At 39.9% G+C, this 72089-nt stretch overlaps 4 protein-coding genes and 1 long non-coding RNA gene across 7 annotated transcripts; 3 read left to right on the plus strand and 2 right to left on the minus strand.

The window, feature by feature from the left end:
* Positions 1-1773: 1773 nt before the first annotated feature.
* On the plus strand, positions 1774-21050 carry LOC146559623 (HHIP-like protein 1). The gene is made up of 15 exons (XM_085245731.1): positions 1774-2038; positions 2171-3041; positions 10901-11165; positions 11672-11951; positions 12069-12194; positions 12273-12416; positions 13927-14039; positions 14290-14430; positions 14574-14648; positions 14965-15091; positions 15307-15452; positions 16525-16606; positions 17046-17128; positions 17491-17787; positions 19462-21050. Exons 2-15 carry the CDS (start codon positions 2736-2738, stop codon positions 20247-20249), a joined length of 2973 nt encoding a protein of 990 aa, XP_085101857.1. The 5' UTR covers positions 1774-2038; positions 2171-2735; the 3' UTR covers positions 20250-21050.
* A 10172-nt stretch (positions 21051-31222) lies between these two features.
* LOC146559624 (uncharacterized) lies at positions 31223-32920 on the plus strand. The gene is made up of 2 exons (XR_014888374.1): positions 31223-31565; positions 31941-32920. It is a non-coding gene; the product is annotated as an uncharacterized LOC146559624 (long non-coding RNA).
* A 240-nt stretch (positions 32921-33160) lies between these two features.
* LOC146559625 (uncharacterized) lies at positions 33161-49057 on the plus strand. The gene is made up of 3 exons (XM_085244340.1): positions 33161-33173; positions 33799-34063; positions 45676-49057. The coding sequence occupies exons 1-3, from the start codon at positions 33161-33163 to the stop codon at positions 45872-45874; spliced, it is 477 nt and encodes a 158-aa protein (XP_085100466.1). The 3' UTR covers positions 45875-49057.
* Positions 49058-50122: 1065 nt separating this feature from the next.
* LOC146559626 (uncharacterized) lies at positions 50123-56213 on the minus strand. Of its 3 annotated transcripts, none has more exons than XM_085245733.1 (7): positions 56116-56213; positions 55801-55906; positions 54040-54101; positions 51974-53939; positions 51517-51675; positions 51382-51438; positions 50123-50953 (listed from the first exon to the last, which is right to left on the minus strand). In XM_085245733.1, the coding sequence occupies exons 4-7, from the start codon at positions 53634-53636 to the stop codon at positions 50706-50708; spliced, it is 2127 nt and encodes a 708-aa protein (XP_085101859.1). In that variant the 5' UTR covers positions 53637-53939; positions 54040-54101; positions 55801-55906; positions 56116-56213; the 3' UTR covers positions 50123-50705. The 3 variants fall into 3 exon arrangements, with proteins under 3 accessions (XP_085101859.1, XP_085101860.1, XP_085101858.1); XM_085245734.1 differs by having other exon boundaries at positions 51382-51435; positions 54040-54110; XM_085245732.1 differs by having other exon boundaries at positions 54040-54110.
* Positions 56214-61825: 5612 nt separating this feature from the next.
* LOC146559627 (histone-lysine N-methyltransferase set-1-like) lies at positions 61826-64125 on the minus strand. The gene is made up of 5 exons (XM_085244787.1): positions 63755-64125; positions 62940-63060; positions 62694-62856; positions 62383-62575; positions 61826-62167 (listed from the first exon to the last, which is right to left on the minus strand). The coding sequence occupies exons 1-5, from the start codon at positions 63791-63793 to the stop codon at positions 62057-62059; spliced, it is 627 nt and encodes a 208-aa protein (XP_085100913.1). The 5' UTR covers positions 63794-64125; the 3' UTR covers positions 61826-62056.
* Positions 64126-72089: the final 7964 nt, after the last annotated feature.

The raw sequence follows: 72089 nt of genomic DNA on the forward strand, positions 1-72089 counted from the left end.
ACATCTAATATTCACCTTTTTTTCCCCTTTATGTTAGATTTGCATTGTTTATTGTCATTTATGCTTAGAAATATCTACTTATATATGCTTAGAGTTTTATAATTAGTTGTAGATTGATAGAGGTTTGATTCTTAGTCTGCAGAGACGTTGTGTGCATTCCAGAGTGCTCTGGCATTCACACCCACATTCTGGGAGCATGGGAGAGGTCGTACCTTGTCTTATTGTTTTATGGTAGGATAAACGTATCTATATCTGTTTTAGGCTAAGTGCCTTCTGTTTAGATGAACTGCTGGACTTCCAGACCAGCAGGTTTAGGGAAGTCGATTATGGGGTCACACTCTGACCACACACACACACACACACACACACACACACACACACACACACACACACTTACACAACGCACAGGCAAGGTACTCTGTGTGTATGTAGACGTCATATGTTAATGAACCTATGTATATTCATGTAACCTCAATAAAAGAGCAGTGTTACGGGGGAGCAGATGAGAGCAACTGGGGTCAAGCGAAGGAACGCCGTTTGTCCAGTTCTCTCCCGTGCACGAGAAACATAAAGAACTTTGCCTACTCGTGTCTTGCTTTGCTGTGTAATTTAAGCTACAAACCTATCACTTTATTTCAGGTCTAGAGACAAGTCATTAACCACCTGGACACGAAAAGTGGCAACCAAAAAGAGTGGTTGCTGTGGATTGCAGGCCGGCACTGTGAAATCAGTTGCTAAAATCATCGATGCCTGCAGACCTGTCAGTGACCCTCTGGCAGTGACCACTCACTAGGGAAAAATGTGTATTCCCTAACCAGATGGCTTATGGTAGCTCAGAGCTCCTGGATGAAACTGGCTGCAAAGAGGATATCAAATTTATATGGAAGACTTCACTTATCTGTAAACCAGCTACTCAAACACATTGGCTACCTACTTGCCAAGTTTTGCTACTACTTGGCAAGTAGTTAGCAAATGTCCACAGACAAACGGGCATCTTTAAAACTACCTTGGTGGGGCACCTTATACGTCTTTGCAACCAGTTTCACCTGGTGACTGCTAGCAACCACTCGCCAACCAGTAGGAGAATAACAATTTTTTCTTAGCAATCATGAGTTTGCCCGGGGGGGTCATTGAACAATCTGTAGCACTGTGTTGTTTGGATCCCGGTAAAGACGGTAAAGTGTTTGATCTCAAACTAAAAGAATGAGCTGCAAAAACCTGAAGAGTCATGTTCTCTGTGCTGATTATAATGCATTAAAATATAAATTATATAAATCTGAAGCAAGTCAAAGTAGAGAAACATTGTATATAAGAAGTTTAAAGGTCTCTTAACTGTCCCCCCCCCCCCCCCCTTTTTTTTTTTTTAAATTTTCTGACTTGGGAAGAAGCTATAATTCAACTAAAAGTATTCAAACAAATTAGTTGCAAATGTTTGCCAGTTGTGCTCTTAAACATAAGATTCAGGTTTGGAATAGTGCCTGGAGAATCCATTGGTCTCTGCTTCCAGCACACGTCTCAGTTCATCTGACCACACACACACACACACACACACACACACACACACACACACACACACACACACACACACACACACACACACTCGACCTCACCAGTGTGAGTAAGTCTGTCTGGAACTGTTAGACACAGAGAGGAGGTCTGGGAATGCTGAAGGTGGGGGAGTTCAGAGGAAGAAGAGGTAGAAAGTTGCAACTTCAGGGCAATATGGACCGCATGCTATGGGGAGGAATGCATGTGTCTTTGTAGGAGAGTGAAAAAGCAAATGAAAAGAAGAGGAGGGGGAGGAGGAAAGAAGCAATGAGGGAGGGATCTCAGCTAAAGCTGCAGCGTGGCTGTGTCTGAATGAAAGGACCTCTCACTCTCACTTTCTTCTGCTGTCTGTCTGTACCTATGGCTTCTGCAAACGAGCACGTCCAGACCAAACACAGAGCAGAGACTCTCCGAGTGACTTCAAGCTAGAAGTAAATATTTTTCAGAAACTGTGGCTGAGGGTGCAGCATTTTCGATTGCTTTTCGTAAGGTTAGTCCCTCTTTCTAAGAAGATTAGTACTTTTGTTTATTTGCTTTTAGTGCACCAACAAACTTATTTTTGAGAATAAGTTGCAATGTGATTGATGGTCAGTTTCAGTGACGGGAACCTTATCTCTTTCAGGAGCTTCTGCTGTGACGTGCAGGTGTTTATGCAGATATGACTGAGTAAACTCTTCTCATCACAGAAATTTGGGACATTGCTTGGACAGACCTTCAGGACTGCTCTGCAGTTCTCCTGAATAAAATAATTCACTGGATCTTGGATCAGATTTACTATATTTTACCTCATTTTTGTCTCACACATCTTGAGGTTAGCCTACCATGTGAGTGTGTTGTGTGAGTTAGATTTAACTGGAGTTATCCTGAGTATTTTGTAGGTTTCTGGCCAGCTGGCAGGCAGCTGTGATGGAGGGTCACTTCATACACACATTCACACCTCTAGACATAAGCTCACTGATGGCTGCCTGAATCTGCAGAGACAAGCACACCAAATGAAAACATCAAACATTCCACTTTAACTTTCAGTTTCATATTTGCGCTTTATAGACGTGATGTAACCTGTACACTCATTTCCTTTTCTTACCTTTTCTAAACTCAAATACCACATTCACACTGACTTCATTTACTACAATATTGGGTCAAGAGACAAACTATCCAGAACTGAGAGAGCGTATACTTACAGCACGATGATACAGACCTGCAATTTGGTCCCCAGATGCATCTTGCAGCACACATCCCCTCACCACCTTCTCCCCATCCTGCTGTTGCTCCTCCGTACCTGGTGGGGGAGCTGTCACCCTCAGTGTTTGGATTACAAGCCTCCATTTGAGCCCAGGCAGCCATTGGCCTTCTGCAAGGAGTATTCCAAGTTTGGGTGCTGTGATGTGGAAAAAGATGAGGAGATATCGGGCAGGTTTTACAACATTATGGAAAACTTTGACCATTCAGGTTATGCAGCCTGTGGCAAATACGTACGCAGCATCCTCTGCCAGGTAAGAGAAACATTTATTCTAATTTGATTTGATCTCTTTGATTTGATGAGTATAGGTACAAATATTCAAATCAGACTGTGTTACACATGTTCAGTTTAGAATTCAAACTCATGTTTTCCACTGTGTGTATAATAACTAGATTTTATTATGCTATTTTATTTTATTTATTATTTTATTTTAATATGCTGTCCTCTAATCTAGCATCACAATTGTGACTTTTTACATTTAAATTAAAGCAGATTCCCCTCTGGTTTGTTTTAGCAGGTAATAAATTCTACTACATATTTCCAACAGGAAGATATAAGTGTGTTTAGTCATGTGTAAGAAGCTCATCATAAAGGAGAACCAACAAAATATTTTAACAGTTTAATGAATACATGATGCTTTTAGACAGCAGTTACTCATACCAAAAGCCAAACCGATGTGTAAATTGAACATGGTGAATATAAAGCCCAAAGGATCATCCAGTGGAAATAAGCCCTCCAAAATCAAGAACAGGCTGCCTTTTGCTAAGAGAGTTGAAGATGAATGATTGCGATGGGTTTTCTTTCCCTCTGTCACCAGAGCACCTGCTCATGGGGGTCATAAGATTGGTGAGGTTTTCTCTGTTTAATTTGTATTATTGTAGGGTCTGATGCAACCCATGGAGTGGTGTGTATCAGACATCTGGCCTGATTTAAATGTTCATATAACACTACGGTGGATTTTTCAAAAAATATGTTAGTAATTCCTTTACTGTACCGCATAACCGTTCAGTTTATTGTTGCTAACTTTTCTTCTTGATGAAATGACAGTACACATGGGTGTTGAATGAAAACATAGATATCCAAAAATTTCTGCCACAACTTCACCAACTAAGGTGCATGGAGTGGGACACCTGTTGAATAAAAACAAAAAACGCGCCATTGGTTGGACTTCTTACCTGATACATGATGTTCAGGCTTGTAAAAATTGTGGATTCTTCCAGTGAATCCTGCTATTTGATGTAGACACAAAATGTCTGGGTCCATGGAGGTGATGTTGCATGGTCATCTGTTCACAAACATGTACTAAACAAATCACAGATTAGTTGTCATCATTTTTTTTTAAAGCCAAGAAAGTTGAAATGGACTGATTGACTGGAAATCTGATAATTTGCAGTCTTCTTGGTCCTGACTGGTGACCTGTTGGCTAGCCTCACGTGCATTCAAATGTGAGCTGGTCCTTTTCATGCAGCCACCTGCTAGCATTTGGCTGTGGCCATTTGCGAGTTCTACTGTGAGTAGGGAAAACACAAAACTGGCAAAGTAAATTGGGACAGAATCGGCAAATGTTCTTAGCAAGAGACCTAATCAGACACTTAAATCACCCTCACCAGCTGAACATGAACATTTTAAAGAAGCCAATAAAGGTGACGGCGCTATGGCTAAAGTTAACGTGTTTAGATCCAGCCAGGTAGCAGCCTTGGTATGAAAAAGAGGTCAAAGAAAAACAGTCTGTGTCATCTTATCTGGTAAAGTTACAAGTAAGCGTGAACTATGTGCCAGAAAACATTAGTTTCTCAGATGAGGCACAGACATAAGCATAAGACAGCCAGTCTCCAGAGTTTGAACCAGAACAACTGTATGAAATTGCAGAACAATTTAACAGCACATTCACTTTTCCAGTAATCTCACAAAAATATGCATTAAGGTTTTAACTACGCCATCAGAAGACTTGGCAATATTTGAATGAAGTGCCTGTGCCAACATTAGGTGTAGAGGGGAACAACTGAATTTCACTTAATGACAGCAGAGAGACCATAAGGCAGAGGTAGAAAAATGAACCAGCAATCCCTAGGTGAACATAATATTTTTTTTTCTTTAACTTATATTGTTTTAAAAAGCATTGACTCATACAATTTTGGCATGAAAAAAAAAACTTTCCAAATGCATTATTGTGTTATTCTTGCAATGCAGTTTAATAAAAAATAAGATAAAAATAAGATATGAAATACTTTCCTTATCCCATATTTAGGAAATTCATTTTTTAAATAATAGTTAATGATGATGATGATACTACTAATAATAAATTGAACATGGCAAAACAGAACATAAAATAAAATAAATACTCAACTTTTAGTCTCTGTTAATAGTTTTGGATATTTTTTATTCTAACGAGTTTTTCTATTTTAGTGTGAATGTGTTTTAGTTTCCTTTTTCAGCTCTTTAATCTTAAACAGATCCCAGTGCTGAAATCCAGCCCCTCCCTTCCTGGAATAACCCTTGAAGCCACTCCCACTCACTGATGACATAATTAGGCCCTGACTTTGCAGCTCAGACGCTTACTACGTGCAGATCCAGAGCACAAATTAAATGATAGGTGCAGCACAAATTTGGTCATGGCCGTATAACTGAGATAAAAGCTTCACTATGCAGAAGCCAAAATAATCGGGTGGGTAGCTTTACCATAAATAACACTTTAATTTTTGATGTCAACAAGGAAACAATGAAAACTAACAAACCTGGCGGCTTCCCGGCAGTTTCATACATCATACGTTATGTAAAGATGGTGACGAATCGTCCAAAAATATAGACTTATGTTATTGTGGTAATTATAGCCTGATGTGGTTCTTACCAAGCAGTGCAGGCTGGATCTCAAGTAAAATTGCAGAGCTGCGACTCACGCACCATTTACAACTGCTGGATATAGGTGGAGCTCAGACGAAATATACATTCAAAAAGTTTAGCATGATACACATGTGCTGTGTAGACTGCAACAAAAAGCCTTTAAAGAAACTCTCATTTACATGAGCGCTTTATATGAAAAGTTATGTTAAAAATAAAGAATGCATTTTTGGTTCCATTTGAGGTATGTTGATGCTTTTGTGTACTTTTTAAACCTTTTTCAATGATGATGGTCCGCTCTGTGGTTTTTCGGCTCCCAAGTTCATAATTTGAGGTGAAAGAGGCCCGGGAGGCGGTCAGGTTACCCCGCTGCCAGGGTACTTAACCAGGGCAAAAGCCATACACTGAAGCCGTCTGTTCCAGCTGCAGAACGGAAGCTTCCTAGCACTGATATCAATCACAGCGTGAAGAGAGGGACAGGCAGACACATATTAAAGAGAGAGACAGAGTGGGAAATGAGTGTGTGTGTGTGAGTCAGGGAGACGGGAGGAAGACTGTCATTGTTCTTTGCTTACTTGACCAAACAAACAACCATTTCCTCCTCAGGCCAGGGGTCCAGGATATATCAGGTTGCTGCAAAAGAGGAGCAGAGAGAAAAAGGATGAAGAAAAGCACAGGAATAAGAAGAGATGAATAAAATCAGTGAAGATAATGTCAGGCATAAAGAAAAGAGAAAAACAAATGAATTAACGATAATAAAAACAGACATAGAGATAATTTCAAGGGCATTCTGTTGCCCTTGAAAAGAGTGTGCATTTGTGTGTTATAGTTGTGCTCTGCTTTCACGTGGCTTTCTCGATGGGTTTTCATTTATTTTGTCATCAAATAAACCATTAGCAGCACCCTCAGTTCAACAAGACCCATAAAGGGGCTGTTTGAGGATAAAAAACATTTAGTGAGCACTGCACCAAGCAGCAGAAGTCCAGATTAGTTGTTTCCCTCTTGCATTTTTAATAAGCAAGCTTTTAGTACGGTAGCAATGTGTCTGGTTGTGTACAACGTCTCTTTATGTCTGTCTCCACATTGGTTGAGTGTGGAGTAAGTGCATATGAGAGCATGAGGGTGGGAATGGATGTTTGTATCTGTGTGTGCCTGTATGTCTGTGTCTATATGTCAGGTTGGGTGTCAGGCGCCACCTCTCTGGGGACATCTCAGGCCCTCCAAGGTTTGGAGGCCTATCTCCCCCCACCACCACTTCCCCTGCCAGTGGCGGACCCCCTCAGACATCGGTGCGTTGGTGGTTCTTTGTGTCCGGGGATGGGCGTCCAGGTACACACCGGCTCACTCCTTGGCGGCCGCTTATCGGGGCCTGGAGCCTGGGGCTCGCTCGGGCCACTTCGGAGGTGGGGTGCCCCCGGCCTCTCGGCCTGGGGCTCGGTCACTCAGGCGCAGCTGGCTGCCGGCGGAGCTCACGGGCGCGTCACTGCAACTCCCCCTGGCTTCTGCTCCGCGGCTGCTGAGTGAGCCCTCATCTGGGACTCCCCTCAGCTCTTTCCGGGACAGTGGCGCAGCTGCCCCTCTGTTGGTCTTCCTTGGTCTCTTGTGTTCTGGGGGCCTCTGGATGTCTGGAGTTTTGATCTCCTCCACACCTGCTTCACGCCCTGGAGGACGGGGCTGTGGCCCCCCCACACCCTCTAGCAGATTATTACATGAAGGAACCTTTTAAAAAAACAAAAAACAAGCGCGTCCATGCTCACAGGTGTACACACGGGTGATCACACCCACAAACTACACCCTTTTTGGCTCCTACCTCAAAGCACACTGTGTTCTGTTGATCTTATGTGCTGCACAATAATGTTTAACATTTAGTATTTACTGTCATATTCCCATATATCATTGTGATGTTGTTTATTCTATTACTCTTGTTCTCTTCTGCTTGCTTTCTTTTTTCTTTCTCAGCAGGTGATCCAGGTGATTGATATATGCATTTTTTTTCTCTGCCCGTTCTGTTGGTTTTTGTCTTTTGCCCTTCTCCCCCGTCCCTCTTCTCAGCTGTTTCTCTTTCCCTCTTTCTTTCTCCCTTTCTTTCCCCCAGTCAAGTCTGTCCCGTATTCAGTAAGTGAAAATAAAAGAAACAGTAAAAGGTGAATCAAATGGACCATTACGGCAAGGCTGGGATGGTCAGTTTGGTAAAGTAAATCCGTTGGGCATCTTTCTTTGCCTTTAGACAACAATTCTGATGGCAAAAGAGCCAAACGGGACAGGCCAAAAAAAAAAAAAAAAAAAAAAGCAATGTGTCTGGCTGTTTCACACTGCTCTCTCAGTTTAAAAACTCAGCCTGTGTCATTTCCTCAGACAGGGTCACACATTTACCTCTCATCTGTTTACCATGACTCTTTTTTGTCTCTCAGCTACAATAAAACACCAGCGTGTGGAGCAGTCAGTGGAGAATCTGGAGCATGTGAGATGACAGGAATAAAATCTGAGTCTATTCTGAATTTGACGGCGTAAACACCAAATTATAGCAGCTTGAAGTGGTCGGGTTGTTAGAAACAGCTGCTTGTAGCTGCATGCCTTATTTCTACCCTATCATAGTGGAACCAAAATAGGACAATGGCTGGGATTTCAGCATGACTTGGTCAAACAAAAGATCATGTGCAGTATTTGCAGTTTGCTCTGCCTTTTTGCCAACACATGTCTCTCATTTTCAAGCAAAGAAAACGTCTTCATAACCTTATACCTTCATAACCTTATTGAACTTATACATTTTTCCTTGAACGTAGCATCTGCCCCACATGCCTGTTTACTGCTTTCATCAGCAGTTCCAGCATCTCAGACTGAACACAGCTTTTGTTTGGCCCAGTAGAGAGAAATCTCTTTCAGAGAACACTCTGATCTTTTCCACAGTAGTACTATCAAGATGTTCAACAAGAGTCTGCGTTGACTGTTTTTGCCAAACTCCCCACCTCCCCGTTCTCTGTGATTTATAAAAGTCAGTGTTTCAGTTAACACTTGGATGGAACAGCAGTTTAAGCCATCTGTGCCCTAAAAGACAAAGACAGACACAGAAATGTAAAGTTTGATGGACTACTGTATGATCAGCAACTGTGATGAAACATTTTATGTGATACAGTAAAAAAACAGACAAAACAGTGTCCAAAAAGTATTGATAGTAATCGATTTGTCACACCTTTATATTTAAACATATCCATTTTAGTGTGGGCTACAGCTTGAGTCATGTTACCTACTGACACTGTGAGTTTGTCCATATGTGTGTAATTGTGGTCTAAATACTTAAAAAAAATCTGCTCACAGGAATATACACCAAACACAAAAGACGGCCTTGTAGTCTTACAGGTGGTAATTAGGATAAAAATCAAGGTCAAGTTTTAAGTTCTGGTCACAGCTGGTCAAGGTCTGGCTGACTATACTTGTAATAAAGCAGTAATAAATATCTACATATCCAAATGCTTATATTTGCCCGATTGCCAAATTGTAAATATGACGAAACAGTTATTACCCACAATACACTGTTCAAACTCTGGCGTCATCTTCCTGGTCAAAACTGTTTTTTGTACCACTGGAAAAATTGAACTAGAGACAGTTGGTTGTTGGTACTGTTTCTACATAGAACAGAGATTAGATAGAGGTTTGCATATAGAAACAAAAATCAAACAATTATATTAAAATAAATAAATTTAAAATCTTTACATTTTGCCCCAGACTGCACTGAGTTACAGGATCTTTTCTTTCTTTTAACAACTCTGGAGTAAAGTGCTCTGCTGGTACAAATAATTAAATACGTTACTGCTCATCCATTTCTACCTGATGTACTTTGTCTTACCAAATAAAGGCAAGCGCAACAGATTTATATAACAAAAAAACAAAAAAACAAATGGCAGGTGTTTATATTATTTTCCAGTATGTAGATTCACTAGTTAACAGGACATCACCCATTTATTTCCTTTGTTACTGCTTTGATCTTTTTCTCATAATGAGGCTTTTCCTACATGTACCCAGACTGTTAAAAAAAAAATCTGAATGCTGAAGGTAAGAGTTTTACAGCTGTTGTACTTGGTGTACTTGGCGAACAGCTGTTGCATCACTGCATTCAGTGTCAGCATCAAATGCAATTGTTTGAGTGCAAAGTTAAAGAAAGGAGCCAGAAAGCCTGTGATTGTGAGGTCAAGAAACCACTGAAGGTTTTTTTTTTGTGAATATCTGCTTTTGCTTCATTCTAATCAAGGAAGAGATTGCAAAAAGAAATCCTTCAACACAAACGTTCCTCTCACTAGAAAGTCAAGCAAAGACGTCCAGGCAACTTCTGTGACATTGGTCCATCGTTTGGGGACTATTTTTCAACCAGGGCTCAATGAAGACAACAAAAACTTAAAAAATCTTTTAGATAAAAACACATAAGTACATGTTTTCATTTACCAATGTCCTTACAAAAATGTTACAGCAAATAATTACCAGAAGAGGCATTGTGATGACAGGATTAAAAACAACACGTTTTGTCCACGTTGACGTTATTCAGTGACATAATTTTTAAAGTGCTTTTGAAACTAAATCCACCACTTACATAATCACTGTAATAATCTCCATATATAAAAACAGCTGAGATTAAGCGTCAGACTGTGAAACAACACAAAAATATCCCATATCTGCTGTTCTGATCTGTGCTAAATGAGCGAAATCTTTTGCAACGTTATTTATGTTTATTTATTTAAATATTTACTTTTGTTTAAATACCAAAACAGTTATTTGGAAAACTTTACTGATGTCAGAAATAATTCACTGCAAAGTGAAAATAGGTTTATGAGCCCTTACAAGAAACAACACCAAATTTAATCTAAACACTCTTGATCTACCAAACCAATCTTATGCTGGTTTGTTGTTTGGGATTTGTTTACTGGATCAGTTTGGTTTTTCTGGCAAATGAAAGCGCACCAGTTTGCATGATGATGGTTTGGGTGCCATGGCTCTTTGTGCCTAAGGCACACCATTCTGGGTGTGGACAGTGTGGTTGTGACTTAATAACTGAGTGGACCTTCCTGGGATCCATTTATACCAGGCCGCACTCAGACAGGCTGCATATATCTCAGGCTTGCCCAGTCAAAATGAGGCCCAGAGGCTGTGGAAGAACAAATACACAAATCCATTTAAGTGATTCATTACTGAATCTCATACATTTCTGTACCTTTGATATTAGCTCAAAAAAGTTTTACATTTTTAAATCATATGTAATGAAACGGTATCTGTTGTCCTTTGAAGGAGTGTTCTCCATATGCTGCCCACCTGTATGATGCCGAGGACGCTGACACACCCATGAGGGCGCTACCTGGACTCTGTGGGGATTACTGCTCTGACTACTGGCGGCAGTGCCGGTACACGCTCAGCCTCCTGCTTGAGGACGTAGGGAACTCACAGCAGTTTGCAAACCTGACTGCCACAATTGAAGAAGATCACAGAAGGTTTTGTGAATTTCTGGTGTTGAAGGACAAAGAGTATTGCTATCCTAGTGTCTTGACAAATGCAGGTATGAGTTACATGTTGTATGAAGAGGTTAAAAAAATGCATCTCGGTGTAACTAGCCCAGAAAAAGGTCTAGAGTATACAGCCTTGATAGCTCTGAAGCTGTTATTAAACACATCAATCTGTGAGCTAAATGTCAGCGTCAGTATCAAAATGATGCTCCACATCAGCAAACCAGCTAGCATGCTTAAAGTGAAATGTTTAAAATCATTAGTACGAATGTTAATGATGGATGCAAACAGTCTGAACTGCATGCATGAATTTGAAAATATCCGTGTCTGCACTGTCTCACCAAGAAAATCCCTGCAATGAAAGAAAGTGTGGGTGGAAGAGCTCTTCATATTGATTTGTAACTGCCTGAACAGAAGCTGAAAGTACAGTGCATTGCTGTAAAATAATTACAGTTTTAATTTGGTGCAAACCTCTGCAAGTTTGATTGCAACTCAGTTTGCACATGTGATTAGACACATGCCAATCTACTCTCCCGTGTCTTTTCCCCCCCACCCTAAGAGTTAAATGCTAACCTGGGATTGCTAAATGAAGATCCCGAAGGATGTTTGGAGCTGTGCTTACAGGAAGTTGCCAATGGACTCCGTAACCCTGTGGCCATGATCCATGCAGATGATGGAACTCATCGCTTTTTTGTTGCGGAGCAGCTGGGTTATGTGTGGGTGTACTTGGCGAACGGCTCTAGGATCGATCGACCTTTCCTCAACCTGACTAAAGCCGTCCTCACATCCCCGTGGGCTGGAGACGAGAGGGGATTCCTCTGCATAGCCTTACACCCTAGGTCTTTTTTCCAATCAAAATACACATTTAAATAGCAACATTTCGTTTTCAAAGGAAAAATTCATTGTGCCAAAATGTGAAATGCAGCATTTCCATTGAGCTTCTGTTTCGTTCACAGGTTCACCACTGTCAGAAAAGCCTACGTGTACTACTCTGTGTCTGTTAAGAAGGAGGAACGAATACGAATCAGCGAGTTCACAGTATCAGCACATGATGATAATCAACTAGACCATTCTTCTGAGAGGTGCTGTATTTAGTAGGTCCTTGCATGGTCTTAAATGACACAAATACATTCATCATCTTCTCATCTCTCCTGCTGTAGAACCATCCTGGAGGTGGTGGAGCCAGCATCCAATCATAATGGAGGACAGCTTCTTTTCGGTCACGATGGGTATCTGTACATCTTCATAGGTGACGGTGGCCGTGCTGGAGATCCCTTTGGAAAGTTTGGCAATTCACAAAACAAGTCAGTACTGTTTAACTAATGTGTTTGCATGTTTGGATGCATGCATAGACCCACAATGTTGATTTCACATTTTGTGTTAAAGAAGATGTGAAATCTCAAATAACACGCAAATATAATAGACATAGTTGTGATTGTGAAGAATGCTCATCTTTATAATCTTCACGAGGCCTCATGACGTTGTCAAGATGTTGACTTGATAAACAAAATACCAAAGTCGAGTCGGAGCAGGTAAAGCGTCAGAGAGTCCTGCCAAAAATGGGTTCCAGATAGTTAAATTCCTCTCAAATCAAATCTAATTAAAAGGATCAAATTTATGAGGAACGTTTCTGCATTGAACAGAGGGCATTATAAATGATAGTTTTGCAAAGACTATAATTCAAAACAATTTCTTCAAAGTGACGAGTGAAAACTTTGTTTGCACGTGTCATAAACAATCATTCATGATAACTGCCAGGTTCTGTGCTGTGCCAGTTTATGGAGATTTCAGTCTTTAATTTACAAAACACTTCAAATAGGCATTCCTCCTCTATGGTTTATCATTATACCGAGAGCTGCATTGATTGAAGTTTATTATTTTTGAATTTTTAGCACAGAAAATTAAAGATAAAGCCAAAAAACCTTTGGTTGCAAGTCACAAAGTTCAGCCAATAGAAAAGAGCATCAGGGAGTTCAAATATTGCTCCTCATGTTTTGTAAATCAATACTTCATCCTGTGAAATGCACCAATAATGTCACATTTAATAGGTAGGTTTGCATTTTAGGGCTGACAAAAATAGCGATCTATCTTTAATGTTTGTATCAAGAAAGCAAGTAAACTTCCTCCAAAACTGGGACTTCATTTAGAGCTGTTAGCACCTTTTCTCCAGAGATGGACAATTTAGCCGTTTGTCTCCTCCTGAGGCTGTTTTTGACAAGCCGTAGTAGCTCTTCTGGGAATGCAGCCTGCCAAGTCTAATATTGACATGACACACTACACACATCATGGACCACCACACACTGGAATGTGGAGGGGAGAGAGAAAGTGAGCGAGAGTGAGTGCAGGGTGGTAAACACTGGAAAAAGTGGACACTGGAAAAAGGCCATAAAGGCCATTAATAATATTTGTTTTAAATTATTCTTTATACAGAAATTACACCCATTTGTGAAGGTAGTTCCTCTTTTCCTTACATTTCTAAGCAGATGAAACAACAAGGGAGAGAAAGGTAGGGAGAAGGAAAGAAACAGCTCATGCTAAACTATCCCACATTGATGGTCAGTGTTATGACAGCCAGTGGATTCAGATCACTACTGTCCATTGTTCATGTGACTGCTGATAGACGTAGCAGGATGGATTTTGAAGTGTCCAGAGCTATACTCTCTACTCAGATTCATTCAAACAGAACTGCAAAACAGATCTGACCGTGCTTTTCTGGCGTTAAATAAACACTTACGGTTGAACCATTCAGTCACCACAGTCTTTATGATACTCTGAGTCATTCTTCCTTTTTTGTCTGGTCGTTACGTTTAATAGGTCAACACTTCTCGGAAAGGTGCTGCGTGTTGACGTTGACTTCAACGATAACAGTGCCCCGTACAGCATTCCCTCAGACAACCCATTTCTGGGCGAGAAGGAGGCACGGCCGGGTAAATGAATTTCCTGTTTGTGTGGAAGACTGTGATCATGTCTGGTGACTTTGAAGATGCTGAATGGCACACTTATTAATGCTAATCTAGCTTAGCTTTTCTCTCATAATATTGGACTGCGGTGGGACTGTGTTTTTCTTTCTGTGCAAAGCTGGAAAATGACTGTTCGTGTCAGAAGTGCGTCCTCACAGAGGATGTCATTTTTGTTTGTGTTTTCCATCCACGTATTTCTTTCTTTGTTTCCCTGCAGAGGTTTATGCCTATGGAGTTCGCAACATGTGGCGTTGCTCCATTGACCGTGGTGACCCCGTTACCACTGAAGGCAGAGGCAGGATGCTTTGTGGTGACGTGGGCCAGAACAAATACGAAGAGGTAGACCTCATTGTTAAAGGTATGATAATTGTAGTTTGAAGGATGATTTTCTTTTTCTAATATGTTGATTTCCAATTTTTCCAGCATCAAACCGTTTGAATACATATAAATTGTAGAACTTTTTTGCTGAGTAATTTTACTGTGTCAACTCTTATTTTTAAGGAGGAAATTACGGCTGGAGAGCCAAAGAAGGATTCAGCTGCTACGATCGTAAACTCTGTCAAAACTCATCCCTCGGTGAGTCTACAGTCTGGGTTACTGAAAGTCCATAAATACAAGTATATTTTAACCAAATTATTTAATATTTATACAGATATTTAATTTGTAAATTAAATTGTTACAGCACACTCTTTGTTCTCTGTAAAAGCCTCCTTAGAATAGAATAAAAAAACTTGTCAACTCAAAAGAGATTTTAAATAACGGAACTTCATTGTCCTTTAATTTCACGAGCTCAGGTTTCTTACAGGGTACAGTATATTTCCTGTTTGTTACAATGATGTAGCAGTGACACTGAATAATAAACGAGGTCTGATCTTTGTTTATGTGTTTGCAGACGATGTCTTGCCAATCTTTGCCTATCCACACAAGCTGGGCAAGTCTGTGACAGGAGGATACATCTACAGAGGCTGTCAGATGCCCAACCTTAACGGACTCTACATCTTTGGGGATTTCATGAGCGGGTGTGTGTTTGTAAAATTAAAATTTCAAATGAAAACACTCGTAGCCTTTTTTGTTTTTGTGGATTTCTACCTAATCAGTGTCCAGTCAGTGTGCTGTTGAACTGCTCTGCACAGGGTTGATTTAATAATTTACAGTAAAAATGCATTGATGTGAAGCTTTTGGACTACAGCTCTTGCTATGCGTAAACATTATATGTATCTCTGTTTGTGTTTAGGCGTCTGATGTCTCTTAGGGAGAACGTTACCACAGGTGAATGGCAGTACAATGAAATCTGCATGGGAAGAGACCAGACCTGCAGATTCCCCAAACTTATCAACAGTTACTATAAATACATCATCTCTTTTGCTGAAGATGAAGCAGGTAATAACTGTGTGGGTCGGTGTGTTGATGTATTGCTACCAGACACTGCATCACTTATTTAATTAGGTACATTTATAATGGAACGATAAACTTGAGCCCCAATCACACACACCTAGAAACAGTCCATGAATCCCCTGGCAGCTGCCAGTTGCTTGTGGAAAATGTGTATTCTCAGACTGGTTGGGGTTGCTAGAGGTTGCTGACAGCTGGTGAAATAGGTTGCAAAGAGATGTAGGGTACTGCACTGAAACCCTCCTTGTGACACCTGCAGCCAACACTATTAAAAAGGTGTAACTTTTTTTCTGTTTCCAGTTTGTGTTGCACATTTCACAGTTTTACTACTGCTCAGTGAGTAATTGACGAATGTTTGCAGACAAGTACGTTTCTTGCATGAGAACTACAGGCAGTTTTGTCTCTTAGTAACCAAAACAATCAAAGATGTTTTTGGTGTAGCGCCCTCTTTAGGACTGATTTCACATAGCAAGAGCAAACACTCAACATCTAGTCCGGAAATACAATTTATTTTTCTACATGTCTTTGGTTTCCAGAGGATTTCCTACTGGTTTCCTGGTCTGTGTGGCTTAATGTGAAAAGAAATAATTATTTCTAACTAGTACACATGTAGTGTGAAGTACCAAAGTGGATATTTTTACTGGTGTTATTGTTAATGAAATTAGATTACTACTAAACTGCATGATTTCTAAGTTAGGAAATGTTTAGGTTTGTGTTGGTCTTAAAAAATTGTATTTCTCTTCTTTCCTGATAATTTCAGGAAGCAAATTGGAGACGAATGATTAAAGCAAAGTTTAAAATATTTTTCCCTAGAGTAGTGTTTTGGTCTCTCTCTTTCTCCCCCATTTTGCTATTTTTGTACCTCTTTTATTTCTGTCTCCCATCTGTTGTCATCATAAATATTTCCCTCTGTTCCTGTTGTTTAAATTTTTTTCTTTTTTTATCTCCTTCTTTTCTTGCTCACTGCTTCCTATTTTTTTAATCTCCCCGTTTGTCTTTTTATGTTCTGCCGTCTCTGCCTGCTGCTCTCTTTCTCCATTTCGTCTGTGAATTTTTCCAGGTGAGCTGTATTTCTTAGCCACAGGAGTCCCGAGTGCGACAGCAAGAGGTGGCGTTATCTACAAGATAGTGGACCCTTCCAGGTAACTTGCCAATGCATCACTTTACTTCATCAGCAGTTAAGTGCTCATTAAACTACATGGATGTGTGATGTTAAGGTGTGAGAGTGTGAACCCAATAATTATATATGATGGAGGTTTTAAGAGTTGGAATGCTGCTAATAAAATACAGTGCAGCAACATGTTAAAATGTTAAAAGAAGTGCTCAGAGCACAATCATCTTCCATCCCTCTCTAGCCAATCCAGGCAAAAAGAAAGAAATAAGAAAAACAGATTTTTTTAAATCTTATTTATTTAATCTATCTTCATTGACTGTATCTCTGCACTAATACACACTACAATTAAAGTGGAAGCTGCTAAACACCATTAAAAACAAAACATAAAAAAAATAAATGAAAAGATACATATGTGCTTATAGTACCCAATATTGCATGTGTACTAATCTTTTCTGTCTTGGAAACAGGAGAGCACCACCAGGAAAGTGTAGCATCAAGCCTTCACCTGTTAAGATAAAAGGAAAACTAATTCATTTCCACCCAAAAGAAGGTAAAAGAAAGTCTTAAAGTGGTGTTTTTTTCTCGAATTTCCTTGCCCTGCTTCAACCTTTAATAATAATAATAATAATAATGGATTGGATTTATATAGCGCTTTTCAAGGCACTTTACAAGTGATTCTTTCTAGAAATTGGTGAGTTACATTTCCAGCAGTAAATAAATGGTTAAAACATGCTATTTAATATGCATGTGGTTTCTTTTGGCTTCTCTTGATGTCTCTTGATTGTTCACTTTAATGGGAGCGTTTAAATTTGATAAATCTACCAAATCAAAGCAGTTTCTTGCATCAGGTATCCAACGGATGGTTTTTAGCACTGCATAATTCTTTTTATTTTATTTTTCTCTTTTTTGCAGAGTATGTAATCAACAAGAAACCAACCACCACAGCTGTTCCTACTACAACGACCACTACAAAACCTACAACAACTAAAAAGAAGACAAGAATAGTAATAAAAAAACCTCCAATGCCAACAAGAAAAAAACCAAAGCCACCGCCAACAACAGCAGCAACAAGAAAAACAACAAGAAAGACAACATTACCAACAACAACACTGGCTCTCAAAACCACAACAAAATCTGCGTCGACCACAACAGTAAAGCCAAGAACTGTCCAGATGGCAGCAACAACTCCTGCCACAACCTCGTCCACTGGTAGGCCTGCTGGTGTACCCGTTTATCAGGCTAGCTCCACTGATTACCCAGTTTCTAGCCAAACCGCTAACCCAACCACTAATTTGACTATTAAGACTAAAAATAAGTCCACGAGACTTGTTCACACCGTGGCACGAGGAGAAGCCAGCAACGCCAAAACTGGTGGTTTCTTCGCCTACATTCTGATTTTGTTTCACATTTTTACATCTTAATTACTAAATTTATGTTTGCTTCTAAGTAAAATCCTTTGCAAATTAGGCTTAAGTGCTAATAATTTAGCTTAGCTTTCTTTTTTTGGGGGGGGGGGGGAATCACACCTTCTTGGAATAAGGTAATTATAAAATCTATGCAGGCTTTCTCATGATCAAAAAGTATCAGCAGTATCTCCTAAAGGTCATGTTAAAATGTTATGATTTAATCATATTTAAATTGATTTTAAGGGTTATTTATGTTTTTCTTCAACTAAATAATTTGCTATATAGTTTTTGGCCTTTTAACTGGTTTTACACACCGTTTTGAACTGATTAAGAATATTGTGAATATTTATATAGAAATAAATAACACATAAAATGATTTAAAAAGTTTGATAAATATGCCCCTTGGACATTTTCTCTACTTTGTTGAGGCAGATAAGCCATACTGTAACCTAAATGGCAAAAAAAAAAAAAAAAAACCAGAGTAAAAAAACAAAAGGTGACTTTTCTTAAATCAATATGCATTCAAAAAATAAGTAGCTTTTTAAGAATTCATTTTTGCATCTCACCTGTCTATACAGTTTAGCAAGTCTGTGCACTGGAACATAAACATGGGGAATGGAAAATAATTTGCATAATTTGCAGAGAAAATGCTGTAAAATTATTGTTTATCTTAATTATAACTGAGTTTACTGCCTCACCCTCTTGGCTTAGTTTTAATCACAAGTTTAATTATTCAGACTAAGCCATTTGCATTTGCACAAGCTTTTGCCCGACTCAGGTATCGTGGAATTGACTAAATTGGCTTTGAATCCCAACTTCAGACCTGCTAACATGCTATTCTTTGGCTGGTTCAAGAAGCTAAAGCAGGATAAATGGTGCTTATTTATGCATTAGGTTTTTGCACTGCTTTAATTTAAATCAGGTGTTTTGGCATAATTTATTATGAATAAATTGTTCTGCATCAGCCTCAGTTTGGACATTCATCCTTTTGTGTCTGTGTCTACGTCCTTCCTTTGTGGTTGATACTATTTTTCCTTTGTCAAATAGTACAATGAAAAATATATATTACAATATAGCCACCTGCACAGCTAAAGCTAGCATTTTAACAACATGATATCTTATTTAAATACCTACATATATAAAATACCAAAAAATGGTGGTTTTACATTTTTTGTCTGAATACAGAAATTTTCTAGATGTATTTACACTTTATTTAAATGATAATAGAAAAAATAGTAGTATAGTAATGAGTAGTAATGAGTAGTATAGCTAGCTAACTTGCTAACTTTGCACATAACCCATTTCCTAGCAGGCTAATTAGTCGCTAAAATATCCTCTTATTTATATGATTTTTCTGCATCTGATTCTTAACAACAAAACAACCTCTGTTTCCCAAAATGTCAAACTTGTTTTATATTAACATTAGTTTCAGCACCTCATAAAACAAATAAAAAGGGTGATTCTGTCTCTTCATCAGGTTATCGCGCAACCTCCACGACTGCAGACTCATCTAGGATTGCAAAAACCCCAACCATCACCACACCTTCATCAGGGAGACATGGGAGACCCCTTCAGTACCCCCCTAGCACCACCTCACAATATTTCAAACCACAACTCCTTACCACTCCATCCACAAAATTGCTGAAGCAGCCCCACATGACTTTAATCTCCACACCCTATCCAAAAGCTCCTGACCATAGGATGACCACAGCATGGCCACCGTACTTCAACCAGACGCCCCTTGTACCATCCTACAGGCCCCAGAGACCACTAATCAACACTACGCTGCTTAAAACACAGGAGGAAAAGCTGTGGCTTGGTGAGAAGCTGGAAAGTGCAGGAGAGGGCAACCAAGTGTTTAAGAGGTCGAGAGGACGGGGTAGAGGTCAAGGTTACAAGAAAGCAAGAGGAGGGTGGAGGCTGCGGGTTGGCTCAGTGCGACTTGTAAGCGCCGAAGGTTTGCCAGATCGAGGCAGAGTGGAAATTTTCATCCGTGGCCAGTGGGGTACAGTGTGCGATGACCTTTTCACCATCAAGTCAGGTAGTGTCGTGTGTCGTCAGCTTGGATTCTCGACTGCCCTGGCAGTGATGAAGAGGGCTGTCCTGGGGGAGGCGGACGACAGTGTTAGGATATTCTTGGATGATGTGGAGTGTGAAGGTGGGGAGAGATCACTGCTCGAGTGCAAGAGGTCCAGGGTTGGGAAACATAACTGCTCACATGCGGAAGATGTAGGGGTGATCTGTGGTTACCAAGGAGTTGGTTAAAAGAAAGGGAAAAGCATTGGGAGAACTGGAAAAACTGGAAAAAATATATGGGACTATCACATACAGACAGTGATTGTATAAATGATTATTAGATCCCACACATTTTTTTAAGGATGACTTTTAATTAATTGCAATTTTCAGAATTTGTATTATCCTGCTTTTGCATTTCTGCACGTTACCTTAAAACTGCTCTATTTGCGTCTTGGAGAGAAGTGGAAAAGAAGAGCATGCATCCAACTTTTCACTGGCTTTGTGTGATCTATATGCAAGTAGCTCCTTCTAAACTCACTGAATCCACAGTTGTAAAGATAATAATCAGTTACAAGTTGAAACAATGATGATTATAGTAAACAGCAACATAGTATCTAAACCATAATTACATAAACACGGTGTTACCGCTCACAAAAGGGACTCTTTCTTAACCCCTTGTGAGTATTGTACTTAAATTAATTTTGGTACTCAGCAGTTAATGGTTTCATAATGTTCATGATGCAAATCAAGCTAAAAACTGGTGGATTGAGTGAGTTTTGGAGGTGCCTTGACATTTAAAGAAAAAAAAAATCCTGCTAGAACACACAAACATTTTTTAAATGCATAATTTTACTAGATTTATTTTCTGAGGCAGATTTTAAATAAATTGCACATGGAAACATGTTGAATGTAGTTTTAAGATGAAAAAATTATCTTTAACCAGGAAATGCTGGACATTCTGCGGATTGAATGTAATGTTTCCAGGTTTACATAAAGAGATGTTAAAGGCACAGGGGGCCTGTGATGTAAATAAAGTTTACTGCAAAGTGATTTTCTTCTAAGTCTCTTATTTGCTGTCAGTGAATTTTATTGAACAGTATCTGATTCTGCTTCAGCAACACTTCTAAGCACTTTGTTGTGTAAAACAATGAGGATTTGTAATATATTAATCTGAAATTTCTGAGACAGTTTACAGAGCATTTGACCCATTTGTCACTGACTTTTCTTGACTTACACGTAGACCTTAAACAGGAAGTAAAAATGTTTGTGATGAAACTGTGGAAACAGTCCTTACTGACCGTAAAGATATTTTCTGTGGCCCCAAATAAACATCCACACATTTTATGGTCAGACGAATAAACATTGAAGATCTTTTTGTTTCCTGATAGGCCATAATTATCTGTTGTTGCATAAATAATAAGTAATTCCACTTAAACAGAATTTAGCTTTGGGGATGAGGAGGTCCAGCTGTCCAGCCTTCTTATGTGCACGCACATCAACATTTTGACAGAAGGAAAAACTGATGAGTTGATGAGTTACACTCAGTGGGCTGGAATGCACCACATGTCAACATTTTCTTTACATTTCAATTTTATAATTAAATATCACGAAATCTAAGGCTTGGTCTTATTTCCTTCGTCTGACTTCCTTCATTCTCACTCCATATATTTGTGTAATCATTAAAACATGAAAGTCAGCAGAGTGTAAAAGAGGCGTTATTACAAACAGTCCCATATTAACAAACAAACAGATGGCTGAATGAACAGAGAGAAGCAGCATTTGGGCAAATTAAGGAGTGAAGTGACGAAGAAGAAAACAGAAGCAGTACACCATCTTGTGTTGCCTCTATGGATGTGGTTTAAACTGAAGGTGACAGAATTCTTCACTATGTAAAACAAAATGTTTTGAGAGTAAAAACCATGATTCCAAACAATATTTTTGAAATCCGGTTAGCCTCACTGTACATTAACCAAATTCATTTGTTTTTCTTGATCTGGATTAAAATGATTTCTACGGTTCCTAGTTGCAGTGTAACACTGTTTTCCTCAGATCTGGAAACAAACATCGACTTTAAATATGAACCCGACATGTTTGTCTTTTGTACTGTTGATACAAGTACATCCATGCTTACATTTTGTTTACATCAAATTCTGAGTTTTCTAGTCTTGTTCCAGAAGTCAAGTCTCTTCAGCCCTCTGTGGTTCAGTTTTGGTGAGTCCATGACAATTGTAACTGACCGGTGTGGCATCGGGTGTGGTGCCGTGCCTGTGGGCTGCTGCATTTCTAGATGTTGTTGGTTATTTGAGTTTCTGTAGCCTTCTTATTACCTCGATGCAGAGTGGGCATTCTCCTATGTTCTCTCACTGGGAAAAGGCATTTTCAACCAGAGACCTGCTGCTCACTGGATATTTTCTGTTTTTCGTACCATTCTCTGTGAACATTAGAGATGGTCATGTAGTAAAATCTCCGTACATCAGCAGTTTCTGAAATAGACCAGCCCCTCTGGCACCCACGACCACAGCCACTTAAATCACCGTTCTTCCCCATGCTGTTGCTCGGTGTGAGCTTCAGCAGATCATCTTTACCACGTCCACATACCTAAATGCAATGAGTTTCTCCCATGTGATTGGCTGATTTGAGATTTGCGTTAATCAGCAGTTCAGCAGGTGTACCTAATAAAGTGGTCAGTGGGTGAAATCACTTGTAGATTTAAGGTGTTACCATTAAAAATAATACAAAAATAGCAAACAAGAAATAATAATAAACTAATCATTTATTAATAATAATAAACTAAATATGAATTACTTTTGAATATTTATAGATTTTTTTTTTTACCAGAGTTGTGTAATGTTTACCTGAGAACAATACAACGGATGATTTTTATTATAAAAATGGAATTAGCTCCCTTTTGTTAATAAGTATTTATAAACAGAACACCAGGAAAAAAAGATCATATTTAAATAAAGCTTGCTTTTGCTTCCAGACCACAGGGAGGCAGTCATGTATAATTTTATACGGAGCTGTGAATAATACAGTCCATGTTCCCTTGTTATCTATTTCATTAGCTTGCACTATCACACAACTGTTAAAATTTGTTTTTACTTTCATTTTTTTTCTCAGTAGAGCACTTTTCAATCTATTTCAATCCATCGCCTAATAAACTCACCCAGTCATGCATGGCAGAGGCAAACTCGAGCCATGAATTCCAAGAAACCATCAGAGGCCCTCGGAGCAGAGCGATGACACATTAATTAATTTATCCATATAGCTACTTCACCTTGTCTTCAGTCTGTGCTAGTTTCTCACATCATCACTCACATCTGTCCTCCAAAGACTGTGTGCATCCTGTCCTCTGGACCGTGACAGTGGCACTTTCCGAAAATAAAGGTCCGTCTCTGTAAAGCAAGGCAGAGGTGCCCCTGTTGTGAGAGATTATCTTATGTATCTTTTACAGTGAAGCTACTAGAAGTGGCTATATGGTGATGTTAATGGGAGTGACATTGTACTGTATGCAGGTCTTAAGGTCTAAATTCCAAAGCAGAAGATGAAAGTGGTTGTACCATTAGCAGGCTTACAATTAAAATCCTTATAAGTCTCTCTCTCTTTCTATCCCTCTGCCTTTAGGCTAGCTGGCCCCATCTGCTTGCAATGTCCTATAATGTGTTGACTGAAGTCTCAGGGGAGACATTGTTTCAGACACAGGATTTTTGTCTTATTTACCCAAGCAAGGTGACAGAACACACTTTAGGCAATGGCCTCAGGAAGGAGTCTCTTAGATGTAGGAGAGTCGTAACTATTCACACCAGAGTAGCTCAGCAACCAAGAGACAACCAAGTCATGCTCAATACCCCCTTTTCATACTTCCAAGCATAAAAGCATAGACCAGAGTGTCCCCATGATCTCAGAGGTAATACCCAGAGGCCAAAATGAGCTGGTAATGCACTGAGTTTTGCATTTATTATTATATTACATAACATAAATCATCCACTAATTACAAGCAGAGCTGTGGCTCAGACTTCAGCACAAGATATGTTTTGTTACAGAGCACCATGTAGTCTGAAATATCAACACGAGGGAGAGCTGCAGCTCTTGTGCAGTTCATCATCGCTTGTCTGCTGCTGACCCAGATTAACAGGAGAGGGGAACCACATGTGCACCTGTGTAAAAATAATGAATAAATAAAAAAAATGCACACAGTGGTCAGATGGACACATGCGTATAACATTTTCAAGCATGCATTTGCACAACGTGCTTTTCAGAGTTAAGATGACAGCAACGCCTCTGCTGTCTTGAAATTAGCTCTATGTTGCGTCAGTGTGCTCAGTCAAGCCGTGTGCTCATGACTTTAGCTCATGAGTTCATGAGACGGAAAAGCTAAAGTCTAAAGAAGATAATTAAGAAGGACACTGGATTAAAAAGCTCAGAGATAGGAAAAGCAATAAATGATACAGAGTGACGATAATCTTTGCCAGCAGCCGATTTAACTGTGACATTAATTATCTCTAATGGATCTATGTTTTATTAAGACGATAGATATTCTTCAACAGGATTAGACCGAAAAGGAACGGATAGAGCATCCTATCGATCTACAGTAAATCACTCCAGCAGGAATAAAGCTCGTGGTGTAAATATCACTGCAGAGAAAACCCTCCCAGACAACAAAAGCAACAAAATATGGTTGTTTTCTCCGTTTAATGTGATTACCTACGCTTTTCTTAGCAATAATATATGTTTTTATACACTTTTAAGTTCCATTACATTAAAAAAGATATTAAAATAACTGAGAGAATAGGAAGGCAAAGCAGGAAAGGACTGAACTGGAAACACTGAATTAAGTTGCCTGAGGTTTCACAAGGGGGCTGTAAAGATACACTGCATAGAAACACGCAAGCGTGCACATAATGCCCACATCAGCGCAGACACACACACACACACACACACACACACACACACACACACACACACATCCTCCGGTGTCTTTTGTTCCTAATTTAGATCTCTTGCTCCCTCCGACTGTCTCTTTATTACTGTTTTACAGTTTTTGCCCGTTGCTTGAACACATTTGGCAAAACGTCGCTCATTGTGCCAAAACTCTAAACACAAGTAAACACGACACAACACTGGGAAATATACCATACACATCTGTGCCAAAATGAAACTCCACTCCCAAAACCTAAACTCTGCTGTCAAAACCTAACATTCCTCTGTCAAAATGTAACTCTGTTGACAAAATGACACATACTTGCATCATATGCAAACACTTACAGATCAGGGGGAACACACTAGTCTTCTTTACATAAAACACTGCAGTCCTTGATTTCCATTGTGTATTCAGAAGGCACATTTACAGGAGACACATTTCCAAACAACCAAAAATGCAAATAGACCTACTCAATAGTGTACATCGCAGTACCATGAATTCAGATAAAGCAAAAAAAAAACAAACCACAACACAATACAGTTTTTTACAGTCGCTAACAAGCGTTTGTCCAAACAGTTGTCACATTTGCAAAACTCTAAACACAATTAGCACAGCATCGGTCTGTTGTGGCCATACCATTCACACATTTCATGTCGTGTTCACCCAATATGCAGTCAGTGAACACATTTCCACAATGCTTACATTTTCTTAACAGACAAGTTATACCTCCCAACAAAACTATGGACTGTTCTTGTAGTATCTACGAATGTTAACACACAACATCCCACAATAGCAAAAACAATATTCCAAACCTTAGATACAGTATAAAAACCTCTGCTTCTGCAATGATATGTCGGTGGATCCGACATACCAGGCGGTTTTATCCCAGGTGCATCGACTTGGATAACATCAGATGTGATGTTGATGAAAACATGTGGCCTAACCCTGAAGATCGCAGAGATTAGATGCAAATCTTTTGCCTTTTTTTAGCCCCCCTCCCCCTCCCCCCCTTTTTATCTTGGCTTTTTGCTGTTGTTTTTTTGTTCAGAATGCTCTTGTGTGTTTCATGGATATTTTGTTCACTGTAAGCAATACTGTAAAACTTTCTCTGTCCTATCATACCGTGTTTCTACTGTACCTCCTGTGGTAAACAGTAAAGAAACAAAAACTTGTTTGCTTTTTACTGGAATGCTTTTGAATGTGAACATTACTGTACATGTGGACATACAGTTACCAACCAAGACATTTCTGGTGTCAATATGGTGGATTGCATGTTTCGCATGCAAATACCTGTGAAACTGAAACATAAAAGTCTATGCAGTTTTTGTAATGTCAATAATAGCCAGTATTTTGAAACCTGGTGTACTTTGATTGACTGCATGTACCTTGTGAAGTGAAAACAAGTGTTATTCTTTGACAGACTAATTTCATTCTGAGTCAGATTTATAGTGTTTTTGTACAGTTAGTGTGTGCAGAGAACGATGTGTTCTAATTTTGAAATGAGGAGTTAGTATATATTTAACAAAGTGTATTTTTGGGAAGGATATTATCCATTTGGCCAATTGTGTTTTGTAGGTGTGGGTCTGTGTTAAGAGTTTAGAAAAAGTATCTGAAGTATGGGTAGGCGCTTGTTAGCGACTGTAAAAAACTGTAATACTGCAATAGAAAAAACACTATACTGTAAACACAAAAAACCATGACAATTGTGCATAAGTGGGCTCATGGATCCCGCCGTCTGTTGGGGTCTGGCCACAGGACCTCATCAACATCGCAAGCAGTGTCCTCTCCCGCTGGGCACCGGGGAAAATATCCTCTTGCATGTCGAAACCCTGTCACTGTTCCTCTCGAATGGGACTCTGTAGAGCTGCTTCATGGTGATGCTGAGTTTACCCAAGATGCGTCTGATGGTGGTGATGCTCACATGGTTTATGTTGCTGAACACTCGCCTGTCTGCAAGTATTTTCCATCGTAGCTGGTGGAGACGGATGGCATTGTCTGCCCTCACTAGGTCCACAACGGCAAGTTCCTGCTGTTGTGTGAACAGGCGTTGCCGTCCTCCCCCAGAAGGTCTTCGGGTCATTCTGGAGGAATACAACCACATATTGTCATCGGTTTGCTTATTTTTCTTACAGTACTTTACTGTATGTACTGTGTCATCCACTGTACAACACTGTACTTCAATATAAGGAATCAGCCACTTTGGCTGCAAAAGGAGCATTAGCACCCCGTACACTTGATATGGTAATGTGATATACTGTAGAACAGTGCTATGAAACCATCTGAGTAGAGCAGAAGGTATGGAGGTGAAGACATACCTGTTTTCTAGTCGGAATGTTCGTATTACAGATGCCACTGTGAAGCGGCTTAGATGTGGGTGGACTCTCTGCCCAGCTTCCCTCATAGTCAGGCCATGGTTGATGACATGGTCCACCAAAGTTGCTCTTATTTCATCAGAAATATGGGTCCGTTCATGGCCTCTTCGGCCTTCTCCTCCTCTTCCTCCTCCTCCTCTACCTCTTCCTCTTCCTCTTGCTCTCCCTCCATCCATGCTTGCAAAGTTCTTGAAATGGCTACGCTGAGGGCTTTTTGTAGTTGGCTAATTGGTGTTCGGTTTTGCAAGTACGTGCCTTCAGGTGTGTATTTGAGTGGTTGCAATTATCCGATGTGTTTTGTATTTTGGATACATGTGTTTTCCGAATGGCACCCTGAGATTTCATTTTGTGAGCGAAGTGTCTTATGTATGAAATAGAGTGTAGCATGCAGGACCATGTGTGTTGCATAAAGGGGTAGGTGTGTTGCATAAAGGAGTAGGAGTGTTGCATAATTGGTACTGGGGTGCAAAGCAGCGCTTTTGTTTAAGGTAGGGGTACATGTGTTTGAGGTATGGTAACAAAAGCTTCAACTTGTGTTACTTTAGTCTAGGCATGGGTTCATGGTGTTCAAGCAACGGGCAAAAACTGTAATCACTCATTGCCTGTCTCTTCTCCTCTTGCACTTCCTTTGAGTTCTACTTTTCTAAAGGCAAGTTTGGCTTTTTTTTTTTTTTGGACAGAGCTGGAAAATCAAACTCAAATGAAAAAAAGTGAGGATCAGGATAACGATGGCTTTTACCTGGGAATGAGCTAAGAGATTCAGATATCTGTGTGTGTGTCTGACGGTTGCTTGATGTCAACTTAGGAGCATTTTTCTCTCATTATGTTTTTCTTGCCTCTGTCTGTTTGGTTTGGTGTTTGATTTGAGTTACCACATCTCTTCAAGTATTTAGTGGGATTAACCACCCTGTTAGCTCTGCTCCTTAATGCATATATTTTTTTACGCGGGGCAAATAGGAACCGGTGAACAGGGCCTACTTTAAATAATCTTGGTGTCAACTGCAGCATTGTTGACACCACTCTGTCACATTGTGTGCAATAGGATATTTATACCTACTTCTTGAGTTTGAACAGCATAGCTTACAAAAAATCCTACAAGTGTGTTGCTTCCTTTATCTTTTGCTTTTTAATCATTACATTTAATCTGATCACAGTCAAAGTCAAACTCAGCCCCATATTGTAATCCAACTCTCAGACATAAGCATCTAAACTACTCATCTGTGGTTTGATGCTCATCTGTATCCTGCTCATTTCTACCCTTAGACATCCAAATAGTATGTATGTTTGTATGTATGTTTAATGCATTATTCTCCACACATATCTCCATTTAAATGTGCCGAATTTGCGAGAATGGGACCAGATGTTTCGCTCTGTTGATCAACCACATTTAAGGTGTGGTTAAACAGTCCATTAAAGAGGGATTGCAGTAATTTGGAACAATCAATCATCTATGACTTTTTAATTTTTACACACCTGCAGTTATGGACAAGACTAAGCGATGGAACAAGAAATGTGATACGAGAAATATCTTACATGACAAGCGATACAGAAACTGGTTTAAGATTTACTTGGTAAGACAGGGGGTAAATTGTGGACTTCTGTTGAGCAAAACTTTGTACAGGTGGTACAGCAGGTGACATTGTTGCCTCACAGCAAGACTTTCCATTTAAAGTTGAAGTTTTTTTTGTGTTTAGGGTCTTACTCCTTATCCTATTTCCCAACTTCAATTTGTCCTTTCTGTGTAAATATTTTCATGTCCTTCTCTTTGTCTTTGTTTGTTATGCTTCCTGTCCGCTCCAGTGATTTTTCTAGCTAACCTTAAGCTCTTTGTGTCAGTTTAGGTTTTGGTTTTGAGTTTCCTTTTTAAACCTTTGCCTTTCATTTGGAACTAAAATGTGACATTTTGATTCAACACTCTTTGAGACCTGTTGCCACAGATTTTCAGTCCTAAATTTCAAGGACCTGACTATCAGATACTGTTCATTGGCTGTTCATTTTTTTTGTCCTCCAATCATCCAGTTCCCTCAGATTTTTTAGGAAACACCTCACACCCTACCGAGATACACCAATGTTTTGGCTAACAGCTCTTTTAGAATTACTATTTTGCCTGTCAAAATGGGCTTTCTCACTCTTTTTGTCTAGATTCAACTAAAGGAACAGTCTAAAGGAACAAAAAATAAAGAAATGATGGGTGCTTTCAGACGTTTTGCACAGTCCCATAGAGTACTTGTGCCAGGATTATCCATCCATCTTCTTCTTATTATAATCAATATGTGAATTCAGCTCGTGGGGGCAGCAGTCTGACCAGAGAAGCCCAGACTTCCTCACTTCCATCCACCTCTTCCAGGGGGGACTCCATTCCCAAGCCAGCTGAGAAATATAATCTCTCAGCTGATTATATTTCTGAGCTGGGTCTACCCTGGGGCTTGCTGAAACAAGTCCCTGTTTTAGCATGGACGCTACAACAGTATAAATATCTCACAATGCAGTGCAGTTGTGATGCACATAACATCCGTTGCTGGAAGATGACCAAGGCAGATAAGATCTGCTGTAAGAGCAATGACTCTTCAGTTAAAGCGGTTTAATCTTGTAGTTTCGTTTTGGCAGTTGTTCCATTGCTCATCTCAAATAAGTTTGTGTAATCACTACATCTCCACCTTCCATCATGTCTATGAAATGACACAAAAAACACAGTTGTACTTTGAATATTTCAAGTGATACAGTGAGTTGTACATAGTGTGAGATATCTGGTTATTTTGTCATAGACTGCATGGCTTTGTAGTAACCTCTCCTGACTCCTTTCTTTGCTTTATAGCTGCATGATTTGCTTTAGTCACTTAGTACATAGAGGACTCAGGTCACTTGAAAACAACAGGCATAGTGTCACTTAACAATGAAATGTTACTATGGGGTGGAGGGTGGCGGCGTTGCATCAGATTTATAGTCAACAAATCGTAAGAACTGCTAGTTTGCTCTGTGGATTGACACAAAAAAAAATTTCTAGATAAGAAAACAGCGCATCCAGTGATCATGTAAATGGTTGCTTAGACACACTCACTCATGTACACACATTTGTGCAGACACACACCCTTCCCATCTGGCTGGCAGCACAGATGGTGGCACTGGGTGATGCTAGGGGCCAAAAGGACAGTTCTAACCAGCTACACACAACCACCCACGCACCCAACCTCAGCCACACACACATATACATATATGCAAGAGGACGATGTGATGCACATCTCATAGTTTACACATATATGCACAAATGTTCAGCACAACGCAACATGTACATGCAAGCAAACCCACTCAAACGCTTTCCCTTTCTGATCTTCTGTCTCTTTTCCACTGGTTACGCAAACCTAAATGTACTAATGTTTCATTTAGAAGCTCAATGAGTCGATCACTGCTTGTCAAAGCTGAATTTTCATTTTAAATGACATATTTTTTGCAAAAACAGTATGTGGCTGCAGTCGTATGAGAAATTTACTAATTACATTTTGCTCAATCTTTCTTCGATTTGCAGCTGTGGTCTTGCGCTGCTGAAGACCTGCTTTCATTCTCAGCGCGTTCAGTGAGCTGCGTTTTAGCCCGTGTGGCTGGCACAGGTAGCGCATATCAAAATCCTCATTGTTTGTTGAGCAGGATCTACTTTTGTTTTTTCTCAGTCAGATAGAGTGAAAGAGAGAGAGAGCGAGAGAACATCTTTGGAGCAGGTTTTTGATGTGTGCATGCATTTGAAAAAGTATGAACGTACTATGGATGTATTATTCATGCGGCGTGATTGTGAATGGTGTTCACATGTCCCCCCAGTCCAGTGTGTTCTCGAAGCTTCTCTGTGAGGAAAGGCTGAAAAAAGCAGGCGACGAGAGTGAAAGAAAGGGAGGAGGAGAGGTGGTGATGGAATACATGTGAGGAAAGTGGAGACAGGGGGTAGAGTGGCGGAAGGGGCGGGGATGGAGGAAGTGAACGTGTAAACCAAGTGAGGAGATAGAGGGAGAGACTGAAAAATAGAGGCACAGACGGACAGAGAAGGACAAATATAGAGAGAATGGGAGCATGGTGGGGGTAAAGGAGGGAGAGAAATTGAGGGAAACAGAGTGGGAGAGACAGAGGGAGTAGGCAGAGGAGAGGAGGCGGGAGGGAAGGGATACTGCATTTTAGTGATGGCACAGACTGAGGCTGCAGCAGCAGACAGAGAACGATGAGAGAGGTAGAAATTAAAAAAGAGCAGCAGTGCATTGTCAGGGAGAGTACGGCAGGATTCCAACGCAGGTAAAATATCAAACTATAAATGAATGAAATATTGACAAAGCTAATTTAAATACTACTATACTGATAGTTTTGACTAACAGAGACTTGGAGAGGCCTTTTCCTCTGTGACAGCAGTTAACCTGCCGAACCATTCATCCTTTAAATCCATGCATGTACCCATCTTCATCTTCCTCTGTTCACCGTCTTACCCTTCATCCATCCTTGTGCCTCTGTCTTCACACCTTTTCTTGCTAACCATCTTTCCATTCCACCCACTCACCCACCCATAAGCTTTTCTGCCCCCTTTTCTGAGAACATCTCAGTGTGTTCTTAGAGTGTAAAAGACAGTGGTATTTACAGTAAACGTGCTTCTGTCCTTTCTTCTCCTCTTTTCAGACTGTCACAAAAACATATTTGGAGAGCCAGCTGTGAGGGTTAAAGAGAGGAAAAATGGACCAAACTTGCTACAGGGACTGCGGCGAGTGAAAAAGGCATTTCACCAGTGGGAAGAGGAGAAACTAAGCCTTCTGTAATCAAATGAGTAAGACTACTAGCAACAGCAAAAACACAGACAGGATCAAGCATTTAAAAGCAGACTCCTGCCTCTGTTGGGAAAAAGTATGACTGGCTCCTTTTTGTCTTTCTGTTTGACTGTCTATCCACAGTCTGTCCTTCTGTCTGTGTCAGCAGGATGAAAAGGCATCATTTCAGCGCCTAGGACCTAAAAAAATGCTGAACAAATCCTGATGGTTGTTAGAGAAGCGAGGCACTAAAAAAAAAAGAACATTTGCAAGCTTCTGGAAGGAAAAGGGAGGAGAGAGCGGTATGACTCAGAGCACAGCAGCTCAAATGCCGCGTTTTCTGCATGCAAGAGGAGAGGTGGAGGGAGATAGAGGAACAATGAGGAAGATATAAAGCGGGGGGGAAAAAAATCAGAGAGGACTTGACCAGAATTGAGCTGTCATTAGACAGAAGAAGGACAGGATGAGGACAGAAGTAACCACGCAGGCAGGCAGGCAGTGAATGATATATAGGCCACGTGAATCAGGTTGCAAGAGGGAGAGGAAGGCAAGAAGAGGGTGAATATAGAAAGTGGAAGGTTTAATTTGACTGAAGCCAGTTGAGTGAAGGTTTGCTGCAGGGTTAGTGGATGGAGAACTGCAAAAAAGGACAGTAGGAGGGGATTAATGAAAGATTGTTTGAGCTCCTTGCGGGCAAGAAAGTCCTGCGTGGCTGTGTTTTACCTCCAGGAGAGAACCTGGCAGAGGTTTGGATATGGAGCAAGTTTCATGAGGGTTAAATAGAAGAAGGCAATGATGGAGGGTAGAAAGGTTAGAGCAATATTGGAAATACAATAAAGCACAGAAGGACAGAAAGACGGAGCTGAAGAGAAAACACTGCAGACCAGAGAACATGAGATCCAGCGCACAGTGATGGGGACATGGAAACTTTAACTGTGACAGCAGCACAGCAAGAGATTGCTGTTAAATATTGATGCCGACAGGCCACTCTGGCAAGAACATGCTACTTGCTCCACAGAGGGGAAAACAGAAGAGATGCAACTGATTTCTTTCTCTCTGAGGAGTTTTTACACCAGAATAGTCAAGCTGAGCGATATGAAGCAGAGATGTTGGCACAAAATAACATAAGACATGCAAAATAGCCAGGAGTTGGCTTCCTGGAGGTTTTTTGGGCAGCTGTCCAACTTCTTTGGATTGACTGCAATGACTTTCTAGAGAAAGGAGGACCTTTAGGAAGAGGACCGATATTTGAGCGATCTCATGAGGACCACAACATTTTCTTCTTTTCTACAAGAAGAACACTGATTTACATTTTGGATTGAAATGCTTCACCTGCTTCTACAGCGCCAGTCCTGCCAGATGAGTTAAGCCAACACTGCTGAAGCATAAATGATTTTCTTGTGTGTTTCCTGCAAGGATTAGATTTGAGTATTTGACCAATAGAAGACTGCTTGAGGAAATATGCGAGGAAATTCTTGGACTGAATAAAGTCCCACTGCCTCTTGATCTCTAAACATTCAGTAACTGCCATTTCTCCAACCTGAATTTCTGATTCCTCAAAACATCAAAAAACAGCAACACAATGCCACAATCTCCATCCAGCTGCAAATAGTCCAGCTGTGTGTTTATGTGAGGCTGCGCAGGGGGTGTGTAAGGACTGTGGATGTGCTCAGCTGTGTTTGTGGATATGCTTGTGTGTGTGTAGTGGTGTGTGTGTGTGTGTTTGCGCTGAGCTTCGAACCCAGCTGTGTCGAAGTGTATTCTCAAAGAGTTACCCAGAACTGCTTGTGTGTGTGTGTCGCCTGGATTCTTGGCACCAGCGACAGCGCTGGACCTGAACAGCAGTGGAAAGAGGGGGGACAGGGAGGGGAGGGAGGAGGAGAAGAAGAAGGAGGCGAGAGAAACCAGCAGGACGGTGGAGAAGAAAAAACTGACAGCATGCTCGGATAAAGAGAAGAAAGAAAGGAGTCTTCGACTGCCCCCCTGGTGCAATGTATGGTGAGTACAAATATCTGCAAAAGCATGTAATGGTACACAAAAATCACTGCTTGGCATGAACGGTGGAGCCATCGTTTTGGTATATGTTCAGTACGTGAGAAAAAACAAAAGATGGCATCACATTTTTTTCCAATAACTTAAAAAAGGGGCATTTTTAGAATTGTCTAATAGGCTGCAATTCTTTGCTGGCATGCTGCATGTTGTCAGCTGTATGCTACCATGAAAAAATTAAACTGGAAAAAAGTCCATTAAGAAATGGTGAAAAAAAGTAGTGGTCCCCTACTTTCTTTTGTGCACCTGACACTGACGACGCAGCTTTCTTCTTTGGAAAAACTGTGGATAAGCATGTCCAAGGGGACTTGTGTTTACAAGTGTCATGTGCACATGGTGGCAGTTTGTTTGGCACGTAGAAAGTGAGCAGAAAAGTCATCTGAAAAGCATGTGGCATATATGTTGAAGTAAATTGGTACATTGTATCTCTAAGTGCTTACACTGCTAGACCACTGCCATGCCAAAAGCATTTCAGATTACGCTTATTGCTAAAAATTCTCACAGTAATTAATAAGATTCACAGAAAATGCCAAGTTTCATGCTTGACCAGAGTTTGGGAACCCCAAATTTCTACTTATATGATATGCTTTCACAGCATCTTTGGACATGTGTGGCTGTGTGTCTCTGTGTATCACCTTTTTAAAGATCATATTCCCCACAGGAGCTTGGTCAAGGTGAAAGGTGAAAGGTCAGAGATCAGGGTTATTAAATTAAATTCATTTAATTTAATGCAGGTCATGTGATCTGACACAGTCCATATGATATGCAAGCCGAGGGGGTGACATTATGCATCCATCCACTGATTCACACAGTTTAATGTAGGTCACATGATAGCAGTGCCCAGAGGGTCACATGACATCCAGCCTGGGATTTGAATAAAAAGTGACTCATCATCATTTTTAACCACACAATATTATTTTGTATTAATGGAGAATTAAAGACTTTCAGTCTAGGAAATATCTTCTAGCTCTCCCAACAATTAACAACAATTCAGGCAAAACATAGAAACAATTCCCCTGAGCACAGTACAAAAATGTTAACGTGCCTAACATAAAGTGAGAAAGCACTTTCTATATAGGTACATGCCAAAAGAAGAAAAAAAAATCAATAAACATCAGAGCAAGTTTGGACCTGAGGACTAACCTGCACTGAGTAAAATAAGTTGTATGTATGGTGTGATTTGCTTGGGACCAACTAAATGTTCCATGTTGGTATTAGAGATGATATTAAAATGTCCACTAATATTTGACATGCTGCAAAGATCACTTTGTTGTTTCTGAGAAGAAGCTAAATATTTATAGCATTAGCATTATGCTTTGATTATTTTACATTTTATTAAAAATTTTTTTAAATCAAGTATAAAATGCAATGTTGTTCGACCAGAACCAACAAGCTGAGTTGAGTTGTTGAGCAGTTAACTCAGCGAGTTCTTGTTATCCCCGTGTTTCTCCGACACTTTCTCACTCACACAGATGCACTCCATCTCTTCCCTTTCTGTCACAAACACATATACACAGTCACTCTGTCGTGAAGTAGGCACCCTCTTTGCTTCTTCTTTCCACACAAGCACACATACACACATCATTAACAACACACATGCACCAGCGTGGAGAAGGAAGGACTGTTGCTGAGGAGAAGTGACAGTTGCTTGATGGCCGCTGGCCTTATATTCCAGCAGTGCTGGCCAGCCAAGCCCATAATGAGGCTGTGTCATAAAGATCTGGCTCCCACACCATCACCATGATGTAATGCAAATTAGCTCTGTGTGTGTGTGTGTGTGTGTGTGTGTGTGTGTGTGTGTGAAAGAGAGAGAGAGAGAGAGAGAGAGAGGACAATGGTAAAATTACTCTATTTGACTACATTACTATATATGCTACATTCTCCACAGCACACGGTGCCCATACATGTTTCCTTTGTGCATGTGCGTGACAGTGATCTAAGACTAAACAGAGTCTCTGTTCAGTGTGGCAAGTACAAAAACTGTAAGATTAATGACTGAGACTTTCTGTGAAGTCAATAATTCTACCAGTCAATGACACCAATCAATACTTGCAATTCCTTCCTTCCTGTGACCACTACTGGCTATACAGCCAATACATACAGCACAGTTCACCACAGGATAACTTAAATCTGCTATTGTAGTTGACATTATTATTATTTTATTTGCTTAACAGTGACCTCACTGTGTACAAATAGCTAGATTAGGAATCAAGAGGTCAGATTTTCTGTTAATGAGAAGTCAGCGTTGATGAGTTACACACAGAGAGACTAGGTTTTAGTTACCATAGTTTCTGTTGGCATAAATAAGCTTTATTTATTCATATATATCCATCCAGTTTTTATTTATCCAATGTTATTTATACAGCACCAAATCACAACAACAGTCACCTCACGGCGCTTTATATTGCAGGGCTCTACAATAATACATACAGAGAAAAACCCAACAATCATATGAACCCATATGAGCAAGCTCTTTGGTGACAGTGGGAAGGAAAAACTCCCTTTTAACAGGAAGAAACCTCCGGCCGGCAGAACCAGGGTCAGGGAGGGGCAGCCAGCCGCCTGCTGCTGAGGTGAGAGAAGGAAGATAGGATAAAAGACATGCTGTGGAAGAGAGACAGAGATTAATATATACATATATATATATATATATACATATATATATATATGTATATATATATACATATATATATATGTATATATATATACATATATATTTACATTTTTGATTGTATTATTATGAGACAATTATTTTTATTATCATCAGTATGAGATGTGTAATAAATCACATTTATTTGGAAGTATAAAAGACAAGGGGAAGAAGATAAAAAAAAGTTGTACTGCTGGTTTTAGCCTTCCAGTACCTCCGAGTGAATAACTAGTAATAAATGGAAGCCGACTACAGGAGTATTGTGGCTCAGCAGGAAGCACGCAGATATTTTTTTATGCCTGAGTCTTCATTTTGAGGTCATCTGGATTAAAAAAAAGTTAATATTATTGTTTCCTATTTTCCTATTTTCAAATTATTAGTCACATAATAAGTCACTGAAGGGTCTTTGTTCAATGTTAAACAATACCACCATGATCCAGATCATCCATGGATAGTACTATCTTGTGACATACTGCTGAACAGTGTCAGTATGCAGACTACTAACTAATGCCAAACTAACAATCAATTATTTTTATTTATAAAATTCCAAAACAATCCTATCACATACATTTATCTCCATTTCCTTTAGCTCTTCTTTTGTACCCCTACAATCCTTTTTAGTATCAGGTCCTCTAATCGCTTACTTACTGGTTTCAATTGTGACATATTTATTTGTAATGCTGTTGCTCTTATTAGAACGTTAGGATTACCTGACTGGTATTGATGGTTTGGATGCTAACAGATGAAGCACAGAGGTGGAGCCTTCTGGCAGGACTGTCTCTAATTATGTCTGCATCTCTACAATGTGTCTGTCATTTTAAACATTCAAGAAATATTTCCAAGGTAGAGTTTTACCAATATTGCTTAGTTCATTAGTACTGATGCATAGCAGGCTATTTGGAGCACACACTATTCAAAAATATAGAGAACCACTGCCAGCAGAAGCAGCATTTTTTTGTATATGACTAGAGGCAATAGATACTTTTATCAGTGCCTCCACAAATCTGTTATCTATTATGCATTACTACAGCAATAAGTGTATGGCTACATGGACATAACTCTGCAGCAGCGAGTCTTGTTTACTGTTCTCAGGCTGATCTTCAATCAATAATTCTACTGGCATAAATATTTAATGTATATTGTATATTGATAATAATACAAAACCTACTTGAGTTATTTTTTAGCTTGTTGAGATCATTACACAGCTTCAAAGGAAGCGCACCATACAAGAAAATAAAACCTGCTGCTGATATTGATGCAAAATGAAATTAGTTACTTCTACTGATACGATATCATTCTAATGTAAAGCATTCATCCCACAAGCCTCAGTTTCATCTCAGGATGTTTCCATGAGATTGCTTTGGTAGCAAATTGCTATGTGACCTCAGATTCCGACTCCCATATGCACACTGCGCTGTAGATGGACCATCTGTAGGGAATTTATATAACTTCCTATATAAATTAATCTGACAGCGATATAAGCAGAGGAGCTATCTGCACCAATTATGATGAATTTTATGCATGAGTTTTACGGGGCAGACTGCTTTGCATTGCTCAGTCAGCGGGGGAGCCGATGGTGAATTCCCCAGTGTTACTGCACTTTACACTGCCCTGATTGTTAGGTTCAAAACAAGTTCGGGATAATCGCTATTTGTGAAATATTAGCAATAATTTACAGATCAGATTCAAATTGTGATTGTTTTTAAAAGACTTTAATCACATGCTTTTCTAAAATATTACTTCTCAATTACGCCTCAAAAAAGCTGAACAGTCATAATTAGGGACATACACGCTTTTATTTTTCGTTTTTCAGGAGGATTCCAGTATTATACTGATTTATGCTTGCCTATACTGCAGGAATACTTTTTTTAACAAGGCCATTTCATTAGAATAGGCAAATTAACTGCTCTAGCCGTGGTAAAAGGATAAAATAGTAGAGTACGATAGTCCAGTGCAAAAACACATTAGGATATTTCAGTGCTTTATGGTACAAATATATTATAATATTCAAAAGGCTAAGAACTAAATAGGATATTTTATTGCAGCTCCTTCTCTTTTGTTTTGTTCTTGAAATAGCAGTGAGTTATAGAGGTTTAAATGACTATAATATACAGCATGTATTTAAATATTAATTCAAATCGAGTAAATGCTTGAGCTGCTTCAGTTAGTTCTAATGTGGGTTCTTAAAAGGAGAAATGAAGGAAGCAAGAGGGAGAATATAAAATCCTGAAATAGATTTGAAACTACCCAGCCTGTGTGAACGATACAGCATATTACATGTACAGTATACTAGTGTATACACTGTGTATATATATCAGTCAAAAGTTTTAGAACACCCCAATGTTCCCAGTTTTTAATTGAAAATTATGCAGTTTATCTCATTGCACTCTGAAATGAAAGCATAGTACAAATAAGAAAGCAGAGTTTAAAAAGAAATTATGGAATCAATTTATAGATCAAAATGTAATCTAAACTTTTGACTCTTCAAAGTTCCACCTTTGGCAGCTGAACACACCCGTGTCATTCTTTCTATAATAGAACTCAAATATTCTTCAGAAAGTTCTTCCCATATCTGTTGCTGAAGCTCCCATAAATGTGCGGCATTGTAGATTGCTTTGCTTTCAATCTTCTGTCCAGTTCATCCCAAACCAGCTTGATGGGGTTTAAGTCTGGAGGCTGTGCTGGCGACTCCATGTTTTCAAGCTTACCATCTTGTTCTTTTTTCCTGAGGTAGTTCTGGCATACCTTGGACTTATGTTTGGGGTCATTATCTTGCTGTAGGATGAACCCCTGGCCAACTAGGTGCATACCAGAGAGTATTGCATGGTGCTGCAGAATGCTTGGTTCAGGGCGCCTCTCACTATGTACAAGTCACCGACCCTGGATCCAGCAAAACAGCCCCAGACCGTCAACAAACGTCCTCCTCCATGTTTGACAGTTGATGGCACAAACTGTGGAACCCTCCTTCCGCCTTCTCAACGACACACAAAGATTCTGAGTGATGAACTGAAGATTTCAAATTTTGATTCATCAGCCCATAATACCTTCTTCCAGTGTTCAGTAATCCAGTGTCAATGTTTTATGGCCTAGGCAAGTCTCCTTCTCTTATTCTCACGTCTAAGCAATGGCTTTCTTGCTGCAACTCGTACCGTCAAACCTGCAGCTCGAGGTCTTCTCACTTAACACTGAGACTTTCTTACTACGACCACTATTATGCTTGAAGCTGTTGTCCTGTGAGCCACCTAGCTGCTGTTAACTTTCAGAAACGTATCCTCTGATTCAGTTGTGCCTTTGGGTCTGCTTTTGGGTCGGACCTCTTCTTGTCAGCGTTTGCCTTTTGATAGTGAAGGAAACTGTACTCACTGACACCTTGACTTTCTTTGCAATTTCTCTGTAAGAAAGACCAACATTTGTGTTATGGTGTCTCTTCCATTGTGAATTGCCTTTTTCTTGTCATTTTTGTAGTAACACACTACGTTCTGCAGTACAATACCCTCAAATCATGAGTGTTAGAGAATCGACACCCACCCACCAATTCACTGTTCCTCTTCATTAGCCACAGATACACAAATGCATGCATATTCATGATGTATATGTACATTTATAGCAAGCAAAACAACCATCCAGATCAATGTTTAATTTCATTGCACCTTTTGCAGTGCAATTGAACTTAAATACTGTAGGTAGTAGTAATTTGAGATATGTAACATGGGTTTTAGTAGTATTGTCACTTCTCAGTTGTAGTGATTGCAGGTCCTTACATTGTTGCTATTAAACAAGCAAAGCGAGAACAGCATTTAATCAAAGCATCACAGATCCAACAACCAAAGTACCACATAATACCATTGCTTTTACAATAGCATAATCAAAGACATAATTATCATAATTATACTTCTGATAAAATAAGAAATTAAATCTTCAAAGAACCAGACACAATGCTTGAAAATTCATTTCAGTTCAATTGTGTTTATGCTCATATCCCCAAATCAAAGCAATAGTTATCTCATGGCACTTTATATTGTAAAGTAAAAAGCCTGCACTGTAAGAGAGAAAACCCCAACAGAAAAAGAAAAAAGGAGAGCATAGAGAGACAGGCCAAAACAGAAAGTGTGGGAGAGAGAAGACAAATTTTAATGACATGTAGTAATGGTGCATGAACACATACAGTGGAAAGATGGGAATGGAGAAGACATGTTCAGTGCATCATGGGAAGTCTCCCAGGGCCTGGGTCCACCACAGCATAACTAAGACACATCTCAGGGAAAGTTTTAAGCTTCATTTGAAGAGGAGAGAGGGTTTCTGCTGCCTGAATACTAACTGGGAGTTGCCTGCAGTCTGAGAGCAAAGTGCCCTCTTAGGATAATATGGTACTATGAAGTCTTCAAGAGGTGATGGGACTTCATCTGTGTGTGAGGGGGGGGAATGCATTGTTGTTGCATTCTAACACTATGCTATAATGATAGGTAACAGGTAGCTTGGTATGTGGCTTCATAACTTTAATGGACTTAGAGCCTGTTGCTCAGATATCTACTGCATGTGGCTGAGATGCACAGCAATCTGGTTTGGGTCTTATTGTTCAAAGAAAAACATTTATGAAAAATATTGTATTAATTGAAAAGTTTCTAGTAGCTATTTGTGAAGGAAAAGCATCAGTCTTCTCTTACTTTAATTTCTGTAAGAGGATCAAATGGAAGAGCCTTTAACAGGTGGCCAACATTTTTTCATCTCCAGCATCCATGACTTAAACTCACAATCAACACCTAACATCAGAAGTGGTGAATAGTTGCAATGTGCTGTAGTTCAAATGTATTCTACTTTCTCACTTTTTCTCCTCTATTTCTATGCTTTATGGCTTCAACTTTTGAGGTGTGCCATGAATCCCCTTTAAGTGGGTTGGAAATAATCATGTTACACTGCTGAATGACTCAACTGCATCAAAAGAGTGTGCTGTTTCTCTAGTTCTATACAGGACATGGACACAAAAACAATCGCACCCTTGGGCAACCGGAACAGCTGTTAGATGTTGAAATGTTTAGCCAGCAGACCACCAAAATGAAAAGATTGAACAACAAGTGTAGAGAGTAGAGAACCGGGGCAGAGAAACTCTTTGAGGATGAATAGCTACTAGTGTTTACTATGTATGTACATGTCTGGACTTACTGATGTTAAAGAGTTCAGAGGGAATATGTACTCTTTCATAACAACACATTATAAAAAAATATTGTTTCTATGGCCAGTTTTTGTCAATACTACTTCCTTCCACTGTAAGGGCGTGGATTATAGAAAAAAACTGGATGAAAGTGGACTTAGTCATGGATGGTTCAGTGTACTGGACAGCCCAACAGTCTTACTCATTTTAGAATATATTCACACACACACACACACACACACACACACACACACACACACACACACACACACACACACACACACACACACACACACACGCTTGTGTCGTCGTAATCCTAACCTCCCTTTTTCTGTGTGCTCCCAAACTGTCTCCAAGGACGGCTGATAATTCCCTCATCAGCATCTGACCTTATTCATTTTTAAAGGACACCACTGATCCCTCACAGCTCTAGTGCTTAGCAACAGAGCATACGGAGGAACAAAAGCATGGAAGAAGACATAATGTAATGAATTTTACAGACTGTGGATTTTGAAGAATTTTGACAAAAGATTTAATTGAAATATTGGAACCAGCTAGAAGAAAAGATGCTTATATGAAATTGCTTTAGGAATATTTAAGAAATGACGAGATTGGGGTACATCGATTCAGTGGCAATAAAACATTTGTGAAGCCTTTACAGTTATCAGGATTTCTAAATTTCTGAAGGTGTTTTAGTTTTGGATACCACGAGTGCCATGTCTCGTACAGAGAATAGTATTTTTGCATTACCAAAAATTTATCAGCACATAGCCAATGAACAAATAGCAAATTTCGCACACATGATGACTGTACTGTCCACACTTATTTATATTGTTCACTACAGGACATGGGGTCTACTGTATGTCAAAGCAACATACTTGCTGATTTTTCTCTGAGTGACAGCTGCCTGTTGCTGTTTTGGAGACAGCGCTGGAATCATTCTTTCCATCTCTGTCGCTGGTGTTGAGCTGTTGTGCTAAATATGCGTTTTCTCTCTTGGAGTTGAAGAAGAGCTCCTCACAGAGAGGTCTGAGCCTGGTACTGCACGGGCAGTCTGCAGGCACCGAGTGGAGCTGTGCTCACTCATTTCTACAAATTGTGTAATGTCAATAATGCATGAGTCAGCCAGTAGTATGGGGTACTGTGGTTTGTATTAATGTTACTATTATATATTGACAGAATTATTATAGTTTTGTACTTTCTAATTAGCTTTTTATTTTCATTTTATTTCGACTTTTTGTGTTTTAATTAAGTTTAGTTTCACTTAGTTTCCAAATTAGATTTTCTCACTTCAGTTTAGTTTTCTTTGTTTGAAAATGTTTAGTTTAGTTTTAATTAGTTTCAGCTTTTGTTTTAGTCTTTTAAATTATTGTGGTATGGTATGTAGGCACGATTTAGGAAAATCAGAACAGGTATTACAGTAAGAACACAGCCCTACGAACACATAGTTTGAGCTACATGTATGAAATTTGGCTCACACGTGTATCATGCTGAGGCGAACAAAAAAGTCAGTGGGACCACTGATGCAAACCCAACAGGAAGTCCGCCATTTTGGATTGAAGGTGCCATTTTGGCTCTAATTTTTCCATTTCCAGGCCTCGTACTTTTGCGAACTCCTCCTTGGGATTTGATCGTATAAGCTTCATATTTGGTCAGTGTCAACTACACACCTGGGCCATATTAAATTTTAGAGCTTTTGAGTTTTCAGGATACGGTGTGACCGTGGCGGCACGGCGAATTTTGATCATTCACCATGAAAATCTTATTGCCTCTCATTCTGTTATACATTGTCTGATCTGGACCAAAGAGCCAACATATAATAAGGATCCACCCCTGAAAAAATTTCAACTGCCACATTTGATATCAATGACAGCGCCACCTAGTGGGAACAGGAAATGTCATGTTTTACACTTTGGGGTACAGTATAGTGATGGGTGACGTCTGCAGACTCAAATTTCTCCAGGAAAGCCTTAAGGAGTTGGTCTTGGGTTACATTGAAAAGTGTGAGTTTTCACGAAAGGGTGTGACCCCGAAAGCATGGCGAACTTTGACGTCTTGCCATGAAGAAACAAATTAGTATAACTCAAAGAAAACCAGTCTGATCAGTATCAGACTTTACAGGCATGATGTCAGACCTGCCCTGAATAGATTGATATGCCCATTGTTAGGAATATGCAGAGCGCCACCTAGTGGGAACAGGAAATGTCATGTCTTTCACTTTGATAAACTGATTTTCACAGGTTCATCAGGTCCACCTCAAAAGTGGTAAATATTAACATTAGTCCCTCATGATGCTTCAGTAAGAAAATTGTGAGTTTAAACTGAACGGCGCACCCTGGTGGCAAGGCGGTTCACCATGAAAGATGAAGTGGCTTTTGAGGGGCTTGGAAAGTGCAAAAACTCTTGGAGTTTGGCCCACACCTCCAGTGTGATAAAGGCTTTGTTGTTATATTTTCATGGAATATTGTGAAATGGCTCCACAGCGCCCCCTACAAAATTTCAAAACATCAGCCCCTGCTGTGTTTCATCCATGAGGTTGAAACCTGGTAAGCTTATGGAAGATATCAAGATGTACAAAAAAGTATTTTCAAGCAATATCCTAAATCCAACAGGAAGTCAGCCATTTTAAAATTAATGTGTAATTTTGGCAACATTTTCCCCTCTTTTCAGGCCTCATACTTTGACAAACTCCTCCTCATGATTTCATCAAAATGACGTGATCTCTGGTGCATGGAGTCTATAGACCTTTGTGATAATGAATTGTAAAGCTTTTAATGTTTGGCGAAACGGGGTGGTCATGGTGCCACATGGAGGTTCACTCACTAGCCAGAAAGTAGCAATCTGCTGTCACTCAAAAGCACAATGTCCAATCTCTCCCAAACGTGGCAGCCATGAGTCGAGAGTCGAGCTCGTAAATGTTCGATATGCCATTTGTCAGTCATGGTTAGAACGCCACCTAATGGGACGACTATAATCATCATTGAACAAGATGAAATTTTAGCTTGTGGTTCTACACATGATTTCCATCAATGTGACATCAGATCGGATGTGCTGGGTGTAGGTGTTGGGCGTGGCTGAACGCGCGGTGTGCGAGGGCCCTCTTAACGCTGCTTGCAGCTTTAATTTAATTAGTTTTTCTCTGGTACTTTGAACACTGAAGTGATGAGAATGAGAGATGAATTAGGTGGAGGAGGGAGGAGTAGGGTAAGGATATAAACATGCAAAGACAATGAAGTGGGGTCATGTAAGGGTTGGATACAGCACACACAAGATACACAAGGATACACAAGTTAGCTAGATCAAGCCAGATCAGCTAGAGCTTAACAAACAGCAGGTTGCTTGTAACTGTCCACTACATACATCACACGTAGTGTTTTTTATTTTACCAAATCACTGCATTTTTTGTAAATATTAATATTTTATTGTATTTATTGCTGTGCACGCTTATTATTTCTCTTTCTGTAGGGTTTCTTTGTGTATCTGTAATGTTAGATATAGTCAAAGTTTAATTTTGACATTGAGGTGAGATGCTTGACCCAACTGTTGTGTCTTATTTGTCAAATTTCACCAAGTGTTTAGCAAATGCAAGAAATAGTAAATATCAAAAGAATGCAGGAAAAATGAATGTGTTTGTGTTGTGATGGGGAAAGAGAGGAACAGTTTTCAGCAATTCTGTGTTAGAAGTAATGAACCTGTTTCTTCCTCTTCTCCTTTCAGCTTTGTTGCTGTCTCTTAATTCTTCTTCACTGTGTCTGTTGCTAGGCGTCACGCCCTGTGGGGGTGGGGTTCTGTGATGGTAACAATGGTCCCGGGCAGCCGCTATGTCTGCAGCGCTCACGCAAGAGAGGATGACTCCACGAATGACCGTGAAGAGCGAATCTTAGCAGTGCTGGGCATCATTGGGACCATTCTCAATCTTTTAGTGGTCATATTTGTCTACATCTACACCTCCGTCACCTAAGGCTTTCTGCTGGACTTGAGCATGGAGATGCTGGCACAATACTTTTACCAACACTGCCATCCCTCTCTTTAAGTATTTCTATACTAAGAGGGTTTGATTATTTGACGTAAGCGCTGACTTATGAGGATTGTTGGCAGTTTGATCAGCTGGATTGTAACTATTTTTATCTACACCTGCATCTACACTGTTTACTCCTTAAGACTGCTCTGCTCTGCTAGCTAAAGACTGCCTGCAGTCACAGAGGAGGAGCTTCATGTGGAATTGCCTGGACGTTCCTGTACTGTTCATATTAACTGTGTCATTTCTTTCCCCACAGTGTGTCCATTATGGCAACAGTGATATACTTGTATTTATATTGCTCCATGACTGTGGGCTAACATTTATGGGATGTCTCAGACAGCAGGAGAGGAGGTCATGATTGTCTTCGATTTAATGGTGTTCAAATTTGAAAGCCATGTTCCTTCCACACTTTTGTGCAAACTTAAAAAAAACCCAAAACACTGCCATTTATCTAAAAGGTCACAAAAACAAGACACTTTTGATTCAACCAGAACAAATGAGTTGATAAGAAAGGTATATGCTCCTAAAACTATTACTTGGGACCAAGATTGTTAAACTAATTATTATCATTATCAACAGCGGGATCCTTTAGCCTATCTGCTCCCAACACCCATAAATCTACTTGAACAGAACATCGATACTAACACACAAATAATCCAAGCGTCCAGTGAAATACCACTTTTATTAATTAACAGATTTCTTGAAAAAGTTTTACATGGACCTGACGTGTCCATACCTGAGCACACCAGAAGAAAGATTCCTGGCTGTGCTAGGAGTCATTGGCATTGTCCTTAACCTCCTGCTTCTAGTCTTTGTCTATATATACACTTCTATCTGATACATCACAGTTTTTCTGTCAGAATACAGTGCTGTTTATCTATGATCACATTCCTCTAACTTACTACAATGATCACATCTTGCATTAAGGAGGTTATTTTATTGCACTTGTCTAAATTGGTAAACTGTGACATGGTTTATATCGCATATGGAGATTGCATCTCATTCTAGTTTGTAATGGAAATACAAAATGTGAAAATATTTGCTCTACAGTTGGTTTTTTATACAGTACTCTTACACATGTGTGAATCACGAGATGTTTACTTAAGCTTATATTGCTGTATTGAAATACTCTTTATAACGCTTTGACCAATATAACTCATTGAAGTGTTTCTGTTCATTCCACACGATTACCGATATTAAAAACACAAAGACATGAAACTGGATGACGTTTTAGCCTTTGCAGAAGCTTTGTACATCAGCAAAGATCCCTCTGTGCATAATTGGGGCCACAAAATGATCGTCTGTGTTGTGTTGCCATGTTTCTGTGATTGGATATGGAAACCAGGCACAGAGCAGCAACACAGAGTGCAAAGCATGAAAAAGAGACAATGTCACACAAATCAAGACTGTGTACTTTTGCAGTGCGACACAAAGGACTACAACAGTGATAAACAAACTGGTGAGAAACAGCATGGCTTGTCAGAAAAAAGAGGACATCAAATCTCTCTACAAAGCTTCACCATCTGTCTTGAAACTCGGAAAGGCACAAAAAACTCCCCGGGATTTGGTTACAACCTGTTCAATGGAGCTGCATGTCATTATGGATATAATTTTAGGTTTAAGAGCTGTGACTGTATTGGAGGAGCAAAGCAAAATGAAGCTGACAAGCAAGCAGGGAGGACTGGCTCGAATCTACACTTTATCCTCATCATTCTTTTCTCCACCAACAAGCTGACACCAGAGAAGACATAGTAACACGTGAGTCCCTGCTGTCATTTCATAGAGCACAGGAACCATTTATTTCCCAAAATGAATGACCAGCGACTCTGAGTGCTCTCTTAACTTTCTGAGATTTCTGTTGGCTTGTGTGGAAAACCTTGATATTTTATAATTTCTGCATATGATTACTTGTTACACTGTGTATGTAAGCTCTTAGGTTTAGTAGCAATTTGACATTGAGTGTTTTGTTTGGTTTGTTGTCAAGTAAATCCAAAAGTCACAATCACTATACAAGAAAATGTTTGGAATGAAACTCAGTGTAGATGGTTCTGTTGACCACAGTCTATTTTTATAAATTGTACAGGGTTCAGACAAGTGTGCCCACAGCCTATACTAAATACTGGATAATAAGTGGCCACCACAGACTAGCTCCAAAACTGAGTTAATCTCCAGGGAGTCCCATGGTAAAATGACCAAATTTACAACAGAAATGACCATGTCTGAATTGTGGGATTTAAAAAACCCTTCTCTTTAAAAAAGTAATTGCATAGGGGTTATTTTTAAAAAATATATAATTTACCTGTTTTAAATTGTATTAAGGCTTAAAGGCTTATTAGTGGCACAGCCACTTCGATTGGCAGGTGTGTGCAGACACTTGCTGCTGTATCCTGTAGCTGTATGCTAAGCTTCACCTCTGCTAGCCACAGAAAAGTACCTCTCAAAGTATATGTGGTGTTGGTGCCTTTTGGAATATTTTTAATGCAACTATCTGACAAATAACATGGCTTATTGAGAAGTTGATTACTAACAGCTGTCAAAGAAATCCACGCTGCAATTTAAGTGAGCGATATTCTAGCATTTTGTTGTACTATGCACTACTTTGCAAGTATCTGTGTATGTGTTATGCACCCATACAGTCTATGGATGCACCTTGCTAACCAAGCTTGCTAGCCTTAGCTGTATTACGCCACCCTCTCATCCAAACATGGTCACTTATGGCCAAGGAAAATGTATGTGTTGGCAACCAGAAAGCTAAAACCAAGGCTTTAAAATGGAACTTCACGAACCAATGAATGATTTCATGGTGGTTACATCAATCTTTCACATGCGGTGAAGAAAATTCATTTAAAGATGCATAAGCAACTCACATGAGAACTCTCTGAACTTCTCACTTGCACATTTACGCTTACACAGATTATGATTAGTATGTCTTTTCTTGCAAACCCCTCACTGCATTTTCCCCTGACCTCAAGTAGCACATCAAACTCTTTCTGCAACATTATAACTGGAGGCTATAACCTATAACCTGTTTAATTATGTTACTGTTTCTTGCCCTGTTCATTGTGTAATCAATGGAATCAATGGACTACCTATAATAATAAAACCTACATTTTAATAAACTGATTTTTTTTCCTGTCGTTGTTTTTGAACAATTCAAGTTTTATGTCTGGCAAAGAGTATAAAGTATAAAACAAAAAGTCTTCACTTTTGTGCTCACACACCAGCTGCTTTCATATCAGTTTGTGGGTTTATCTCCACCTTTTATAGCACATAAGAACATTTTAGTGCTAGCCTACTTAGATCATTGAGACTTGCACCTTTATTTCCTGTCACATTTAATAATTTAGTTTGTATTTTAAGTGTGAGCTGAGACACAGAATGAGGCAAACCTTTGGTTTGATGGAAATCTGCTGTAACCCACTAAACATTCGACATTGGATAGACGTGCAGAACTTGTCTATATTGGGTCTGTTGGTCCATGACCAATTGTGGACATCTATATGACTTCCAAACTAGGTCCACAATTTGGGTGTCCAACCACGACCCGACTTGGACATCATTATGATGTTCAACATTTGAACTTTGGACTGGCTACATTTTTTTAAACATCATGTGGACATGCTGCGGGAATTTTACATGATTAATAAATATAATATTGTTAGATTTGTATTGTTGATTGTCATTTATGCTTAGAAATATTTACTTATATATGCTTAGAGTTTTGTAATTAGTTGTAGATTGGTAGAGGTTTTGATCCTTGATAGTCTGCAAACTTTGTGTGTATTAGACAGCACTTTGGGAGCATGAGAGGTCATACCGTGTCTTATTATTTTATGGTAGGATTAACGTAGTTGCGTCTGTTCTAGTCTAAGTGCTCTTTGTTTAGATGAACTGCAGGACTTCCTCACCGTGTTATCTAGGATGAACCATCTAGGGTGAGGGGGAGGCTACCCTCTTCCTGACCAAGGATGTTTGACCCTTTGATCAGCAGTCCACACACACACACACACACACACACACACACACACACACACACACACACATACGGGTCTATGTGGTATGGCGGGACTATACTACGTCAATCCGCCCGGTGGTGGTTTAAGTGGACTACCCTTTTGAAAGGACTTAGAGCCAAGGGAGCGAGGTTAAAGTGTTCGAAAAAATCTGAAAAAAATTTGGGTCACTTCAGACCTCATACACTCCCTATAGAAGTCTAGATACACTGATACACACCAACCAGACTCTATTGTGTTTTCTGGAGACATTGTCCACTTGACAACAATGTGTTTTATGAGGTCCAAAAAAAACAATATTGGGTCTTTAAAGGGACAATGATGTAATATGTAAATAGCTCATCATTACCATGAATACACATCTGACAGGACACAGGATTACTGGAACATCATTTTATTAGTGTTCTTGGATCTGAACATTAATTTTAACCATAAATAAAAAAAGAAATCTATGGACAAAAATGCCCACGCTTCCCACAGAAATATAAAAATATAGAAAACAGAAAAATTAAAAACATTTAAAATGAATTTTAATAGTTTAAAGGTAAATATTAAGGGGAGAAAATATGCATTTATAATTTTTTATTTTAAATATAACCCGTCAAAAAAAACCCTAAATAAATTAAATGTAAAAATTATGAAATACAAACTACTTCTGTATTTAACAAGAACTTTTTTTTCTTTAAACAGAACATCAGTGTTAACAACAATTGGCAATCTGACCAAGATGTAAAACCACAGCTCTCTAAACAGTTATTTTAGTTCATTTTTTTCTGCCTTTTTGCAGTTAATCCTCTGTTTCTTACAAAATCTCTTATGTTTTGAACTGTTCTTCCTGCCAACACCGGATCTTCTACCAATTTGCAATGACTGCATTCATTTTTGGTGGCTAGTTTCCCTTCGTTTATGTGGTCTTTAAAATGCCTCATCACTGCAGCAACCTCAGCCTTGGACCACATGTTTTTGGGAGCTCTTCGGGAATTGTGGGATTGAGCAGCATTTTTCTCTGGAAGATATATAAAGTAGTAGTAGTTAAAACAAACAAAAAACCAAACAAAAAAACAAAAAACATTTGGTGGTTAAAAGAATGGATGCTACCCTGTACTAACTTCTGAAATGTGTTGCTACCATCAATATCAAAACGAGCTAAAATTCTCTTTGAAAATTTATCAAATTTCTAAAATGAGACATTTAGTGTTCCGCTGTGAATAAAAGACTGAATAAAAAGTTGAATAAAAGTCTCTTGATGCATGCTCAATCATCCAGGTAAGTAAATCCCAAAACGTTGATTCTGTTAATCTGGACGTAGCGTTTTCAGTGGGAGAAACATTTTGTCACTCATCCAAGTGACTTTTTGCCACCACTCTGCAGTTTGCCATATGTTGCAAAGTGATGAAACAATAATAAGCTTAGAGAACCAACTGCACCCCTTACCTTCAGAGGGAGCAGCAGTCTCACTTGCTGCAGGCATTGTGAGTGGTCCTTCATCTGCTGATTACACAATTTGATTAAGTTTTAATATTTGTAACAAACATTTTATCCACAGAAACCAAGCTAGTGGTAACTTACCACAATCTACAGTGTCTTGGAGCTGCGCTGTGTTTGTGGAATCAGCTACTGCATGTACAGGCTCACTGGTGCCACACGCCAACATTGTGAGTGCTGTGTCATCATCATCTGATTCACTCTCACTGTCCTTTGTTTCAGCATCACTTAATGCAATTTCATCTGAGAAATTGTGGGAAAACCCCCCCAAAAAACCAAACACAAACCCCCCAAAAACCTCACATTAACAACGAGATATGACAAAATACAGAACAAATACTGGAAATTATAGTACATAGTTTTACTATTTAAGGCCACCACTCTGCAGTTTGCCAAATGTTGCAAAGTGATGAAACAATAGACTTCAAGAACCTTAAATCATGGACATTTAACAGAATGGTCTGTGCTTTTAGGTTTTAATTCGGTTGATAAAGCATAATATTCAACTACTGCCCTAATATTTGCTCCTTTCAATACAAACCTTCTATTTTGATCTCATCCAGTGATTTCCCCTGGATCTGGGAAAGTTGTCCTTTTTCCAGTGTTAAAAGCAGTTTGGAAATCTTGGCCAGCTGTGTTGTGGGAACTGGTAATCTGTAGAATTCGCGGTGAACGCGGATATCATGACCCAGGAAATCTGCAACCTGATCAAGTTCGTTGTTTTTCAAATTAAGGACTTGTGAGAGTGTGGCAACATGTTTTCTGAGCTGTGTCGATCTTAGATACTCAGGCTGCTTTGCTCCACACTGGTGTGCATGAACACGCAAGGAGTCCATTCCTCTGTAATGACTCATTGATCGGGGTCTTGCAAAGAGGTAGATATTAGTGGCACAAATACCACAGTCAGGCCTCCTACTAACCAGTAGTGACAGAGCATCCAGCATGCTTGGTGTTAGCAGAACTGGAACATTTCTGTCCCTTTTTCCCATTATTTCTATTCTACAGAAATAGTTACAGAGTCTCTGTTCCATTTCTGAGAGCCCCATGGCAACATCTGTGTGGAGTGCTGTTTTGTCTCTTTCAAGAAAACTTTTGAGGCGCATCTTTGAAACCTCTCCAGAACGTCTTCGGTTGAACACAATGATTTGTGAGAGTGTAACTTGTGCAAGTTGGGCATAATTCTGAGCTGTGGCTTCGTTCTCCAAGCTGCAAAAGGCACTTTCTGCAGATTTTTGAAGGTAGTGATGGAGAATCCGAACATCTTCTGTAAAGGGCAATGTTGATGGCTTGTTAAACTTTGCCTCACTCAATGTGTTCAAGGCACGGTGAGACACCATCTCAGACCATTTGGAGACATACAACTTCTTGAACGCATCAGTGGACTTGATTAGGGCTTCATCCTCTGTCATGAGGGCACGACAATGGATAATGTCAGACATTTTATGCAGTGTATGTCCCAGTTTCAGCGCAAGGCTTGGAGTTTTGTATGACAGTGTCTCTTCATCAAAACCTGAAACTTTCTTTACTGCTTGCACAACTCTCTGGAAATTAGCAGGCTTAATAGCTTCTTCCATGTTATGCACTGAGAATTCTGTGCGCAGACACAACAACAAACGTCCCGCTTCACGAAGCTTCTGTCGTATATAATCATACTTTGTAGGGTCTTGTCCATGTTTATTGTAGAGGGACTGGGCAAACTGAATAACAGTAAAGTCATTTCGCACAGCTGAGGCAATCTCATCTTGTTTCATAACAGCAAGAACCTTCCAGACTCCACTTGACACCTGCGGATAACACTGAGACTCCAGAGTTAAAGCCAGGCCGAGTACTTTGGTTCTTCCAGGTTCTTTATCCGTGTCATCTTTTGGTTTGTTAGGACATCTGCGGACATGTCTCCAAAGATCCTTGCGAACATACATCCCTTGACAATAAAAGCAATGAGCAAACTTTCCCTCTACTGCTTTAATCTTGGGTCTTCTCTTCACTTTCAGTGGTCCCACTCCACCATGCAAAACTGCAGCATTATGCTTAAAATTTCCCTTATTTCTCAATTTCTCTAACAGACTTTTACGCTCGTTTGAGTCTCTAGGCAGGGAAAATGCATGCACAACATCAGGAGCCGTTTTGTGCGTTTTCAGGTGGCGGGAAATTTTAGCTTGTGGTTTGCCACAAAAATAGCAGTAATTTCTTTTACTTAAAGTCATTTTTTCTGATTCAGTTTCGCAAAGCTCACTTTTATCTTGTGGCTTGTCCTTTGTCAAGTTGTGGATTAAATTCGTTGAATCTGATTGTTCATGCGCTTTGGAGATGTCATCTTGGCATAGCAGACCTTTTGATGTGCTTGGCAATAATGAGATTTCTTCATCTGAATCTTCATCATATGACTCTGAATCTGGCACATATTCTTCTTCTGATATGCTGTGGTTGCCATCATCATCGCTTGATATTTGATCCAGAACTGAATGTGGCAATCCATCCTCCCCTGAATATTCAGAAATTTCTTCTTTCTGGAATGTAAGAACAAAAGTTTTTTTAATTGATCAATACTTTAGACAGGTAAAAAATAAACTGAAAAAAAGTCAAGCCAAATATGAATGGGATACACACCTGTGTTGACTGGTGGCAATTCTGATTTGCCAATTTTGCAAGGCAAGATTTGTGCCAGACCCCTAAACAAACTGAAACACATTTTGATAGACTTAATTTAGCTTTGCAGTTCTATTTAAGTGAAGTAGTTTTTTGTCAAAGCATTGCAGTAATGTCAAATGCTGAAAAAAACAAAAAAAAACAAAACTGTTCACATTAAGGATATTTTAATGACTACACATACACTGCTAATCCCCCTCCCCCCCCCAAAAAAGGACATCCCAGATGTGAATGAAGGAATTATTCTTATTAAATACTTTGTTCTTTAGGTAGTTGAGTGGCATGAAAGTGTGTAGTTGAATGTGTGTGGCCTCCAGATGCCTGTACGACTTCCCTACAATGCCTGGGCATGCTCGGGATGAGGTGGCGGATGGTCTCCTGAAGGATCTCCTCCAAGACCTGGACTAAAGCATCTGCCAACCCCTGGACAGTTTGTGGTGGATGGAGTGAGACATGATGTCCCAGATGTGCTCAATTGGATTCAGGTCTGGGGAACAGGCGGGCCAGTCCATAGCATCAATGCCTTTGTCATGGAGGAACTGCTGACATACTCCAGCCACATGAGGCCCAGTGTCGTCTCGCATTAGGTGGACACCAGGGCCAAATGCACCAGCATGTGGTCTCACAAAGGGTCCGAGGACCTCATCTTGTTACCCAATGACAGTCAGGCTCTCTGGCAGGCACAGAAATGCCACCCCTCACCATTACTGACCCACTGCCGATATGATCATGCTGGAGGATGTTGCAGGCAGCAGAACATTCCCCACGGCATCTCCAGACTGTCACGTGCTCAGTTTGAACCTCCTTTCAGCTGTGAGGAGCATAGGGTGCCCGTGCTGAAGTTGCCAAACTTTGTGTTTTCTGGCAAATGCCAAACATCCTGCATGGTGTTGGACTGCAAGCTCAATCCCCACCTGTGGATGCTGGACCCTCAAGTCACCCTCATGAAGTCAGTTTCTGACCATTTGAGCAGACAGATGCACATTTGTGGCCTGTTTGAGGTCATTTTGCAGGGCTCCTCTTGTTCCTCCTTGCACAAAGGTGGAGGTAGCGGTCCTGCTGCTGGGTTGTTGCCCTCCTACGGCCTACTCCACATCCAGGTAGCACCTCCATGCTCTGGACACTACACTAACAGACACAGCAAACCTTCTTGCCACAGCTCACATTGATGTGCTACGCTAGATGAGCTGCACTACCTGAGCCCCTTGTGTGGGTTGTAGACTGTCTCATGCTACCACTAAAATGAAATCACCGCCAGCATTCAAAAGTGACCATAACATCAGCCAGAAAGCATAGGTGCTGAGAAGTGGTCTGTGGTCACCACCTGCAGAACCAGTCCTTTATTATGGTGAATTGACTATAATTTCCACTTGTTGTCTACTCTATTTGCAAAACAGCATGTGAAACTGGTTGTCAGTGTTACTTCCTAAGTGAACAGTTTGATTTCACAGAAGTGTGACTGACTTGGAGTAACATCGCATTGTTTAAGTGTTCCCTTTATTATTTTGAGCAGTTTATGTTATGGAATGGGGAATTGAGGACAATCCCAAGTATACCATTTTTACAAGGTCCTGCACCAATGAGGTAATACTGCATTTCTTTAATTAGACGTGACCACCCATTAATTAAAAAGGGAGCAGTGTTCATTTCAGCACGTCTTAACTTGTTGAACTCTATTAATGCTTTTTACTATACACTGTACCTATTCACTAAATGTCTCACCTTTGCACTTAAAGCCAAGCCACTTGAGGGAGGAAACCGGTCCCACACACTGAATGCACTTGTCCAAAGATGATATTGTTGTGCACACCAGACGATGATTGTGACACTGTTAGCAAAATATTGCAACATTTATTTGTTTTGGACAGTTGGAAAGGTGTGTTTTCAATTCAGTTGCAGATATCAACTAATAAACTTCGTCCATGTAAATCACATCACACCCAGGTGACTGCCAAACACACACACACACAGCATCCATAAAGAATGATGATAGATTAAATTATTAGTTCATTAAGTGGTACACTGGATTATATTTACCCTTTCAGGCTCTGGATGTTTCAGGTCCAGATCATTGTTTGGAAAGCTGTTTGGTTGCGGCTTTAGGCAGCTCACAGTCTTCTGAATCTGGCTGGTCTCAGTCTTCGTGTGTAACAGATAGAGAATGAAGACAAAAGAACAGTAATCTGACAGTTACTAAAAATGCATCACTCAAGAGGATGAATAGACCATTTCACTATCGGCAAATAGCGTAAGGTACACATCGTGCATGAGAAACATTCATTAAAATCTGTCCTAGGTCAATGTTACCTCTTCAAAATCTTGCACTGAAGAAGAATGCATGGCTTCTGAGCCTTGCTGAGGCATTTCTTCATCAAGATCCTGCAACAAAGAAAAGATGGCACAAAGATTAGACCAAGTGCTCTTCTTGCAACTGTACTGGGCAGTCCTGTGCTTCTGTCTTTAATTTGCATGTGTGTGTGTGTGTGTGTGTGTGTGTGTGGGGGGGGGGCTTTCCACTCAAGAAATGTTTTCTTCTGAAAAAAATACTGGCTACAATAATTAACAACTGATTCCTTTGCAATCATCCATCCTCTTCCACTTATCCTTATCAGGATTGTGGGGTAGCAGTTTTGGGGCCTATACCAGCTACCATAGGGCAGTACAACCTGGACAGATCGCCAGTCTAACATGGAAGGACAAGCATTTGCATTCACACCAAAGGGCAGTTTTGAATCACCAGTTAACCTAACCCCATAAGCTACATCTTTGGACTGTGGGAAGAAGCCAGAGTACACAGCCAGAGAGAGCCCATGCATTACAGCAGTAAAAAGTGCCTAAAACAAGTTAAGAAGTTGTATAGTACTATCTATCTTAATGTTCAAGCCTGAGTTTCAAAAAATTTCAACATAGAAACAAAGCACATGCAGTCAGCTCTGCATGCTGTAGGTCAAACTGTCAAGACATACGAGAAGACCCCTCCTAAAACCAGAGTGATGTCACCATGAAGCAAACTTTGACGGAGTCCCCCAATAACAGTGTGGTCCTCCTAAGTCACATTTGGGTGGTTAACACACACACACACACACACACACACACACACACTCAGATGTTATCCAGACTTGCACTTTGAAACAATGAAAAGGACCTACAAGCCACGGTCCATGTAAATCACATCACACCCAGGTGACTGCCAAACACACACACACACAGCATCCATAAAGAATGATGATAGATTAAATTATTAGTTCATTAAGTGGTACACTGGATTATATTTACCCTTTCAGGCTCTGGATGTTTCAGGTCCAGATCATTGTTTGGAAAGCTGTTTGGTTGCGGCTTTAGGCAGCTCACAGTCTTCTGAATCTGGCTGGTCTCAGTCTTCGTGTGTAACAGATAGAGAATGAAGACAAAAGAACAGTAATCTGACAGTTACTAAAAATGCATCACTCAAGAGGATGAATAGACCATTTCACTATCGGCAAATAGCGTAAGGTACACATCGTGCATGAGAAACATTCATTAAAATCTGTCCTAGGTCAATGTTACCTCTTCAAAATCTTGCACTGAAGAAGAATGCATGGCTTCTGAGCCTTGCTGAGGCATTTCTTCATCAAGATCCTGCAACAAAGAAAAGATGGCACAAAGATTAGACCAAGTGCTCTTCTTGCAACTGTACTGGGCAGTCCTGTGCTTCTGTCTTTAATTTGCATGTGTGTGTGTGTGTGTGTGGGGGGGGGGGGGGGGGGGGGGGGGGGGGCTTTCCACTCAAGAAATGTTTTCTTCTGAAAAAAATACTGGCTACAATAATTAACAACTGATTCCTTTGCAATCATCCATCCTCTTCCACTTATCCTTATCAGGATTGTGGGGTAGCAGTTTTGGGGCCTATACCAGCTACCATAGGGCAGTACAACCTGGACAGATCGCCAGTCTAACATGGAAGGACAAGCATTTGCATTCACACCAAAGGGCAGTTTTGAATCACCAGTTAACCTAACCCCATAAGCTACATCTTTGGACTGTGGGAAGAAGCCAGAGTACACAGCCAGAGAGAGCCCATGCATTACAGCAGTAAAAAGTGCCTAAAACAAGTTAAGAAGTTGTATAGTACTATCTATCTTAATGTTCAAGCCTGAGTTTCAAAAAATTTCAACATAGAAACAAAGCACATGCAGTCAGCTCTGCATGCTGTAGGTCAAACTGTCAAGACATACGAGAAGACCCCTCCTAAAACCAGAGTGATGTCACCATGAAGCAAACTTTGACAGAGTCCCCCAATAACAGTGTGGTCCTCCTAAGTCACATTTGGGTGGTTAACACACACACACACACACACACACTCAGATGTTATCCAGACTTGCACTTTGAAACAATGAAAAGGACCTACAAGCCACGGTCCATGTAAATCACATCACACCCAGGTGACTGCCAAACACACACACACACGGCATCCATAAAGAATGATGATAGATTAAATTATTAGTTCATTAAGTGGTACACTGGATTATATTTACCCTTTCAGGCTCTGGATGTTTCAGGTCCAGATCATTGTTTGGAAAGCTGTTTGGTTGCGGCTTTAGGCAGCTCACAGTCTTCTGAATCTGGCTGGTCTCAGTCTTCGTGTGTAACAGATAGAGAATGAAGACAAAAGAACAGTAATCTGACAGTTACTAAAAATGCATCACTCAAGAGGATGAATAGACCATTTCACTATCGGCAAATAGCGTAAGGTACACATCGTGCATGAGAAACATTCATTAAAATCTGTCCTAGGTCAATGTTACCTCTTCAAAATCTTGCACTGAAGAAGAATGCATGGCTTCTGAGCCTTGCTGAGGCATTTCTTCATCAAGATCCTGCAACAAAGAAAAGATGGCACAAAGATTAGACCAAGTGCTCTTCTTGCAACTGTACTGGGCAGTCCTGTGCTTCTGTCTTTAATTTGCATGTGTGTGTGTGTGTGTGGGGGGGGGGGGGGGGGCTTTCCACTCAAGAAATGTTTTCTTCTGAAAAAAATACTGGCTACAATAATTAACAACTGATTCCTTTGCAATCATCCATCCTCTTCCACTTATCCTTATCAGGATTGTGGGGTAGCAGTTTTGGGGCCTATACCAGCTACCATAGGGCAGTACAACCTGGACAGATCGCCAGTCTAACATGGAAGGACAAGCATTTGCATTCACACCAAAGGGCAGTTTTGAATCACCAGTTAACCTAACCCCATAAGCTACATCTTTGGACTGTGGGAAGAAGCCAGAGTACACAGCCAGAGAGAGCCCATGCATTACAGCAGTAAAAAGTGCCTAAAACAAGTTAAGAAGTTGTATAGTACTATCTATCTTAATGTTCAAGCCTGAGTTTCAAAAAATTTCAACATAGAAACAAAGCACATGCAGTCAGCTCTGCATGCTGTAGGTCAAACTGTCAAGACATACGAGAAGACCCCTCCTAAAACCAGAGTGATGTCACCATGAAGCAAACTTTGACGGAGTCCCCCAATAACAGTGTGGTCCTCCTAAGTCACATTTGGGTGGTTAACACACACACACACACACACACACTCAGATGTTATCCAGACTTGCACTTTGAAACAATGAAAAGGACCTACAAGCCACGGTCCATGTAAATCACATCACACCCAGGTGACTGCCAAACACACACACACACAGCATCCATAAAGAATGATGATAGATTAAATTATTAGTTCATTAAGTGGTACACTGGATTATATTTACCCTTTCAGGCTCTGGATGTTTCAGGTCCAGATCATTGTTTGGAAAGCTGTTTGGTTGCGGCTTTAGGCAGCTCACAGTCTTCTGAATCTGGCTGGTCTCAGTCTTCGTGTGTAACAGATAGAGAATGAAGACAAAAGAACAGTAATCTGACAGTTACTAAAAATGCATCACTCAAGAGGATGAATAGACCATTTCACTATCGGCAAATAGCGTAAGGTACACATCGTGCATGAGAAACATTCATTAAAATCTGTCCTAGGTCAATGTTACCTCTTCAAAATCTTGCACTGAAGAAGAATGCATGGCTTCTGAGCCTTGCTGAGGCATTTCTTCATCAAGATCCTGCAACAAAGAAAAGATGGCACAAAGATTAGACCAAGTGCTCTTCTTGCAACTGTACTGGGCAGTCCTGTGCTTCTGTCTTTAATTTGCATGTGTGTGTGTGTGTGTGGGGGGGGGGGGGGGCTTTCCACTCAAGAAATGTTTTCTTCTGAAAAAAAATACTGGCTACAATAATTAACAACTGATTCCTTTGCAATCATCCATCCTCTTCCACTTATCCTTATCAGGATTGTGGGGTAGCAGTTTTGGGGCCTATACCAGCTACCATAGGGCAGTACAACCTGGACAGATCGCCAGTCTAACATGGAAGGACAAGCATTTGCATTCACACCAAAGGGCAGTTTTGAATCACCAGTTAACCTAACCCCATAAGCTACATCTTTGGACTGTGGGAAGAAGCCAGAGTACACAGCCAGAGAGAGCCCATGCATTACAGCAGTAAAAAGTGCCTAAAACAAGTTAAGAAGTTGTATAGTACTATCTATCTTAATGTTCAAGCCTGAGTTTCAAAAAATTTCAACATAGAAACAAAGCACATGCAGTCAGCTCTGCATGCTGTAGGTCAAACTGTCAAGACATACGAGAAGACCCCTCCTAAAACCAGAGTGATGTCACCATGAAGCAAACTTTGACGGAGTCCCCCAATAACAGTGTGGTCCTCCTAAGTCACATTTGGGTGGTTAACACACACACACACACACACACACTCAGATGTTATCCAGACTTGCACTTTGAAACAATGAAAAGGACCTACAAGCCACGGTCCATGTAAATCACATCACACCCAGGTGACTGCCAAACACACACACACACAGCATCCATAAAGAATGATGATAGATTAAATTATTAGTTCATTAAGTGGTACACTGGATTATATTTACCCTTTCAGGCTCTGGATGTTTCAGGTCCAGATCATTGTTTGGAAAGCTGTTTGGTTGCGGCTTTAGGCAGCTCACAGTCTTCTGAATCTGGCTGGTCTCAGTCTTCGTGTGTAACAGATAGAGAATGAATATACAGTGCATTTTTGAAGAGGCTTTTGAAACATTAAATAAACTGTATGAGAAAGATAAGTTTCAAGCTATTGTCTTTAAAATATTCACTGTCATGTATAGAGAATTTAAGGCCCTATGATTAAGAGACAAATAGTCAGTGTGATTTCTTTATTTTTTAAGCCATTGCTAAAGGAGTAAAACAATCACCTGTAGCAGCAACGAACTGTCACTAGGGCCCATTTATCTTCAAGGGACAAAATTTAAAATGAATCTAACTAAAGAGGCTACACAGCAAAATCTCCAGTGTTAAATTAACACTAGAGAGTGTCTATATGGGTCCACACAACACTGTTGAGTGTTGAATTAACACTTTTGACAGTGTTATATGTTTAAAAGTAACCTAGTCAGTTTTGAAGATTAACAAAGACTAACACTGAGCAGTGCTGATTTTCTAACACTGGAATATTTCTAACATTTTGAGTTATTTTCCAGTGTTAGAAAATCAGCACTGCTCAGTGTTAGCCATTGTTAATCTTCAAAACTGACTAGGTTACTTTTAAACATATAACACTGTCAAAAGTGTTAATTTAACACTCAACAGTGTTGTATTTAACACTCAGAGGTGTGGACCCTTATAGACACTCTCCAGTGTTAATTTAACACTGGAGATTTTGCTGTGTAGAATCACATTAAACATCAATCACTGTTAAAATTTAGAAACCGAAAGCCATTTTTTATTTCTGCATACCTGCTGATATTTTTTTAGTGCTTTTAGAGGGCTTTGATGTGGCAGCCATCACAATTGCCTGTTTTCCATTAGTACCTACCCCTGTTTTTCCAGTAGGTTATAGTACCATGTAGTTTTTCAGTAACTACTGCACCAAGGTTCCAAGTGATCCAAAGTGATCAGAAAATTTGACATAGACTGAATGCCACCAGGTGGCTGGTCAATGGTGTCACTCGATAAGTTATGAGTGCGCCTCCTTCGTGAAAATCCAAGCCATCATTTTTGAAACTCTGAAATGTTTGAAATAGCGACCTTGCTGTGGCATTTATATCACTGGATGCTCGGCTGCATTGCTATAGTTACCCCAGGCACAGTAGGTGATACTCAATTTCAGTGAAAAACTAGATGCCCTAAGTCACGTTAAGCCAATTTGAGTAGGTACAAATGTAAAAATGGCTTAGGGTATGCAATTTATCAGTTCCAAAAAGTACAATTGTAGAAATACCTTGCATCTCCAGAGCCAATCCGAGTCACCATAATTATAGTCTATTTCTTCGCCTGGACTTATGTCTCTGCTTGCAAATAAGCATAGATGGGGCTTTCCATTGATATTTAATATTTTCATCTTAGCACTTGGACTGATGTGGTTGTCGTTGACAAGTCTGCCTAATGACCCATCTTCTTGAGATGCATCCACACTGTGGGGTTAGGCAAAAAAGTATTAGCTTAACTAGTTAGTTAGGAAGCTTTTTTTTTCATAAATCAAAAGCAATGTGTCATTTAATCTTAATCAAACTACACTGATATAATACGCACCACCAGAGTTTTCCATCAAACTTGAATTCAAACATGAACACCTTCAGGCTGTCATGATAAACTCTGTGTCTCCGCTCACATTCTTCTTTTGTTATGAGTTTACCTCTGTATTCCAAAAGAAAGTCTCCTTTTTGGAATGGAACAGTCGTGAAAATGCCCCGACCTGAATTGCAGAGGCATACCAAGTGAGTGACAAAAGACAAAGTGACAAACTCCAAATCTAATCCAAACTAAAGACCAACTTACCTTTGAAGGCATTTATGTAGTGGATATCAAGTCCCAGTTTGTCCCTTCCAGCAGAAACATGACAGACTGCATCCTCCCGTGGAGGAATGCGTCTCCTTCGCATGTTCTCCTGTACGATTGGCTGTATTACCAAAGCATATAAAGTATTACGATTATCGTCATCATTGTCATCATCATCAGTAGTAGCAGAACTAGCAGTAGTGTAGTTTACAGCATAAACACAGCTGACTTATTCATAGTGCTAATTTATGCCTTCTTTTAAAATGTTAAAGGCCTAGTACTCAAAATGGCGACATGTGACATTTCTGTAATGGCGACTGCAGAGAGTGATACAAGTACTGAGAAAGCTTAGGCATCAAAACTGTAAGAAGTTTTTTCTTCAGGCATATAAATAAATACACGACTAAATACACTTATACCCTTGCTTTTATTTTAGGGCTGTCAGCAGAATGGACAGACATTGGACAAACTGCCCGAAATTAGCTAACAGCGACATCAGGGATTTTGACTCAGACTGCGCTGGTTTAATTGTTAATCGCGTTAGTCGCGATGTCGGCATTAACACGTTTAAGCCACAATAATGCTTTAACACCGAGTAAATCCTAACACGGGTTAGCCCGCTTTATCGCGTTGACGCGGTTAGTCGTCAGCCCTATTTTATTTACTCAATGACAAACGCTGGGGCCGTTTTACTTCTTCAAAGACTCACTAACAGTCCATAAAGCATAAATTAAACCAGTTTAATATAGGCCTGTGCACCTATAATTTCATATAGTATTAAAGTCATGGTGCATTTTACATTAAAAAAGGCTTACCTTTGTGTTTTTAATCCGTCTTCGTATTGCCGTCGACATACACTTGTTAAAGGGCACGCGCGCGAAAGTTGTGGCGCCGTTTCCTGTAGGTACCGCCTATATATATAGCCTACCAATCACAATGACTTCCGGCCGTGTGTATTGAAAATGTGTATTAAATTGCAGTACCTACACACATCCACTCTAACTCGAAACGTCGCTGTGCAATACACTGGAATACACAAAAATCAGGTGAGGGGTATAGGTGGACTTTTAAGAAAATCAGAAAATCTTTTAATTATAGTTTAATAAATGAATTTACACTACAGTTTAAGCAAATACAGGTCAAAAGATAAATAATGACCTCATAAGAAGTAGAAAAAATTATTATTTAGACACTTAAAAATGCATTTATAAGTCATGTTTTAGGGGGACACATGAATACACAGCAAAAAGTCGAAATGTCCCCGGAGCCCAGGTACAGCGCAGGTCAAATGTCAATCCATACCACATAGACGCACTCACACACACACACACAGGCAAGGTACTCTTTGTGTATGTAGACGTCATATGTTAATGAACTTATGCATATTCATGTAACCTCAATAAAAGGACAGTGATACGGGAGAACGGACGAGAGCTACTGGGGTCAAGCGAAGGAACGGCGCTCTGTCTGGTTCTCTCCCGTGCACGAGTAACATGAAGAAGGTTGCCTACTTGCGTCTTGCTTGCAGTGTAATTATATTGTCTTAACGTTCCAGCGAATAGGTTTATGCTACAAACCTATCAAATATTTTTGTGTTTACAAATATCAACATTGTTGTTATCCAAATGACACATATAAATACAGATTATATACACACTAGCATGATTGATTATGTGTTAGCCTATTGATTTATTCAGTACATGTGGGGGGTTTTCTGTTATTCTACATTTTCCAGATTTCTTTAACTGGTTTATTTATTTCAATTAATCAACATATTTGCTTTCAAGCACATGTATTGTGAAATTTTTAAATAGCATTGGCTGGTGTACTTTGCAAGTATCCTGCTTTATTGTGAAGAGATTTGTAAAAGGAAGTGAATGTGATTGTGATCGGTAGCAGGACTGAGAGAAGTTGCATTATAAAAACAAGATCTATATATGAGTTTGACATTGAAAAAACAACCACATTTGGACCATAAATAGCCTGTACATGGAGGTCCTACGGATGACAGCACTAGATGTTCAGTAGACATCGAAAGAAAGGTCTGGCATTATAAAACAACCCCTTCAGTAGACCAAAATTGTACCTCCAAAATTCACATATAAAAGACATCACTTCACGCAGTGGGTGGACTGTGGCAAGGAAACTATGCAGAACAATGTGTGAACATAGTAATATGCCAAAATGCCAAAAGCAGCTCATGATTGTTTCCTCGGAGGGCGCTCTCTGCACCGGGGCTGTTATTGACCGTGGCTGCTGGGTCTCTGGGGTCCTCTCAGCCTGGTTGGGGGGCTCCTTTGCCTCCCTCCGGCTGTGTGCCCAGCCCGGAGGCTGCGGTCTGTGACCGGCTCCCGGTGCAGACGGCTCTCTGTTATAATGTTTCCTCACTTGGCTCATGCGAGCCCAGCCCAATTTTTACTCTTTAAGTGTGCGCGTGTGTGTATGTGTGTGTGGGTGGGGGGATATATGTGTATTGAGAGTGTGGGGAGTGAGTTGGAGGGTGGGGTGGGCTGCTTTTAACTATGTAAAGCACTTTGTGCTACATTTTTTCTGTATGAAAAGTGCTTTATAAATAAAGATTGATTGATTGATTGATTGATGAGCCAATTAATTCATTAATTTATGTATTTTTTTTTCTTTAGGTGACTTAATTATATCTAGCTGTTTGTGTAGTGGTTGATGTTTAACCCAAACCTAATCCAGCAGTAAGAGAAAATAAAAATGATATTGGATCAGCAGGTAAAAGTAAAATGTAGGTGCAGGTGGAATTGGGGCAAAATCTAAAAAAAAGATATTACAAATATTACAAAGATAAAGATATTACAATGCAAAAGTAGCATTGCTGTGCCCATCACAGCATGCAAAGGAAACACTGCTTGTCCAACCCAGTATCATGGCAAGAGTGTAATAGACATGACGGTCCACCATTTCCATTTCACTTTTTAGGCAGAAGTTGCAGTACGTTGTAGTAAGCTGCAGTACCAACATAGTTAGATATTTTATTTCAAGCCAACATGAAAATAGTCACGGGAAAGTGTTTAAATAGACATTACTAACACATTTATATGTAAATATATATTAGCCACCTAGTTAAAAAATGTTTCTGCCATAGAACGACGGTTTGAAGTATACAGGGTGGGCCATTTATATGGATACACTGTTATAACATGGGAATGGTTGGTGATATCAAAGTCCTGTTTGTGGCACATTAGTATATGTGAGGGGGGAAACTCCTCAAGATGGGTGGTGACCATGGTGGCCATTTAGAAGTCGGCCATCTTGGATACAACTTTTGTTTTTTCAATAGGAAGAGGGCCATGTGACACATCAAACTTATTGCTAATGTCACAAGAAAAACAATGGTGTGCTTGGTTTCAACGTAACTTTATTCTTTCTATTTACAAGTTTCTGACCACTTATAAAATGTGTTCAATGTGCTGCCCATTGTGTTGGATTGTCAATGCAACCCTCTTCTCCCACTCTTCACACACTGATAGCAACACCGCAGGAGAAATGCCAGCACAGGCATCCAGTATCCGTAGTTTCAGGTGCTGCACATCACGTCTCTTCACACCATAGACAATTGCCTTCAGATGACCCCAAAGGTAAAAGTCTAAGGGGGTCAGCTCGGGAGACCTTGGGGGCCGTTCAACTGGCCCACGACGACCAATCCACTTTCCAGGAAACTGTTCATCTAGGAATGCTCGGACCTGGCACCCATAATGTGGTGGTGCACCATCTTGCTGGAAAAACTCAGGGAACGTGCCAGCTTCAGTGCATAAAGAGGGAAACACATCATCATGTAGCAATTTCAAATATCCAGTGGCCTTGAGGTTTCCATTGATGAAGAATGGACCCACTATCGTTGTACCCCATATACCACACCAACCCATCACTTTTGTTGTTCCAACAGTCTTGGAGGGATCCATCCAATGTGGGTTAGTGTCAGACCAATAGCGGTGGCTTTGTTTGTTAACTTCACCATTCACATAAAAGTTTGCCTCATCACTGAACAAAATCTTCTGCGTGATTTTTTGCGAGAATGTCTCACGACAGTGCGCCGTTAGTGACAACAGCTGTCTGCAGATCAACAATGGATCACATATCGATTGTGGGAGAGAGTATGAGCGTGCAGCGTTTAAAGCGTGGAAGTACTGACCTTACTTTGAGTTTGATTCCATAAAAAGTGACAAAAACATTAGCGTCCATCGTGCGTGGGAAGAAAACTTCTTTTTACAGCGAAAAAACCTAAACTTCCAAGCAAGCACCGAGTGCGCAACGACGTAATGGGAAATTCACAGAGAAACTCGCGGATTCTTCAACTGACCGCGGCACACCTGCACCAGGGTAAACCTCCGCCTACCGCAGTCCTGCTTTACAGGTGAAAATAGAGCAACAGGACCGCTGAGTCTTTGACTTTATTTATTTTCTGCTGTGTTTTACTTGCATTTATTTGAAAGACTGAGTGTAAACACAAAAAATATTTTTATTTTATGTGCTGGAATGTGCAGAAAATAGGTTTAAATGTTAAACTAATTTATTCAAGTCAGAGAATGTTGCATATAATTAAATTTTTGCTTGATGCATAAAGTTAAAAGATTAAAACTGATAAAACAAGTTAAAAAAAGAGACTTTTCCATTTGATTACATTTTGTATGATGGATTAAGCAGAAAAAGTAGAATTGGGCTGAAAGATCTATCGCTTTATCACCTATTCAGGTTGTAAATTGTGTTTTTAAAAAGTAACTAAGTAACTAAGTAATTAATTACTTTTGAAAATAAGTAATCAGTAAAGTAACGGGATTACTTTTTGGGGGAAGTAATCAGTAATTAGTTACTGATTACTTTTTTCAAGTAACTTGACCAGCACTGGTCACCACCCATCTTGAGCAGTTTCCCCCCTCACATATACTAATGTGCCACAAACAGGACTTTGATATCACCAACCATTCCCATGTTATAACAGTGTATCCATATAAATGGCCCACCCTGTATACTTCAAACCGTCGTTCTATGGCAGAAACATTTTTTAACTAGGTGGCTAATATATATTTACATATAAATGTGTTAGTAATCTCTATTTAAACATTTTCCCGTGACTATTTTATTGTGGTGTATCCATATAAATGACCCACCCTGTATTTCAGGGTCCTTCTAAACAAAAATAGCACAAGACTCAAACAGATGAAATATATGTAATATCTATATTTAACCTAACATGTCATATAATACTGAAATGTTGCATATTGGGATTTAAAATCTAACTGTTAGTGTGCAGCAACTAATGAAGACAATATACTGAGAGTAAAAAATGTATATTTGGAAAGTGGCCATGCCTTGGTCCAGTAGCTGGGCTTTATCTTCAGTGTCTGAATGCAGTTCAGTTTCTCAGTTGAGACCAGTTTTAACATGACAGGCTGATTGCTAAGTGGACCAATGAGAGGGTAGAGCCTGGAGGGTGAATCCTGGCCATCTGCTGTCCCTACAGACAACCATACAATCTTCTCAATGTACAAACACACGCGCACATATGCACACACTTTCTTTTTAACAATGCACCTCAAACTCATTATTGCTTGTAGTGTAGAATGGGAATACTCTTCAGCACCATAGGAAAAACAAGTGGGACTTCTGTCTAATGCTCCAGGCAGTAATTGTTGACTCAGTATTGAAAACCATGAGGTTCAGACAAGCAAATGAGTCCATATTCAAAAATGCTCATTTTGAGTCTGAGCTCGTCACTGACTTGCAAGCACTGATCTCATGCTTTTTTTTTTATGCTGCATGAGCTGAATTGATTTTCAGAATACATTGTATCCAGGCTGGCTGAGGCTAGACAAGAGACAATAATCTGGAGGATCACTGAAATGATATTGTTATTTCTGAGCAGCAAAGCTGAAGAATGTCAGGTTATGTTAGAACCAAAATAACTGACTGAAGACAAAAATAAAAAATACACACACATTTGCATGGGCAAGCTGAATTTCTTTGCCCATTTGTGCATAACAGATTGCAGTTGTACAGTATTTTCTGTGTTAGATGCAGCACAACTCCACCCAGAGGAAAAGGGTGAGAAAGCTCCTGGTGCATGGGTAAATAATCATTTGACTGCAAATTATTTTCTGAGTGAATTAACTGATGAACTCAAATAAGATATTGCTGGTCATTCAAACTGGTGACGTCTTGAACCATTACCCCACAATTCATAGTGGCTTTTTATCAGGAAGTTAAACCCAGTGTTGGGACTAACGCGTTATTAAGTAACGCGTTACAGTAACTACGTTATTATTGTGGTAACGAGCACGGTAACTAGTTATTATGCCAAAATCAGGAACGCGTTACTCGTTACTGGGATTTAGATAGGGTCGTTACTCGTTACTTCGTGTGGTGGCTATCGCGGAGCTTCCACAGATTCAGTAACATTAGCAAGTGGTGGAGGCCAGCAGGTGGATGAAGGAAAAGGGACGCAGAAGGAAAAGAGACCCGAGGCGGCCGCCGGTCCAAGTGTGAACTGAACTTCAGGTAAGAAGTTATGACCTGCAGTCTCTCTGGGTCAGATATAAACCAAGTTTAGGTGGAGTTTATTTTCGTTATTCTGACTTTTTCCGTACTGCGTGCTAGCTAGCATGACGGAGTTTCTATACAGCTGGGTGGGTGCTATGAAGTTAATGATGTTTAACTTTATTTTGTTCATAAGTTATTAGAGTTGCCAACCGTCCCGTCCGGTATTCAGAGAAAATATTACGCGTTTCTTATTGAGGTGAAAAGGAACAGTTTGTCCCATAATTCAGCTACAATGGAAAAGGCACAAAGCTGGAGTTACTCTGTGTCTTTGCTGCACAGCTGCCTCTTCTTCTTTCATTCTCCCCCCTCCCTCTCCCGTTTCTACTTCAATCATGAAAACTGATCAGTGATCAGCTGATCGTCTTTTCTCTCTTGTGTGTTTATCGCCCACTTTGCGCCGAAAGAGGAAACCAGCGGATGTCGCGCTAAACAACAGCAGCACGTTTAAGCTTGATCAGCTGTTGTTAGAATTTATTTAATATTAATTTCTAGTATCAGCTGATGTTTGCTGGAGCCACAGCTGCAAAAAAGCTGCTGGTCATGATATGGTTTGGTTATGTGGTGAGAGGGAAACATGAAGATGAAACCAGGAGATGTCCTTACTGGATCATCAGCGCTGAACAGGTGATGGAGAAACAGGTTTACCTTTTAGGTGACATGAATGAGTTGAAGGGAAGTTATGAACTGTTTCTGAGAGACAAATAACCCCAGGATCCTTTTCTAAGTAGCTGACAGCTGGTAACTGTGCAGGGGCGGGTCTAGCAAAGTGTTGCCAGGGGGGCAGGTAGGGCATTAACAGGGAAAGGTGGGCAAAATAAATACTTTTCTTTCTTATTCTCATTTAAAATGTTTTGCTTTTAAAAAATAATTATCTGAGTCTTACAACAAACGATTGATAGATTGATGCATATATACCATCAGACAGTGTACATCACTGTCACAACAGTGTTTATTTTCATTCAAAGGCTTTATGATTTTTCCTATAATGGTGGGCCAGTCTCTAGTCAAAATGCCCGGGATGATTTTTTTGTCCCAGTCCAGCTCTGTATGCAGCTCATCTGCAGTCTGGTGTTGCCTACATCTTCCTATTCGGAAGGCAGAATTTCCGAGTTCTGAGTACAATCGAAAGCACCACGACTGCAGTTTTTGTGTTGGATGTAAAAGGCGCAGATGACACTGTGACGTAGGCTAGAATCATGGCAGCAGTCAATGACGGTCCAGGCGTGGGATTTCTCTCGTGGAAATATGCACATTATCTTTTTCTTTCTATTGGTAGGTGGCACAGTGCACTTGTGGCAAGTAAGCAAGCTAGAAGACTGGCAAAGTTATGGAAGAAACACATTAACAAGAGAATTCTGAGTAAAACCAAAGTTACTTTCCCTAGTAACTAGTTACTTTGAAAGTAACGAGTAACTTGAAGTAACTGAGTTACTTTTGAGAGAAGTAACTAGTAATGTAACTAAGTTACTATTTTAAAGTAACTTACCCAACACTGGTTAAACCATCAAATAAAAGAAATAAAGTTGCACCATTTTGCAAATTTCTGATGAAACTGTTAAAAGAAAGATATGATACAATCTTTGAGAATTTAATTTCCCATGACATACGCAATCAGCAAAATAAGAGGGGCTACACATTTTGCAGAAGAAGAGTCTATCTGTAGGATTCACTAGACCATGGAAATTGGAAAAAAATTGGAAGGGACTGCAGACATTTTTCCAATGCTGGAATGAAGAACAGAAGTGAGAAATGCATCATATTTACATATTTAATTTACATATTTAATACCTTGCTTTTAAATGATTTAGCTTTTTTTTACAAAATAATTTTACATTATTTCTGTTCATTCCTAAATACTCAGAGATGTTTTCTGGATAACTCGATTAAAATCTATCCTTGTAATAGGAAATCTGAAAAGAAAGTCAGGGGCCACCGCAACTCCTCCATATTCTTTTTTCCAATTTAGTAAGGCTCCTTTAAATGACTTGGAATAACTAAATGAAAAATCTAGTCTGGCTGTGAATTTAAAGTTTCACTTTTTATCAGCCATATTCAGCTTGGTGGTTTGGTACTGTGTTAACTTTAGGTCCTCTGGGTTTCTTTCTTTCTGGTTTATTCTTCTGGTTTGTCTGTAGGATGCATCCTAATTGTGTTATCTTAAATGCACTAGGAGTCAGAAAATAAGGTTATCACCCACATAGTAGAGCTTTTTTTAAGTAGCTGCTTTGGCAGACCTGTGCTGTTGTGTGCAGCCATATTCAGCCAGCCATATAAACTAACAGTGTGTCCTCGGGCACCCCATGAGACAGCCACTGACCTAACTAATATGGGTGCTGCCCTCCACACACACACACACACACACACACACACACACACACACACACACACACACACACACACACACACACACACACACACACACACACACCAATACATGCCCTAACAGTCTCATACACACCAGTCTGTGGTCTCCAGCATAGCTGTGACCACAGCTCCAATGTATAATCCAGTGTGATCTAATAATAAAGTGTCTGATTTCTCTGTTACCATTCTGTCTTACCCTCTGCACCACAAACATTTATGCTC

This window comes from Mchenga conophoros, linkage group LG14, assembly GCF_057382185.1.
Source record: "Mchenga conophoros isolate Kocher_MC1m ecotype Shallow Benthic linkage group LG14, M_conophoros_male_GT1.1, whole genome shotgun sequence".
NCBI lineage: Eukaryota > Metazoa > Chordata > Actinopteri > Cichliformes > Cichlidae > Mchenga > Mchenga conophoros.

Coding starts and splice junctions, on each gene's coding strand:
- LOC146559625 (XM_085244340.1), top strand. Junction 34,064..45,675: donor CCCCCCTGGTGCAATGTATG/GTGAGTACAAAT, acceptor GTCTGTTGCTAG/GCGTCACGCCCTGTGGGGGT.
- LOC146559623 (XM_085245731.1), top strand. CDS start 2,736: ATGATACAGACCTGCAATTTGGTCCCCAGATGCATCTTGCAGCACACA. Junction 11,952..12,068: donor TGCATAGCCTTACACCCTAG/GTCTTTTTTCCA, acceptor TTTCGTTCACAG/GTTCACCACTGTCAGAAAAG. Junction 14,649..14,964: donor CTGTCAAAACTCATCCCTCG/GTGAGTCTACAG, acceptor ATGTGTTTGCAG/ACGATGTCTTGCCAATCTTT.
- LOC146559626 (XM_085245733.1), bottom strand. CDS start 53,636: ATGACTTTAAGTAAAAGAAATTACTGCTATTTTTGTGGCAAACCACAA. Junction 51,439..51,516: donor CCAAGACACTGTAGATTGTG/GTAAGTTACCAC, acceptor TTGTGTAATCAG/CAGATGAAGGACCACTCACA. Junction 50,954..51,381: donor GACTGCTGCTCCCTCTGAAG/GTAAGGGGTGCA, acceptor TATATCTTCCAG/AGAAAAATGCTGCTCAATCC.
- LOC146559627 (XM_085244787.1), bottom strand. CDS start 63,793: ATGTCGACGGCAATACGAAGACGGATTAAAAACACAAAG. Junction 62,576..62,693: donor TTTGATGGAAAACTCTGGTG/GTGCGTATTATA, acceptor CTAACCCCACAG/TGTGGATGCATCTCAAGAAG. Junction 62,168..62,382: donor ATTGGCTCTGGAGATGCAAG/GTATTTCTACAA, acceptor CAAACATTTCAG/AGTTTCAAAAATGATGGCTT.